The sequence below is a fragment of the Lacerta agilis genome, chromosome 1 (assembly GCF_009819535.1).
Source record: "Lacerta agilis isolate rLacAgi1 chromosome 1, rLacAgi1.pri, whole genome shotgun sequence".
Classification (NCBI taxonomy): Eukaryota; Metazoa; Chordata; class Lepidosauria; order Squamata; family Lacertidae; genus Lacerta; species Lacerta agilis.
In genome coordinates this window covers 28,288,127-28,359,704 of record NC_046312.1, presented here as the reverse complement: position 1 = coordinate 28,359,704, position 71,578 = coordinate 28,288,127, and the positions used below count along the sequence as shown (strand labels likewise).

The window sequence follows — 71,578 nt, the reverse complement described above, 5'->3', positions numbered from 1 at the left end:
AGAAACAAACTTGGATGCCTCGGCCACAGGAGGGCATCACTGCCTGGCAGCATCTCCTAGCACCAAAGGTGGCGACAGTTTTACTATTTCCTCCAGGAATTATATAGGACACGTGAGATACGGAATGTCACGTATATCACACCAGTTAAACAGAAGGCATTTGGTGCACACAGAACTGGCAAATCCTCAGCATAGGTACCAATTTGGGAGCAAACCCTGGCACAGCTTGAGACTAGAGATATCAGCAAAGCTCACCTGGTTCAGACCCAGAAACAGGATTTCGGGAGTGGGAAAATGTTCATCTCTTTATATATATATATATATATATATATATATATATATATATATATATATATATATAATTTTTATTATTTTTTACACTAAACTACTACAATACTACATTTAAACAAACATTTTCATACATTTTCCATTTGTCTTGCAAGCCATGACTTTCCTCAATCCCTTCATATGGCTTTCTGAGTTATACCTTAGCATTATATTTCTTTAATCAACCATTGCTTACATTATCAGAAAATTCCTTCTTACTTTTACTATCATACTTACAATAATAGTTCTACACATTAACTACAAAACTTCTAGAAGTCCTATTAGCGTATTCAATTGTAAATTGTCTTTTAGATAGTTCGTAAACTTTAACCAGTCTTTGATGAATTTCTGGTCCCGCTGCTCCCGGATTCTTCCCGTCAATTTGTCCATTTCTGCATATTCAGTCAATTTCACTGTCCATTCTTCTTTTGTCGGTAATTCATCTTGTTTCCATTTTTGTGCTAGAAGAATTCTAGCTGCAGCCACTGCGTACTGGAAAAGTCTGATAGGGAAAATGTTCATCTCAAAGAAGAGGCGAGCATTAACAGCAGCTGAATTATTCTCTAGCTCAAATTAAAATTGAAGCTGGGGAAGATTTCTTGCCTTACCCTTCCTTTGAAGAGTTAATCCTAGGAAAACTGGAACAGGGGTGCAAAAGCTCACCCCCTGCATTAGACCTAATGCCAAGGGTCAATCCTCCCCCCCCCCAGCCTGCGTCCAGCTGGGAGCGAAGCCCTACCTGAAACCCTGGTTGGGGCTGTTTTGCTTTTGACACTGGATGGCTCAGTTGGTTACAGCGTAGTGCTGATAATGCCAAGGTTGCAGGTTTTATCCCAATATGGGACAGCTGCATGTTCCTGCATTGCAGGGGGTTGGACTAGCCAGTCCTCGGGATCCCTTTCAACTCTACAATTCTATGACATATATTACCTAATTTCCTACTGCGCTATGTCAATGGTGGTGGTGGTATCAGTCTTTTCCATGAGGCAATGGAGGAGTGCGCCTTTGGGGGCGAAGTCAAACCGTTGGAGAGTTACATCGGTTGATATGGAGACCAGTATGGAAGAGACATGTTTTGTTGCAGCTGGGGCAAATGAAGGCATCCAGTTGTGCTGATGCAGGTGTACCATGATGTTTCTTCTTTCTACATTCCTCCCAGCAGTCATTTCTCTTCTAGTCACTCCTGTACATAGCTTTATTATTTTTCTTGCTTTGTTTTAACTCGACTGTAGGCCATGTTTGGGTCTCTCCTGACCAATTGACGGGACAGTAAATTTATCATTTCATTTACAACTTGTATACTATGAAGCATATTATGAAGATGGGCGGGGTATAAATATATTATTATTATTATTATTATTATTATTATTATTATTATTATGCAATAAAAACATTAGGCTATTAATAATGATGATAGATATGACCCCTGTTATGCTCTTCAAGCAATGTCTTCCTCAACAACTTTGCAGCTTTAGATGTTGGCATCCATGGTCTGAGCAGACAAATTTAGGGCCAATTCTCATAAAGCAGCAATTTGTGTGTGTATGCCTAAGCTGTTTTAAGAATACCCTTTAAAGTGCAATGCGTGAGCATGACGAACATTCATTTGCAAACACAAATGTATCATGCAGTTCCTGTGCACTCATCAGGAAGTCAGCGTTCTTTCCATTGCTTGCAGAGAGATAGCCACATTAGTCTGTGGCAGCAAGAACAACTAAGAGTCTTGTGGCACCTTAAATGTATTATGGCATAAGCTTTTGTAGACTAGAGATCACTCTTTCAGATGCATCATGACTGTAATTCCCTATGCTGGATGCACTATTCTTTGGCAAACCTGGATTTGGTGCTGTTATGTTATGCATGAATTAAACGTTTCTAGACAGTCTTTGTCAGGGGAGAGTTTTCCAACCAAGAGCCCTTTCACACAACAGCCTATTGCCACCCATTTAAACTCCCTGTGCTCAAACCAAAGCCTTTCAGCTTTTGGCACTTGGAACAATTGAGGTTTGGCTTCAAGCACAAGTCTAAAATAGCAGGGACAAACCACACGATCTGAAGTTAGCGAACATAAAGTTATGGAGGAGCTAAAGAAACAACTTCTCCTGCCCTTGACCTCTCTTGCTTCTGGGGCCTCTCATCCGCAGACCGCAGGCAATTTAGCATTCCACACTGGGGAGAGAAATTCACACGACTCAAACAACAGCAGCAAAAGAATCAGAAGCTTCAAAGCCAACAGCCTCATTGTGCATCTCAGAGGTCATGATCTTAACAGAGCGCTTGGAGGAAATAACCTCAGAGCCCAACCAGAGACAAATCTCAGCTTGGAACATTTAACATCCTGTTCTGCAACCTTGCGGAGGCTTCGAATTGTGCACTTCCTGCGTCCAGGCCTGTGTTTTACAAGGGCGCTTGTGTCTGCTTGAGCTGTAAGCTGCCTCTCAGGGCTGTTTTAACCCTTCGCCATCCTAATCCCTTCCTGCCCTCGTCCCGCCTGGTCCCTTAAGGATGCAGGCAGGGCTGGGAGCAAAGCCATGTAGCTGTGGCTGCCTGTCTTGGGATTGCAAATGTAAATTCCCAGCCTTTGCAAATGAAGCACCAGCAGCCACTGCTTCTTTTTTCTCTCCCCTCCGTTCTCCCCTCCTGGCGAAGGGAGCAGGCGCAGAAGCAAACATACACACAGAGCTTTGTCAACGTTAATTACCAGAAGCCGGGAGCCCAGCAGTCATCCTGTTGACTAATTTGTCAGACGCTGCTGACTCAGCATCAGGGAGGCCAGCTTGCAGGGAGGAGTGCAATCCAGGACCGGATGCCTTTATTCTTCCGGCCTTCCCTTCATCCCAGAGCCTTGTGTTGTGGCTGTGGGTGACCACATCCATTCAGAAGATCTGTGTCTAGGACAGCTTTTGGTCCAAAGGCTCGCCAGCCAGGGACAGTTGAGGAAGGGAGCGGATTGGTTAGGCTGAGCTTATGCTGGCTGTTGTTGTTTTCCTTCTTCAACTAGGCTTCCTCCGCTGTCATTTGATGAGTAGGACGAGAGACAGCTGGGAAACAAACTCTGCTCCTGATCTGAAGGACCTCTGAGCAAAGTGCCTTCAGGTTGGCCCCTCACCTAACAGTACTTTGTGCCCCAACACTAGCAGCACTGTGTAGCTGCCGTTTAAAAATTCTTGCAGTGCCCTGAAGCAATGCCACATCAGGAGCACTGTGGGAAATTAAAATGGCAGCAAGACTTTAAAAGGGGGCTAGGGCAGGGGTCAGTAGTTGAACCCTGTTAGCAGTTTGGGTGCTGATGCCAGCCCTGCTGAGGACAAAGGCTGTGTAAACACTACTGATTTAAACCACACAGGTATTGTCAGGAGTTGTTTCATCTCAAAGTGCAGTTGTTCACTCACCTGTAGGCCATGTTTGGGTCTCCCTTGACCAAACGACAGGATAGCAAATTTATTCATTATTTCACTCACAAATTGATTACTATGAAGCATCCCAAAGCGATTTCATGATGCAATAGAAACATAACACTAAAACATTAGGCTACTAATAAGGATCATAGGTATCAAGCAATGTCTTCCTCAACAACTTTGCAGCTTTAGATGTTGGCATCCATGGTCTGAGCAGACAAATTTAGGGCCAATTCTCATAAAGCAGCAATTTGTGTGTGTACACTGAGGCTGTTTTAAGAGTACGCTTTAAAATGCAATGTGTGAACATGACAAGCGTTCATTTGACATGTCTTAGGGTAACATGCATGACTGCAAGCTGTAAACCAGTTTACTTAACAAAACAAAAATGTGTATTAAAACCAAAGTGTAAAACTTCGAGTGTGAAGTTACTGGGCAGTTTGGCATAGGGTGAGGGAGGTAATTGTTTTTTAAGAAGTAGTGAATATTTAAAATTGGAGACATGACCCAGATTGTCCCCGCCTGTGGAGAAAAGAGCCCATATCTTTGTGTTTCTGCAAACAAAAGAAAGGAAACAACCTGAGAGTGGAAAGCAAATTTCCAGCACAGGTCACGGCAGGAGTGTTATTGTGCTAAGGTCCTGCTTGGCACAGAACAGGATGCTGGATGGGTCTGATCCACCAGGACTCGTCTAATGTTCCCACCTTCCTTCTAATGTTCATTACGTCCCAAAACTTCTCAGAAGACATTTTCCTGACAAAAGTTCTGACAAACGTTTGCCGCCCCTAAAAAAAAAAAAAATGGCCACCTTGCAGAATAGTCTCCAAATGTATTCTCCACCCTATTTTTCTGACAGCTGCAATTTCCACCCCCACCCCAAAGGCCCTGGAATGATGTGAGGTCTGGAGCATTATAAAAGAGACGAAGATGGCAGCCAGGCAGCCAACACTGCTTCTCTTGCTATTTGCAAGAGCAGCAAAGAACAAAAACCAAACAATCCTTTGGAGAAGATAAAGCTGCTGAACTGCTGCCACTGTTGAATTGCAGGCCTCACCCCAAGAAATGGACACCTTCTGTCCTCCTGTGGGAAGGCAGGAGAGAGCAAAAAGAGGCAGGCAAGCAGGCGAAGGCAACATCAGCCTGCCCCCCCCCCCCACCAGCAGGGACAACTTTACATTTTATATAATGTATTTTTAAAAAAATATTTTAAATTGATAGACTGCCTCGGGTGCCCTTGCCAGAAAGGAAGTATAGAAATGTAATAAATAAATAAGGAACTGTTGGGAGAATTTTTTTTATCAATGCAAGAGAAATCATCCTCCCAGTTTCCCTCTCCACAAATAGGGAGAATTTCAAGAGGCTCCTGTTTGCAATATCGCAGTGATCGTGCTAACACAAGCTCCCTCTGGGTTTGTGTGGCCAGGGAGAGGGATCCAGACATACGTAGAGCCAAAGGTGACAAATTAATTTGCTGGAAAAATCCCAATCTCAGGCTTGCCCTTGGTTTCAGCCATGAGTCAGCCGCTCTGCTTGTCAAGGCTGGTGGGTTCCTCATTAAATCCTAATGGAATCTGAGCAAGCATCAAAGCAAGCGAAAGAGTCATGAATGTGTGACCAGGACTTGGGAAACAGCTCACTTGCATACAAGGCTAGCGGCAGCAACCACAGCTGCGGAACTCGTGCCAAGCCTGAATTCCATGTGCAGGGGGAAATTGAGAGACATCACCAACAACTGGGCTCTGTCTGGAGAAAGCAAAGCCCAACACTTTCTTGAAACGTTCCGACCTTTTCCTCATTTAGGGTTGCCAAAGCTTCGCTACTACTTCAAACAAAAGTTTTGGGTCTCTTCTCTGGCCAGACAGTAGTCCAGCCAAGAAAAGCAACTTCAGAGATTGTGGAAAATATGCCTCCATCCAGATGAATATTCTCCATGCAGCCTAAATATGTGAAACAGAGATGGTATGTGGTGCAGTGAACACCCATCTGGGAGACCTGGGTTTCAGTCCCTCAAGCAGGCAATCACTTTTTGGAGGGTTTCCAGCAAGTTGTAGCCTCTCTCGCTTTCTATGCTTCAGTATATAGCCTGTAAAAATGTGTATGGTAACCACCTAGGGAATCACACAGAACCTAAACCTATCCTTAAAATCAGTTCATAAAGGGTTTTGTATTTCAGTGAACCAGGACTGAGCTGAAACCTGAAACCTCTTGACTGCCTTACCCCTGAACTGGAATTGGAACCAAGCTGGTGAGGGCTCCTCTCTGCTTCTTCAAGGCTTCTTCCAGCTCTGTGGGTCTGTCTTGAGTCTATTAAAAAGATACAATAGAATCATAGAATTGTAGAGTTGGAAAGGAACCCCCGAGTGTCATCTACTCCAACCCCCTGTACTGCAGGTATCTCAACCAGATCATACATGACAGGTGGCCATCCAACCTTTGCTTCCAAGGAAGGAGAGTCCGCCACTTTCTCAGTGGAGTCTGTTCCACCAGCTCTTAATGTCAGAAAGTTATTCCTGTTTAGTCGTAATATCCTTTTGTGTAACTTGAATCTGTTGGTTCAGATCCTAGCCTCCAGAGCAGAAGTTTGCTCAAAAGTCTCTTTAAAATTAAAATTAAAATCGGGGGGTGGTACAAGCCTCTCTATTTGCCACAGAAGACCTTCACATGAGGCTAAATAAAAAGGAGCTCACTTCCTTGTCATTTTGCTGACTTCCAGCACTTTGTAAAGGAAGCTCTGACTACTATTTTGCCTCAGCGGAGGGCTTCCTCACCACCATTCGACTGGTCAAGAGAACTATCCTGATTCTGCTTTGCAGCTGTGGTTGGACGACTGCCTATGTGTATGCAATAACTTGCTTGCAGAATTGCTGTTGCAGAGATGCTATTCAAGCCGGCTGAATAATTCATGTGTGAATAAATATTCTTTGTTGAGTTGTGTGGTTCTGCAGATTCAGTGTAAGTCAGCATTGCCAGAGCCTCAACCAATTTGCTCGTTTAAAGAAACGTCCAGGCCTCCTCCTTCCTGTTTTCAGTTGGGACAGCTGATCCAGGGATTATCGGCATCCTCTGCCCTTGCTCAAACAGTGGGGCCATGACGTATTGGCTGTGCTTACATGTACAGTTTACCAATGAATCTAGCACATAGTAACTCGCTCATCTGAATAAAAATAAAAGCTGTTCTTGACAGAAGAGGCTTTGAATGGATTGTGGCTACTGTAAGAAATCAAGAACTAGCAACTCAGTCTGAAAATAGGCCCTGAATTCTCCTTATTATTTTCTTCCTTCCTCTGTTTTCTGGTTTCGATCCAGAAGTCACGCTTTGGTTATGCTGGCCTTAAAATACGGCTTTTCACACTTCGTTCAACACTTTGCTGCACAATCGCTTAAGGGAAGCTGTCAGTAGCCATGTGAATGCAGCTCTTGGAAGGAATGTCATCTTTTCCCAAGCACAACACCTGAGAAAAGCAAAACCCAGTGAGTTTGCCAAGTATTACTGATGTGTGCCATCTTCTGTTGACTGAAAATGAAAAGTTTGGAATAATATATTTCAGCTGTAAGATCCTCGGGGGGAGGACCTTGTCTATTTTTGATGCTGCTCTGTAAAGCAAAAATACTGCATTGTTCTTATTCTTATTGTAATAACAACAACTTACCATATATTTATCATTCTACACGTGTGGATCCTTAGCCAAAATGGTAGTATCCACAGCGACAAGAAAGGTATTTGTAGGCTTGGAGGAATCCAAGGGGATTTGTGGGGTAGGGCGTGTTAAGGTCTGAATCCCTGAAGAGAGCCCAGCAAAGACTGAGCAGGTTGAGCAGCCACAATATGCTGGATGAACGTTGGAACAGGGAGGAGGGGGAATAAAAAACCAGAGGGAATAGGGTACATAGTAGAATATCCTAGGAAAGAGCATGGGCAGTGGCTGGAACCTGAGCAGGGCTTTACTCTGCAAATTTTTGTTGCGGACCCTACCTGCTACCTCTAATGTTAGGAGCATAAAAGGGGCACTTCCCTTTGCTTGCTTTTCTCCACTCAAGGGTCCATACTTTATAAACCTTTTAAAAATAGATATAAATGAATTATAATAAATTTCCACTGTCACCAGCCCTGGATTGATTGATTGATTGATTGATTCATTGATTTTTGGTAGCCTTAACATAGCTGCTCCATACCTCACTAGAGAATAAGGCTGATCTAACGGTCAGGGGTGCCTTTAACTTTACCTTAGCAACCAGGGAGGGTGCCTCACCCCAGACCAGTGCCGGATTTATGTATAAGCCAAACAAGCTATAGCTGCTATAGGGCCCCAATCTCTTGGGGGCCCCAAAAAATTTAAAGGAAAAATCTGGATGTACATTTCCAAAATATAAGATAAAAAAACAAAACAAAACCTACATACAGCAACAGTTCTAGATTCAGGTAGGTAGCCATGTTGGTCTGATGCAGTTGAAATATAAAAAAATAAATAAAAAAAAATTGTCCAGTAGCACCTTAGAGACCAACTAAGTTTGTTCTTGGTATAAGCTTTCATGTGTGTGTATCTGAAGAAGTGTGCATGCACACGAAAGCTTATACCAAGAACAAACTTAGTTGGTCTCTAAGGTGCTACTGGACAATCTAAAAAAAAATAAAATACAGCAACAGTGTTATGTGTTGTGTAGGTTCCCAAGATGTAAGTATGGGCCCTGCCTGCTAACCTGCTCCCTAAAATATCACATATTCATATCACACACTGTATATTCAACACAAAAAACAGCGACAATTTGTTGTTGACAAAGGACAGCTGGACATATTACAGGAGGGGATTCAAGCAGAATTTTAGGTTTGCGAGGTTAAAGCGGATTAAAGGACTCTGTCGCCCTAGCGCAATATATCCCTTTTTTTAACATCACTGGGACAGCTGCATATTCCTGCATTTCAGGGTGTAGGACTAGGTGGTCCTCGGGGTGCCTTCCAACTCTACAATTCTGTGATTCTATGATAAGCACTTTTTCATTTTTTGCAAAGCGAGGGGGAAATGCATTACGAACTGGCAGGAAGATTGATAAACACCCCACTCCACCTCCAAGCAAAGGGCGGCGAATGCAGCAAGCAGGCTCTTATGTTGCAAAACCGCCCTGCAAAAAGAGACAAGAAATCTCAAGGAATGCTCAGCGAAGGCCGCCTATAATCTCCACGTAAGGTTTGGGCGAGCAGATCACGATGGCTGCTCCATCAAAGAGAGACTGGGCGACGCTTAATGCATGTGTGCAGGAGGGACCTGAGGCAACCCGATATGCGGACTCTTTCTTTCTCACTGCTTGGCGGGCATCTGGGCTTACCTCTGACTTGGAGAGTTTTGTGCCGGGGACGAATCTACATGTTTCCCATTTACTGCATTCCCCCCACCCCCCGTCGGCACAGGATTCCCAATTGGGCAGGAGGGGAGATTGCTGCATGGCATCTCTCTTGCTCATCTGCCGCACTCGGCTCCCTGTTTCATCCGGCGGGGAAAAGGCGCGATGGCTCCTCCTCCACATCGCGCCCAGCTTTTCCTCGACGTGCGCTCTCGCAGCTACTCAAAAGCCAGAATGGCGGCGGCTGCTTCTTTGGTTTGCTCAGCTGTTGTCGTCCCATAATTCATTTCCCCCAAACACAATACGCCGCCACACACACACACACACACACACACCCTTTAGGGTGACTCGAGCCCCTGGAATTTGCCAAGTGGTTTCAGGCACCTCTAAATATTGTTTTCTCGCCATCCGCCGAAACAATCCATCTCCTCAGCAGCCGCGGCCTCTGCCTGGCACGGGAGCGTAGAGTGCCCGCCCCACCGCAGTTGCTCTTCTTTGGCCCGACACCTTGGTTTATTAGGAAGGAAACGCGGCCCTTGCCCAATTAATGCATCCTGGAGTCGCCCACAATATGCCAGCCTCCACTGGATAACCGAGAGGGGATGTTCGCATTTAAGAAGATGGCAACGAGAAAACTGAGGCTCGGTTTCCTACACTTTCGATTCCAAATCAATTCTCAACCAATCCTGGAGAATTAACATTCTGTTAATGTTGCAATGTCCCAAACAGCAGAGAAAACTAACAATCAAATGCCCTGGGGTGGGGAGGGAGGCTTTGCCTGTCACTGTTATTGTAGATATCAGGTGACTGTTTTGGGAGAGGGACTGCCATCGAAAAGGCTGTCTCTTAGCGCCTTCAGCAGGATCTTCCTAAATGCCTGATAATGGTCCCCTGTGTTGAAGTGTGGGATTTGCTGTACTTGGGGAAACTTACAGGAGTAATGTGGGTGAGACATGGGGAGCAAAGTGTCCATTGTTTTTGTTTTTTTTAAGAGACTGGAAATCCATCAGACATGCCGGAAGAACCAACAGTGATCATCAATCCTTTTATTGCAATAATATGTATAGATGCTGTGTGACATATAGAGTGTGTATGTATGCATTTGGAGTGTTTGCTTTACATATTCTTTTAAACCCTATTTAAAACAATAGAAAATAGCAACAGAAAGCTCCTAGGAAGCCATGTCAATTAATTAAAAGCACGGAGGTTGGATTTGTACATTGATTGGTTATTACTGTTAACTGCATTCTTCTCCTGCCCTTTTCTCCAAGCTTTTCAGGACCATTTACAAGCATCTCCGGGCCTTTTACCTCCCAAACATCCTTGTGCCACAGGAGGAGCTTCCTGACTTGTGGGAGATTTGAACCTGGCTCTTTCCAATCCTGCTCTTCACATTTTTAACCACTGCACCACTCTGGGTCTTCATTAATGATTCATGCAACAGATGGGATCTCAGGGCCCTCAAATTCTATTTTTATTCTTCCCTATTATCAGAAACCAAGCACAGAATTAGAGGCTGCTCTGCTGGCTCCCCAGACACAAAAATAGGGCTGTTGTTGACAGCAGTCTGTGTGGTGTTTAAATAGCCATTGAAGTGGTCCTGGATCACTTGCGTTGCTTTGGCTTGATCCCTGAAGCACCCAGGATTTTCTGCACTAAGGAGGAGACAAAGGGCATCCCCTTGGCAAGCAAGTGCCAGCTAGATGGCACCGGATGGTACTTCCACTGCTGTGCTATGCCAGCTCAGGCCTTTCCTTGAGTGGCAGCAGCTGAAAAGCAGCACAGGATATACTGTAGTGCAGTCGTAAATCTGATTTAACACAGAATTACCTGCGACCAAGTGCCCACATTAAATCCACCGTAAAGAAAGCATGCATGCTCGGATCATTCTAGAGCCACACCAGTGCTCCAGTTACACTTACATTAATGGAGTAGCGGGGAAAACGAGTGCTCAACCCTTAACAGGCTGAGAAATCAATATAGAAGATTGACTCTACATTGGTAAGTTGTAGTAATGGTGCTAGGGAAGCTTAGAAGGGCTGGGGGGGGGAGAGAGAGAGAGAATTCTGTTTCTAATACAAGCTCATCCTTCCTTAGTGCTATCTCTGCAGAGTCGAGGCAAGGTTAAAGCCTAACACTAAGAGATTTAAGGGGTTTGCATTTTTATCCTACATTAAACTTTTGGCCTCACTGCTCCTAGCACCCGATTAGAGTTTTACCTTCTAAACTTGTCCACATGGCCCCCTTGTGTGTGCCTTGGGGTGGGCAGGAGGGAGACACAGCTGTTTTTACAGGAAGGTTATTTTTGTTCTGCCTGGCCTTCCCCCTCTCTGTTGCTTTCCAAGCTTTGAGATCTTTTGGTCAGGGGCCATATGAAGGGTAGACTGCTCAAACCAGAGCTGCCCACAGGAATTCAGGAGATCAAAGACTTCAACAACCGAAGCTGAAAAGAGAAGGGGAGAATGAGAAAGAAGAATGTATGAAGAGCACATTGTGGGGGAAAGCCCAACTGTATGGCCAAATTTTGTTGTCATTTTTTAAAGCATCTCCTATGGTAGCAGTAGTTTTCAAAATTCCTACCTCCAAGGAAGCTTCAATCTGTTGACTTCCTGGCAATACCTTCCTTCAGGTCAACTGTTAAAGGATTCTGGGATGTCATTCTAGGGCACAGAGAAACTGGCCAGACCTATTGGTCCTCACTATTGGACAGTGAGCAGAAGGTAGTTCAGTATCAGTCAATAGATTAAAAAAATATAGATAAAACAAAATAAAAAATGAAAGAAGTGTGCATGCACACAAAAGCTCATACCAAGAACAAATTTAGTTGGTCTCTAAGGTGCTAATGGAAGGGGAAAATTTTGTTGTTGTTGTTGTTTTGACTATGGCAGACCAACACGGCTACCTACCTGTAACTGTCAATAGATAGTTGGATGATTTGAAATAGATTAGCAAGGGTCTGTGGCTCCTCATTGTCTAATATGAGCAACAACCAATAAGCTTTTCCCTCCTAAATTAGGTTGCTGAAAAAGGAATGCTTGGGGAGAAATCAGGACAGGACTTTTGTGTTTAGCATAAGTCAGTCTTGCTGAGCCACTGTTTTGCACCTGGCCCTGGTTGGTAGACCTCATGGTTCTTAGTGGGGGGAAACCCAAGTAGACCCCAAAAGTCTGAAGCCTATCCAGTCTGTTCTAGGGTCCAGAGGATGCTGTTCTTGCCTATTGGTCCTCACCTTTATGCCCCTGAGTGAGATGAAAGGACCACAACAAAAAAATTCCCTTCTGATACCTTCTCCCTGAGGAAACTCAACATCAACATTTCAGTCTACAGCTTGAAGAGGCAATGTGCAGAGATAGCCTATTTATAACATGTGCCATATCTTCGATTCGACAGCCCCAAACAATGTGTGACCTCAGTTTGCCCCCAGAATTATAAAGCCCGGGCTTTTGAAACAAATAAATGCTATCTAGGGCGCACTGATGGGTTCTGTCTGCTTCCTTCTCTTAATCTGAGAGTATAAGTACAGTGCTGCGTGATCAGACAGAGGTGCATATAGTAAAGCAAAAGTCTTTCAGCAACAGTCCGTCAGAGCCTTATAAGCAGGGCATGGTGGAGAGAGAGCTCTTCTCTGTTGTTTGCCCCGGAGAAGTGAATGTCAAAGGTTTACTGCCTGTGAATGTAGTTATTCTAATTTTAGCCATCATGGCTTATAGTAGCTGATAGACCTATCCTCCTCGACTGTGTCTAATCCTGGCTAAGAGATAGAGATGGCAGTCATAAGAAAAAAATTACCTGGGGGTAAACCCCAGAGATTTTTGTTTACTTTATTTTTATTAGTTTTCAAATTATTATAGAACCACAAAGACAGGTGAACAGAAGAAAAATCATAATACATACAAGCTAAAGGCAGGGCATACTAAACTTGAACATATTAAATAATAATATAAATACCCGAGTTTAAATCCTGCGCTGCAATGAACTTTCTTGGAAGATTTAAGCAAGTTGTTGTTGTTGCTTTGCACATTTCAGTCCACCCAATCTCAGTCTTTAATATGGGCGTAATAACATTCATCAACTTTGCAGCCATGGATTGAACTGCAAAGGAAGACTCTCCCTTTGGGACCATGGTTTGAATTATCCGAGACTGTATACCCCTCATACCTTTGAAGGCATATTCAGAGCCTTCAATTTTCTCCCTCCAAAGAATTCTGGCCGCTGTAGTTTGTGAAGGGTTGCTGGAAACTGTAACTCTGTGAGGGGTAAACGACAGAGTCCAGAACGCTCTGAAGGAAAGAATGTGCTTCAGATGTGCTTTGTGGTGTGTACACAGCCTATTAGAGAGGGCTTCCAGTTCTTCCTTGACATTTAAATCATCTGACATCATATGGCATTGATTGATAGGTGGGTGGACAAACGGTTGGCCACCTCTGGATCCACTTTCCCACTCCTGTTTTGGTGAGGAAGTGAGCCAAATTTATAAGAGCAGCATTTACATAGATATGTTATTAGTAATGTCTTTAAATGAAATGTTCTAAAAATATATATATAAGAAGAGCCTGTTGGATTGGGCCAATGGCCCATCTAGTCCAGGATCCTGTTCTCACACTGGCCAACCAAATACTTGCGGGAAACAGGCAAGCAGGATCTGAGCACAAGATGAGTCTTCCTTTCCTGAGGTTTCCATCAACTGGTACTCAGAAGCATTAACTACCTCTGGCCAGGGTGGCACAGCATAGCTATCATGGTTTGTAGCCATTGATCGCTTTCTGTATGAACTCGTATAATCCCCTTTGCAGCCATCACTGCTTCCTGTGTGAGTGAGTTCCATAGCTGAACTGAAAGGTCACCTCTTTGAACAGATAGATAACATGCAATATCTCTAATAGGGATGGTATTTACACCTCACGCTTCCTCTATTATCTCTCCATTCCCTTCGCTTTTCAGGCAGCTTTCAGGATCAGGAAAACGGTGCCATGCAATATGGCAGTTCTCCCACCGGCTGTGCATCCCGGGACTCCTGGGCTGCACATCCTGCGGCTGCCTCCTCTCTCCCCTCACCCCACATGCTTCCCTCTGCTGATGAGCTTGGCACAGATAATGAGTGTTATGCAGCAACAGCTGCAGACAGTTTCCCATCCGTCTATTTCTGGTGCAACGTATTATTTGCGTTTGTGGTGCCGAGCAGAGTGTGTGTGTGTGTGTGTATCCTCACATGCTTTAATCTAGAGGGGTCAGGAAATACGAGCAATGAAGGCTCTTATTGTGGAAGGCTGGAATGTGCTGGAATGTCGGCATTGTCAGGCAAGGGGCCCTAGGCAGTGGAAGGTAATGCTGACCTCACTCTCTCACACTTGGTTTTGCCTGCCTCCAGAGAATGCGGCAGAAAAGCCTGTAACCCTTTTGTGCCCAAGCCCAGGCTTCTCTTTCAGAATGTGTTCCCTCGCTCTTGCTCTCTCCCCATTTGTTCTAAGTGGGCAAAGAATTTTCAAACCACCCCTTCCAGTTTATGAGGAATGACACTTTTGCCCATCGTAGAACCAGATGGTGTTCCACATAGGAAAATTCCCTGGCACACTTAACTTGCTAACCTATAAGAAAGATTCCTCTCCTCTCCAATCCTCGCCACCTCCCAATAAATACCTGTCCGTTTCCACTAGAGAGGGTGAAAAACAAGGAAGAGAATTTGTCTTAATTTCACAGCAGTGTTAAGAATTGTATGGAGTGGGAGGCATTTATCATACACAACTGTGCCTGCCTGCAAACAGTGGATGTTTCACATGCACTAAATAAAACATATCCCTGAGATTCTCCATGCAGGTTAACCTAAAGGAAAATTCGTTTTGAAAGGTCTTGTTTAATCAATAGTCTATGTTCTGCTGGTAGCAGAGAACGAGATGTAAAATAGGTTAAGATAAATCCTTCTGTTGCACCAATCTGTGGTTGCAGTAGAAATATACAAGCTTACACTGAACTCTTAATCAGCTTGATGAAGAGTTATGCAGAGCTTCAACTACTGCATGCCCCACTGTTGATAGAAGTTAGTTCAATAAATGAGATTACTTTGCCTATTTAAATGAGGGACACTGTTCCATCTGATGAAAGAATTAAGAACAGGCCCATCCTGTTCCTACATTTTCTGGCATCCTGTTATCCAAACAGTACCAGCCCTACCATTAGGCAAAGTAAATCAGCCACATCAGGCGGTAGATGCTAGGGGCAGTAGTGAAAGCCTCCAGCCTGTTCCTCCTAAGGCCCAGGGCATCCCTTTCCCTTGAGAACAGAACTGACCTGGACTCACGAAACTAGCCTACTGCCTTCAGGGGTAGTGGAAGATGATGTTGTTAAGATTATTTGTAACCCGCCATTATTTATTTTTATTTTATATCCTGCCTTTCCTCCAAGGAGCTCAATGTGGAATTCCCGGCTCTGTTCCTCACAACAATCCTGTGAGGGAGGTTAGGCTGAGAAATTGTGACTGGCCCAAGGACACAACAATTTATTTATTTCTGAAGAGTTAACATCAATTTAAAACAAATACAACCAAGAGACTTTCTATCCCATCAACAGTGTTGAAGACAGATTCGACTGGCAGCCCAGTTGGCTTCTGTACTGTATGTGGATTATGGATGGGGTGCCATCTTGTCTGTTGTCACAGGGAGCAAAATATATTGGACTGGCCCTCCCTCTAAGGTCAGAGACAGCATGCCAGTTCCTGAGGAAGGGCAGAAGAAGAGGGCTACTGCCTTTGTGTGGGCTTCTCATAGGCATCTGGTTAGCCACTGTGGAAAACAAGGTGCTGGACTAGTTAGGCCTTGGGTTTGATCCAGCAGGATCTTCACACACAAACAACTCCTACTGAGGGCTGAAATATTTCAGGTGTGTTTCCTAGGTAGGCATTGCATCCTTAAAAAGGTAAAGGTAAAGGACCCCTGACAGTTAAGTCCCGTAGCGAACGACTCTGGGGTTGCAGCGCTCATCTCGCTTTACTGGCCAAGGGAGCCGACGTTTGTCCGCAGACAGTTTTTCCAGGTCATGTGGCCAAGCCGGTTCTGGCAAAAGCAGAGCAGCGCATGGAAACGTCATTTACCTTCCCGCCGGAGCGGTACCTATTTATCTACTTGCACTTTGACGTGCTTTTGAACTGCTAGGTTGGCAGGAGCTGGGACTGAGCAACGGGAGTTTACCCTGTTGCAGGGATTCAAACCACCAACCTTCTGATCAGCAAGCTCAAGGCTCAGTGGTTTAGGTCACAGTGCCACCCACGCATCCTTAGAGGATATCAATTAAAGGGGCAGTTGCCTACTCTTGGGGTAAGCACCCTAGTGAAGCTTAGGCATCTCCTGTTGTCTCTGGGGTTGGATATAGTACTGAGGTCAGCTTCTCAGTTTCAGTTACTCATTTTTCTAATCCGTAGTTCACATTTCCACATCATTCTGATTTATTTATTTTAAGTCTCATCAAAATCCATCAACATTTCAATTCAAGTTTCTTCCAATCTACACATGCTTATGTGCAAGTCTTCCCAAAATGCACATTTTTTGCAAAGCAATTGTGCATGGTGCAAGCTATTTTCAGTAATATGTGCCTCTTGATGGACACTGCAACCCAGCATATGCATTTTTGTACATGTTGCTTGACTGGAGAAATGCATCACAACATTTGGCTACGTGTGAACTTCAGAGAATGGCTGTGTTGCGGTTCTCGTGTTGATTTGGAAGGTGAAAATTAGGTAGGTTTGCCTTTAAATATGAACTGAATCCCCTTTCTCCCCCATGCCTACCCTTTACCTCTTTAGCAGCATGGCAGGACAGCACAAAGGGAAGGAGAACAGATCACAATCTTTCAGTTCAAGGAATTACATTCATGCTTGGTGCTTAATTCCATGGCTGCCTTTTGGGTTCATTTCCTGGTCATCCAGAGCCTCGCAGCACAATCCTGGCTTCCAGTCAGACTGGATTCCCCCCCAACTGGTTTCTGGCTGGCCTGGCTGGATTTTGAATGCCCAGAACCTATTTATTATTAAATTCTGCACCTTGGGGCCTTAAAAAAAAAAAAACCTCCAAGGTGATAACCCTAGAAATCTTGCACAATTGAATGAATGAAGTAAACAATTTGGTTGGTTGGAAATCATTATCTTTTCCTGTATTTCTGATATGTGTGTTATCTATATGTATCCTCTAACATTGGATGGAGGAAAATTGGTATACTTGTTATGTGCTGGTTGTGAAAGAAGTCAGTAAGCTCTCCAAAGAATATTAAAAATTAGAATGCTGCAGCATGATTGCTGACAGGAATGAGACCTTGTCATGACACCTGTGCTCAGAGATCTGGAATCTAGTTGCGCATCTGCTCCTGGGCCAGGTTCAAGATGTTGCTATTAGTATACAAAGCCCTTAATAACTTGGGATCAGTCTACCTACGAGATCACCATACCTCATATGTGCCCATTCGACCACTTTGATCAACGGAATTGGCACTACTACAAGCGCCACATAATACTCATTGTGCATTTGTAAGAACTCAGTCATTTAGTGTGGCAGCATCTATACTTTGGAACTCCCTGCCTATTGATATCGAGCAGATGCCTTCCCTGTATTATTTTCAATGCCTTCTAAAAACATTCTTGTTTAGACAAGCCCGCCATTATGCTTAGAAATGCTGTGAATTTTAATCTGTTTTAGTACAGGCTTCCCCCCACTTATGTGCAATTGACTGGTATAGACGAAGCATTGGGAAATAAATAAATAGATCCAAGCCAGCCTGGGTGAAACATGCACCTTTGCAGGGAGCATAACAGACCTACGAAAAATTCACATTCATAGGAAGACAAGAATCCTGGGTTGCAGGTGTGGTTGGTGGGTGGGGGGGGGTCAGAACGAAAGAAATGGGCCTCAGGCTAATGAATCACACCTGGCCAGGTGAGTCAGCAATAATTAAAGCTAAGCTCTTTGAAGGTTTCCAGCATCTGCGAGCAAAGTAAAGCAGCAAAAGACCCTGGGCTGGTAAACAGGACAAATATGCACCTCCTCGTGTGCAGATGTTGGCTTTGAAAAATGTTTCTGGAAAAGTCTTCCCCTTCCGGAGGAAGGTAGTCATGAAGATGCCAGCTTCCAAACTGCATGTCATTTTCTAGAAGTGTTGAAAATAAATTTGGTGCCAAAAGTTTGGAGCTGAAAGTGAGAAAAGCCTGTACACTTTTGCAGAGGGTTGGACTAGTACACCCTGCTTATATGAGCTTGTTAACACAGTCGCTAGTTAAAAATCACAACACTTCAAAAGATGTTTAGTTCAGTATTACTCAAGGTTTCTTTTTAATAATAATGATGATGGTGTATTACGTTTTCATTCTGCCCTTCCTTCAAGGAATCGGGGCAGCATGGATCGGCAAGTATAGGATTTCTTCCACTACCGCAATTTATCTTCACAACAAGCCTGTGTGGTAGGTCAGGTTGAGAGATAGCGGCTCTCCCAAGGTCACCCTGTGACCTTAATTATCGAGTGAAGAATATTATCATTTTTAAAATTTAGTCTCTGTGGTCCTAGCCTGGTATTCTGACACCACACGGGCTGTCCTCAGTTAGCTTAAACTGATGGGCTGAGGTTGGCTGGCCTGGCCCTATAATTAGGCAGGGTGGGACAGCTTCCTTCTGGCAGCAGTTTTTGAGATACTGATAAAGGGCAGCAAACTCCCAAAAGAATTGGTTGATCATAATGCTGTTTAAAATGTTTTTAGCATCATAGATGGTTCGATTTGGATTTTCAACCACTGGCATCTACATTTATTGGACCATCTCTGGAGTTTCCTGGTACTAGCACCTCTCTGTATCTGGCACTCCCAGTGCCCGTGCAAAAAACCCAAAACAACTCAGATCAATGTATTGGCCACGCAGCCAAAAGCAAAAAGAGAGGAAAGATAGCAAATTAGCAGGCATAGTGTGGCTATAGGTGGAGGATCAGGGCAGCAAGAGTCCATTTCCCCACCACAATCATTTTTATAACAGCATGTACAACAAGGTACAGTAGAGTTGCCACTGTTTGACTCTGCCCTTGTTGTTGTTGTTGTTCAGTCGTTCAGTCGTGTCCGACTCTTCGTGACCCCATGGACCAGAGCACACCAGGCACGCCTATCCTCCACTGCCTCCCGCAGTTTGGCCAAACTCATGCCAGTCGCTTCGAGAACACTGTCCAACCATCTCATCCTCTGTCGTCCCCTTCTCCTTGTGCCCTCCATCTTTCCCAACATCAGGGTCTTTTCCAGGGAGTCTTCTCTTCTCATGAGGTGGCCAAAGTACTGACTCTGCCCTTACAGCTAATTATTTAACAATAGATTGATCTGCAGCAATTAGTGATTGTATTTATCTCCATGCTGTGAGAGGGTCCACCTGCTCCTTTCTGCATAGCAAGGTAACATGGAAGAACTGGGCAGCTGGGCAGCTGTTTTGTGGTCAGTTGGTAACCCTACAGCAAAGATTTGTGGGAACATTCGGAGCAGTATGATGAAATGTACAGTAAGACTAGGATGGCCATCTTTTGGCGGACAAGGCTCTTGAGTCTGCACAGCATACCAGAATTCAACAAAATTCTCCCAGGAATTGAAAAAGGGGGCACCTGGTTAAGTCTCTGTCTGTCACATAAATGGTAAAGACACAGGAACTCCTGCCAGGCCAATAAAAGATGATGACTTTAAATGGTTTCTTTTGTTCTTGCTGAAACCACAGTGTGGTGTGTTTTCATTTTTTGCTAGGAAGGGGTTAACTGGAATGAATGTCCTTGTTGAGTTCCAAGTCTCCTTGCATTCCAGGGTAAATAGTGTTTTGCAGAGGCTGGTTACCTATGGCAACAGCTGAGGGGAATATTGCAGGCGAATTTTCTGAATGACAGGCTTTCACAGCCCATAAGTTTATTCCGCAGTGAAAACACTTCCAGCTCCCCACCTCTGATGTAAGAGGTATGGTTAAAAAAAAAAAAAAAAATACACACACAACCATTTACAGGTATGTTGCAAGCAAGAGTTTTTTTTTTAATGCGGGGGGGGGGGGGGAGGCTTAGGGAGAGAAACCCTTGCAGAATTGGATACCACAGCATTAGTTTATACAGCATCTTTGTTCTGACATGGCATTAACATGAGATGCATGAATCTGTAAAAGGGGAGGTGGGGAAATAAGAATAGTGAGTTGTTCCACAGATGAACGAATCAGAAGTACAACCATTAGCTAGAAGAAGAGGCTGTTGGATCAGGACTGTGTTTCACCGTTGAATCAGAGCAAACCAGCAATATGCAGGAAACCTGATTTCTGTTTGCTTCAATTCAGTGAAAAAATGTAGGATGGGGGGAAAAAACCCACTCAGGCACAGAGCTTTAAAGCATGGACTTGTGCCTAGAACCACAGCATAGAAGGAAGTCTGGATGAGCCTTAAGGAAACAAATTTGTTTTGGCTTGGTACCAAAAAGATTACAATGTCGGCATCTGTCATGTTTGCAGAATACCCTCCCCATGCAAATAAGGGCGGTTTACTGTCTGTGCTTGTTACTATGCTGTGTATTTTTGTGTTTTTATGTTGTAAACCATCCTCGGATGGGCGATATAGAAATTTAATTAACAATAATAAGGATGCCACCACAGAGTGGTCCTCTGCCTATACAGTTTATATAGCCAGTGTGGTGTAGTGGTTAGAGTGTCGGTCTAGGAACTGAGAGACCCGGGTTCAAATCCCCCCCACTCAGTCATGAAGCTCACTGGGTGGCCTTGGGCCAGTCACTCTATCTCAATCTAACCTACCTCACAGGGTTGTTGAGGGGTTTAAATGAGGTGCGGGAGAAACCATGTACCGGTACTTCACCTTGAACTCCTTGGAGGAAAGGCGAATTATAAATACAGTAAGCCTTGTAGGATTGTATAGTGCTCCTCCAATCCCCATATGGGAGAGCTGTCCATTCCTGCATTGCAGGGGGTTGCACTAGAATGATCCTCATGGTCCCTTTCCAGCTCTATACTGTAGTTCTATGATTCTTGGTCTCAGTCACATCCTCACATGCATTTAAAGCATTCTTACACCGCTTTAACCACCACGGAGAATCCTGAGAACTGTAGCTTATATGACTGCTGGGAACTATAGCTCTGTGAGGTCAGCACCTTTCACAAACTGGAGTTCCCAGGATTCTTTTGGGGAAACCATGGCCATTAAAGCACTAGACTAGAGCTGCAAATGTATGGTGTTGCTGCGACGTCTGCCAGCGAATCTCAAAAATCCACACCGCATGAAATGATGCCAAGGGCTGCAAGTGTGCGTGTCCCGTCCCCCCCAGCAAACTTAAAGGCTATTGCTACCACTGTGATGAGCTGGCTTAATGCATCTCTCTCTCTCTCTCTCTCTCTCTCTCTCTCTCTCTCTCTCTCTCAGAAAATAATACTATAGTGATCAAGATTATTTTGATACAGAATACATTGTAAGAAGGTCAGTTAATTCTCAACGTCAGCTCAAACTGCAGAAAGCGAAACATAATTTATGGCTATCTCTAACAAACAGTAGCTGACCTTGTATTCTACATCTCTTTACTGGGTGAGCTGCGCTCAGTGTTGTGCAATAACATGGCAAATTTCAAGGCTTTAGGGGAAAGTGTTTTCTGAACAGCAAGAGAAGCGGGATATTATTAGAGGAATTCGCTACATTTATCCACCCAGGTTCACAATCCAGCACATTAAAAAATTGTATTTGCTGTAACAGGAGGGATCTCACCCACTAGTAAATATTTAGCACTGGCTGTAAAGGACTGCTCCGAAAATGTCATTTTTGGAAGCTTTTTGAAAGATGCCATTGTTCATTGTTGCAGAAGGAACAATCTACACTTGCAGGGTGGGGAGGAGTAAAATGTAACACATTTGTTCTTATCCCGGAGACACATACACACACACACACAGAGAGAGAGAGAGAGAGAGAGCGCAAAGACCCTGTTAAACTTTTCTTTAGCGAACAATGGATGTTATCTAAAAATTATGCACTTAATCTTTCTTTTTCTTTATTAGCTTCTTCCATTTCTGTATGAGAAAGAGATTGAATGTATTGATCAGAGTGTGACACATTTGTGATTTCCGCCCCCCCTCTCCCCACCTCACCCTCTGGCAGCAAATGGAGGTTAATGGGTTAGAATATAGTTATACAAATTACCTAATGAAGCAGAGGGAAGCTGTGGAGGAAGAGCCTTGACATTAGATGAGAAGGGAACAGAAAAGAGAGACCCAAAGTTCAGAAGACAAAACTGGGGACATTCTCCAGCTTTCTTGGGGCTGTCATCAGATTGGAGAAGTCTTGACTGATTACCTAAATCAGATGAATTTTGGTCCATCGGTCCAATCTGCATAAATCCGCATTTCAGAAATAATAGCTTTATAAAGAAAGGGGGGGACACAGTACTTTTGAGTCTCAGCAGACGCCATTTTAGAGGTGTTTCTCTGTCACACAGGGGGGAACGCCTCTTTTAAGTGGCGGTGGTGCTGTCAGGGCAGGAATTTGGAGTAGATGCGTAGTACCCTACTCAGCAGAATGAGCAGGTGGGTTCACAATGCAGCAGGCATTGGGATGAGTAAGGCAATCACCTAGTGGATACCATCCAACATTTTGAGTCCAAAAAACCAGGATGCACATCTTCCTGCCCGTGTGAGTCATGGAGCCCAAAAGATGCACTTTTTCAGGGTCATGCAAGATTGTGGCACTGAAAAAACACCTTTTGGGGGGGGGCAAGATCAAAATTGTGCAAGATCACAGCACCCAAAATGGCTGCTGTGCTCTCACTTGTGGGATATGCTTGAGAGACAGACCCCTTCCCCCTCCTCTCATTTCTCCTGAGCCCTCCCAGCCATTCCTCTCTGTTGGAGATCAGAGCTATGTGTGCCACAGACCTCTCATATACACCCTAAGCTACCCTGCTACACCAGAGCACAGTGCCCCATTGAAGTCAGGTTCGACTGCCAGTTAGCTTCTGTAAATGGAACAGAAGGCGGCACCATCTTGTCCATTGCCTCAGGCAACAAAATGTGTGGCCATATTTTAAAGTAAGCAAAGTGATCGAAAGAGGAGACCCATTATATCTCGAGTCTGAAAATACTTCACTGCGCTACTGCTTTTAAGCCTGTGGCCACATTCAGGCCATACATTTAAGGCACTATGGTAACAGTCATGGCTTTCCCCCTCTCACCCAAGGAATTCTGGGAGCTGCAGTTTGTTAAGGGTGCTGACAGTTGTTAGGAGACCCCTATTCTCCTCCCAGAATTAGAATTCCCAGAGTTCCCTGGGATGATGGATTGATTGTTAAACAACTCTGGGCAGTCCCGGGGTGGTGCTGCAACAATTGAAACATCGGTGGAATTGACCCTACCACATAATATCCATTCTCCCCAACCACTGCCACAGTGTCCTTTCTCTTGGCAGATCAAGATGAGCAGGTTGCAAGGTTTTTAGCTAGGGCAATCAGAAAAAGATCCACTATTTGACCAGGGCCGTCTCATTCATAGGGGCTAGTGGCGCGGCGCGCCAGGGCGCCGGGCCCCCCAGGGGCGCCCCCGTGAGCCCGCCGGCATACCGAGCGCCCCCCTCCCCAACCCAGCCCCGCCCCCACGGGCGAGCTGTCGGCCGGGCGCTCGCGCGACAGCGGTGCAGCCGCTGCCGCCCATGCCGCTCCCGGGAGCACCGGAAGGGCGCGCAGAGCCCCGCGCCGCTCCAGCGCAACGCCCCTCATCCCCCGCTTGCCCACCCCTCTGAGAGGCGGCAAGCGCGGGAGGCGGCACCCCCGGAGGAGGACTCGCTCCAGAGATCCTGGTGGCAAACTCATCTGGGAACGGCGCCTCCCAACTCGGGGCCACTTTTCCGCGGGGAGTGAAAGGCGGCACAGTAAAAACAATGGCTCACGGGGAAGGCAGCCGCGCGCTGCTCGTCCCTTAGGGGAACCTAAGAGCTGGCCGCCCTCGCCTCCCATCCCGGGAGCACTGGAAGGGCGCTCGCCGCTCCAGCGCCACCCCCTCACCCCCCCGCTCGCCCAACCCCTCCCAAGGGCCTCCTTAAGACTGCTATGGGTGGTGGCGGTGGGGAGAGGCGAGATAAGAGAAGAGGCATGATGTTGTGCCGGGGTTATTTGTCTTCGCTGGAGAGGCTGGTGGTGGGAGTGAAATGGGAATCATGTGGGGGGGGGGAGGAGATCACGACTGTTTTCCAACAACCCAAGAAGAAAGTGTGTGTGTGATTTTTGGTTTCTCTCCCCTCCCCCACGGGTGATCTCTTCCTTTCGCCTGCGCGCTTCCTCCTCTCTGTCTTTTACCCTGATGGAGAGTGGGTCGCTGAGAAGGTCTCCCTGGTGGCCGTAGTTTCCCCTCCTCCCTTCCTGAAACCAAGACGATTTTGAGGGTGAGCGGGAAAGGTGGTTTGAGGCGGATCTGGCCGTTTTCTGCTTTCGCCCCGCTTTTGGGGTGTGTGCTAGATCTTGCCCACTGCACCTTACGAGAAGGCTGTTTACCAATGGGGGAAAGGGGGGGGAGCTGCACCTGGCGAGCTGCTGCCTGCTTTGCAGCAGATGAAGATGCAGGAGCTCAGTGAAGGGTCCGTGAGTGAAAATGGAAGTCCCAAGCTTGGGGGGGGGCGCCGGAGGGATCGTTGAACCACGGCGCGGGATAGGCTTAAGACGGCCCTGTATTTGACTATTGATTCAAAACCCTAAAATGTGAAGTGCTGTAGAAGGAAGTGAGGGGGCAAATAGGGCTCATCAACCTTGGAAGGTAGCCCATCTAGGAGAAGCAAAACTGATCCTAAATTTCTGGTTGCTTTGTGGGACATCTTCGGAAGAAGAAAATGCTAAGTAGTAAACCCTACACAAATCTGGAGTTCTAATACAGTTCTAATACAGTTGGATAGTGCCTTGCACACCTCCTTCCAGCAACTCCTGCAGCTAAGCTGGTGTGAAATGTATGGCTCTGCTTTCTTTTGGACCACACTGGCAAGCTGGGGGGGGGGGGTCTTGTCCCTTCGGCAGCCCTAGACCTATATACACACTCCCCAGGCTTGCACCTGGGGGAGATCACTTCAGTGCTACTAACACCCCCGGAGGCACACTCCATTGTCTCTCAAAACAGACTGGTGAAACAACAACCTGATTTTAATGGGTTATCAAGAGTTTTAGCGTTTTAGTTTCTAGTCAAGCAGTATATAAATCTTGTTAAAAACAAACAAACGTTGCCTTTTAAAAGTGAGTGCTTATCCAGTTATTTGAGTATTGTTGTCAGTACATGGGCATCAGAATTATGAAAATGATTTGAGGTGCACAAGATTGATCTGCCCTTTGGTAGAGAAACACTTTCCATTAGCAGCTGCTATGGTTGTCAAAAGAAATTTCTCTCGTTAGTTTAAACATAACATTTTTTATAAAAATTCTCATATGTATAGTTTGACACTTGCCCTCAGTGATAAATTCACAAATAAAGAAAAGGAAATGTATTTTATATAATTGACTATTTATTTCTATTATTTGTGTATCGTATTGTTGTTTTATTGCTATGGCCAATGGCTGACGCAAATAAAGATTCATTCATACCCATTCTGCATTTGCAAGAACTCGATCATTTAGGCAGCACCTGCACTTTGGAACTCCCTGCCAATTGAGATTAAGCAGATGCTTCCACTGTACTCTTTTCAGCAGAAACTTAGAAAGTTGAGGTATGTTTTAATAATTTAATTTTTGTATGTTTTAAAGAATGTGAACTTTTCTCGATTTTCTCGTTTTATCTTTTTGTAAAGTGCTTTGAGGGTGTTTTTTTTACAATCAAGCAGTGTATCAATTTTATGAAACAAACAAACTAACAAACATTAATATTAAAACACAACACATTTAGTGTCTATCCAGCCCATTTCTGTAGTATGCAAATGTCCCGTTGTAAACACATTTGAGTAGATTTGTCTATACATAGCAATGCCTCTCACGAGTCCTGATATCATGTCATCATGACATCACTGAGGAATTGCAGAAACAGTGGGCCGTGCGTTACAAAAAAACCATTCATTTTTAGCATGCGACACTCCTCTTCAGTTAGGCCGCTGCTTAGTTTGCCCCCGTCTTTCCTTAGGCAGGATTTTAAAAGCGCCAGAAGCAGAATGAGAAGATAAGACTCCATTACAGATTTCCTGGTTGGAGCCTTAGAAAAGAAGAGGGAAGGAGGAGGCATTTTTTGTTCTGCTGTGTGCATTAGGTTCTCATTTCCCACCAGTTCCTGAAAACAAGTCTTGCTTTGGGAGGGAGGGAGAGAGAAATCACACACAGACACATAACATTTTTCCATTAGCAGAGCAAGCAGGGAGAAGTAATGGGCTGGGGGAGGGGGGCAGTAATCAGAGAAAGGAAAACGCCTGGGCGCCTGCTCTGCCATAAATTGCATCTGGTGGTTGGGTTATTAAAGTGACTGCATTAAAGTCATAATTCAGCAGGTCAGCAGTGAGCAGACTCTGCAATCTCTCCTCCATCATCCCTCCCAAACGCATTTTCTGAGAGGACTAAACCCCAGTGGCCTGAATCAGCTTTTACTGTAGTGCTTAATGACTTTTCTCCCTCCCCCACCTTAAAGGAATTGGGAAAGGAGGGGAGACCGAAAGAGGAAGCCAGGCTACAGATGACATCATTGGCACTCACAAAAGGATGCTGCTGCCCAGCCCAGCTGAGCGGAGAAAAAAGGAATCCCCACTTTCCATTTTCCCTTGCAAGGCAAGAACAAGCTCCAATCCACTCAAAGCCTTCTGTTTCATAAGATGCTTAATTGACTTGGAAAAAGATGAAACGGAGGGGTGAGATATATTGTTGAGAGTCTGGTGCACATGTAAAGAAGACATCTTTTGTATTATTTTGATCCAGTTAAGCCAGGGATTTTCAACCCCTTTATGTTTCCCCTTCAGAAATTGCTGTGTTTTCCTGGTGTGTAATGTTTCCATGCCTGCACCATGCGGAAATCCACTGCAAAAGCTGCCAGTTGATCCAGACAGGATCTATTCAGTTTCAACCCCACTGCCTGCTTTTGCTCAACAGCACAGTCCCTGAAGTGTTTTACTTTGTGTTAAAATGAGGGGCAGAAATCTGGAGTCACTTCCAGAGCAGACTGGGAATTTTCCAGATGCAGATGTCAGATAAGGGGACCAACCACTACATATGAAGTTGCCTTTATCATGTTATTGGGTCCATCTAGCTCAGAATTGTTTACAGACTGGTAGTGGCTCTCCAGAGCTTCAGGCAGAACCCTTTCCGAGCCATACCTAGAGATACAGGACACTGAACCTGGGACCTTCTGCCTGCAATGCAAGAGCTCTATTCTCCCTCTTATATGTTATATGTTTATCTCACATTGCAGCCTTCCTATATTGCATATAGCATATATAGCATATACTGTACTGGAGGCTTGCTGCATTGTATATAGCAAGGGAAGCACAGGTGCCATAGCCCAAACAAATCGCTATCATGCATGCAAAACAGCCTGTGATGTTGCACCTCTTTTCCCCCAGGTACTGCTTTCTGCATTCCTAATTTGCTTCCCACATTCCTGGTTTGTTTCCAGTGGTGTCTCACCTAATTGCACAACCAGCATTGTGGGAACCTGCTGGCTGCAAGCAGCCTGAATTACAACATCATCAGAATGGATCCTGAAACCAATACCGAGAGCTAGAAGCAGTTTAAGTGTTAGTGACTTGAAATAGGAGTTTATTGTGGAAACGGAAGAACTCATGTATGCAAGTTTTGTTTGTTTATTTGTTTGTTTGTTTGTTTGTTTGCAGTATTGGCATTGCAGCATTGCCATCGAACAGCAGCCCATACCTTTTACATTTAATCCACATTTTCTCTTACTGCAGAAGAGCTGCTGAGTGAAATTAACTTGTTATATATGTGTAGTTGTTGCTAATATGGAAACTTGCTAATGCTGTTTTGCAGAGGACAGTTTATCAAGTCTGTGGTGGCATTCAGAATGTGGTTTCTAGTAGTGGTAGCAGTAGGAGTAATAATAGCAGTAGCACACCGACATTCCTACTTCCCTTTGCTCCTCAGCTGAGAACAACTTGTCCGTTTTGTTTCCATTGATCCCCAGTACCAAAGTGAGGGTCATCTATTTGTCAATTAATTGTGTTAGTTTTGATGTCTAAAGCCCTAAATGGAGCTTGTGTTCTTTGCAATCTGCTGTGGAGGCAACTCTGGTGATTCCATCAACACAGGAGGTCAGAGGATCTATAACTTGCCAGAGGGCCTTCCTAATAACATCACCCTGGTTGTGGAGCACCTACCCCACTGTTGTTTGTCTGGTGCTGCTGTTGTCCATCTTTCAGCACCAGCTAAAGGACTTTCTGTTCTGCCAGGCTTTCTGAACAGATATGAGTATGGCCTGAACCAGGAGACATTTATCAATGTTTTGCTCTGTGCTTCCATTGTATTGCAATTTATTGTTTTTACTCTTGTAACCATAGCTCCTATTTTATTGTACTGTAGTCTGTATTGTTAAGCCATCCTAACACCATAGGCGATGAAGGACGGGATATACATCTCAATCAATCAATATTTCCAGTATCTGCTGCATGCTAAAGGTATGACCAGATTGGAAGAGGTATTCTCTCAAGATCTCTGCACAGTAAATGTGAAGCATTACCTGGGAGACGGTAAATGCAGTACAGTATATACAGTGGCCTTAAAAAAATTAAAATGATGATGATGATAAAGGTCTTTAGCACCCTTGAGAGCCTTGCACAGAAGACTTCAGCATTAAAAAGCAAAAATGAAAATAAAGGAATATGAATATCCTCATCCAACCCCAAAAGCTTCCATTTTGCTCATTGTGAAACATGATACAGTCCCTGGCTGGAGAGAGCTGCTAATGTTTGCTCTTTCACACTGCCTGAGGATTTTTTTCCTAAAGATGTGCAAGCACAGGTACAGAAATACCTCCATGCATGTCCAGAACAGAAAAACAAATGGAGGCTGGGGGAGGCATGATTGAAAGGAGAAATGAAAAAGCAAAAAATAACCCTGATACATTTCATCTACTGTTGATGACAAGCAGGAGAATAGCAATGAAGATTACCACTGGGGGGAAATAGAAATGTATGAAATCTAACTTGCCCCAAAAACACATAGGAAAATAAACCTCTAGCTGCAGCAAACATAGATCATAAACGAATGTGGGGATTTAGGTATTTTTTTTGCATTTCATTTTATTTATAGAACCAAAAATGTTCCAGGTTTCTTTTTACCAAAAAGGAAAAAGAAACTGCTTCCTGCCTAGGCAATTTATAATCCAAACAGAAAAGAAAAACAGAGACGGGGGGGGGGGAAGAAAGGGGGAGGGAATAAGGATTCATATGCAACATTGTATGTTCACTTGCAATACTGTAGCTACCTGCACAATCCACTCAGAAGTTAGTTCTATGGAATGCAAAAGATGTGCAAAACTACTTTATCAAAATACAATCAAAGAACAAAATCTTTGGAGGGAGGAGATTTTTAAAGTAGATGCATATATAACATAAATGTTTTGTGTTTGGTGCCCAGTGCATTGTATCAATGACACTGACTAAATATGAGTAGGGGGAGCTGCAAATATGGGGGGGGATAATCAGGAGAGATTTTAATAAAATTTTACTGCAAAGTCTGTTTCTTCATTGTGCAAGCATAGTGCCTGTCCTCATGTAGCTTGCCATCCCTGCATTTTCTTTTGTTTTCTACTGACAGATGAGAGTGTGCTTTCTCTCAGAGATATGAAGATTCTGTTTACCGGGTCTTGCAAGATTCCTAAAGATTGCCACACATTTCCCTTGCTGTGTGACAACTACTTTCTCTCATGCACTTGGAAGGGAAGCAGAATGTCTCATTGCCTATTGCCTGCTGGGGTTTATTTCTCTCCTGAGAACTGAATGCAGCTTTGACGTCCCAGGAGAATGAAATCCACTGTGACTGAAATCTTCTGAAGAAATAATATCCGAGCAAATTTCCTATATCACTGCTTCCTGCCACTGTGACTCAGCCCTTGTTTGGATAGGCTAATCTAAGGGACAAGCAGGTGTGCAATAGACATGATCCATTCAGTAACTGTCCTTTCCACACACCAGGCGTAATCCGAACTCCAAACTGTTTTGGTTTTAGACAGAATGCAAATTGATTTTTTTTAAATAAAAAATAGGAGATATACTATACAGTACTTCTTTTCTGCAGTCATATGAATGTTTGTAAATTATACTTTTGACAGATAGCAAAAACAAAACAATACAAAACAAAAAACAAAAAAAACCCACAACACTTGATGGCTACATATCCAGTTTCAGAAATGTGCAGAAAATGTGAAACAAGTAGAGTCGGGCCTATAAGGAAGATATGTCCCATTCCATGTGATGCTCTTGTGGAAACAGGCAAATATTCATTGCTGGGTTAGGACTTGCACATGCTTGCATGTGGGCATCACAGTTCTCATGCAGACCCCATTGAAAGTGCTGGCTGAGACCATGGAGGTGGACAGGGGTGTGCCCCCCCCCCATTTGTAGACCCAAGTCATGTGCCACACTTGGTTGCATGCCATGAGACCTAAATCAAAGCCATCATCTTTTATTTTTTGATAACTCGTATTCTATGGGACCAGACAAGACAACAATAAATAATTTCATGTAAATAGTTTCGCTAAAACCACTAAAAACAACTTGAGAGAACAGACTGTCAGGCAGTCTCGTTCACTTAGCCCAGTACTGACACCTCGAGTGGGCAGTGACTTTCCAAGATCTCGAGCAGAGAGAGAGGCCTTTCCCATCACCTGCTACCAGGTAGCAGCTGCCTGGTCCATTAATTGGAGATGCTAGGAACGGAACCTGGGACCTTCTGTACGGAAAGTAGGTGCTCTACCACTGAGAGGTGATCCCTGATATTCCCCATGCAAGCACCTAACATGTGCACCTAAACATGCAAAGTGTTAGCCCATGTTTGCAAACACATTTTATACAGCCGGCTGCAACATGAAGTATTTTATAAATAAAATAGGGGATCGGAGCATAAGAGCACTCTCTCCTCCTGTAGTTTCCAGCAACTGGTATTCAGAAGTATTGCTGCCTCCAAAAGTATCCTTTACACCTGGGGTGCCTTGAATGGTGGTCAGGGGTGCCATGGGCATCACTGGTCTCCGTCCCTATTTCCTTCCTTCCCTTCTCTGATGCCCTCTTGTGTCTCTGCCTCCCAAACGCTTGCACAGCTGTTTGTTGCAGCAGCCCTGGTTACAAGCTCCCCAGACGAATGGTGCCTCTGGAGCTGGCCAGGAGGTGCTTCCCAGGCCCCTGTAGGGCAGTGTGAAGAGGCACCTCTCTTTGGGGCGGGGGGGGGGGGGCTGCTCAGAGACCAGAGGTGGCAGGTGTAGCTGCCCAGAGGACTCCCAAGGAGAGAAGAGAAAAAAGGAGGCTGAGGGAACACTCCACAAGGGAGGGTGTTTGAAAAGGGGCGAGGGGCTGCCAGTTCTGCAGGCAAAGGGTGACATAACTGGGTTCCTGAACCTCACAGGGGTGCAGCAGAAAGGATGTAGTTGGCCAAGGGACCCCTGGACCCCAAAAGGCTGAAAAGCTCTGCTTTGTGCATTTGTCTGGCCTGTTGATAGTGTCATCATGTAATTAAGTCATTAGGCGGCACTTAACTTGGTTGTATCTGGATGTTGTTGCTCTGTTCTTGTTTAAAGGAGAAAATAAAGTTCTTTTCTAGCTTCCTGATTTTTTCCTCTAAACCCTCCATGACACCTGGAAATAATCTCCACTGAATATGTGTTGGGGGGAGAATTCCCTCTGAGTAAATATGCTTAGCTGTGTAATAAATGCATGGAGTTAATTGTAAATTGTGAAGAAGCCCTTTAAGATAATAGCATCCTTTGTTCAGGGACCTTGCATTACTTCATTTTATTTTGCAGCATCAAATCATGTGCCACAAAAACGATTAGAAAATGTATTGATTGCATAATTTAAAAATCTCACTTCGTCTTCCTAGACAGACCAAGCACGGCCATCTTGAGATTAAGGTGTGGTTCAGAAGCACTGCTCCTACAGAACCATATTTCTCAGTGAGTCACAGCTTCTGCCACTCTGCCTCCCGCAGGAACTGCACAGGGAGGACTATTTCCCCCTCACCTTCCTCAATGGTGGATGTGGGCAATCAGTGCCACAAATGCTAAATCAAGCCCTGGTTCTGCTGCATAGGCTGTTTTTCAGGCAGCCTGATATTCTAGGCATATCCCCGTGGCAATAAAATGAGCATCACATCCCAGCCGTGACAGCAGAGGGAATCTAGAGCAGCTAAAAATACATCACTGGCTGCCTCTGAAGCTTCGCACGCAGAAGCCTTTTTCTTGTGACCTCTGCTCCCTCCCTCCCTCCCCCCCCCCCCCCCGCTCAGTTCAGGCACTGGAGGCGGATTGTGAACAGCTACATCTTGGAGACACAAGTATGTGAAGGCGCAGGACGAATTCCCATGACACAGAGCAAACCAGGCTAGCATGCAGTGTGTGTTTGTGTGTGTGTGTGTGTACATTAGCTGTGGAGTATGAACATGCTTGCTTCCAAAAATTCTCTTCAAAATTCTCCTGTACAAATGCTGATGTAGAATAATCTTCAGCTTGTCTGAGTGCTCACATACCCAACACTTACTGGATATTTGTATGGATGTCTGTGATACCCATGTTTGATACCTGATCATTGGTCCCCATCCCCTGCAAGTATTTGGAAGAGGACATGCAATGGCACACAGTAGCTGACATGCAAAGGTATGAATATCACAGCGATTCCCCACCACCATTCGACATGCACAGTTCAGTGGCAGACTATGGGTTCTCAAATTTCAGTGAGCCATATGTGATGCTAAATTTTGGTGCACCCCTGCCTCTCACACTGCATTCTACACAATTGTTGTGGTACTGGCACCCAGTGTGGCTGAACTGGTCATGCTACCCTAAAATCACCTCTGCATGCTTTTTACTTTCAATAGGGCCAGGGCCAGGGTTGAGGTGGTCATGGGCTACATAGAATCATACAACTATAGAGCCATCTAAGAGCCATCTAGTCCAACCCTCTGCAATGAAGGAATCTCAACCAAACCATCCATGGCATATGGCTATCCAACCTCTGCTTAAAAAACCTGCCAACGAAGGAGAGTCCACCAGCTCCCAAGAGAGTCCATTCCACAGTCAAACAGCTCTTATATGTCCTCTAGTGCAGGGGTAGGCAACCTCAGGCCCATGGGCCACAAGCGGCCCATGGGTGTCATTTAACCGGCCCATGAACTGCCCGCAAACTGAGCCGCCCACCTGACAAGTCCCCACACGCTGCACTAAACCGGCATGGGGAATCGCTTCCGCGGTGCCAGAAATCGTGTTTGCGCATGTGCAGATCCCAAAAACCGCATCTGCACATGTGCAGATCCCAAAAACCGCATCTGCACAGACGTAGACGCCAGAAATCGCAGGCACGTGCAATCTGGCCCACAGAGGGATCTCCACTGGAGTGAACCGGCCCAGGCAAGGTAAGCCTTGCTGACCCCTGCTCTAGTGGGTTCCCTCCTCTTTCAGTGGGCCCTGACTGCAATGGCATTGCTCCAAGCAGTGCTGGATTGGCACTTGCCGCCCTTTCTAATTGTCCTCAATGTCCCCTACAGATGCCAGCACACAGGGGCAATGTAAGGAATTAAAAGCATGACCTGAGAGCTGCTAGGAGTGTTAGGTCAGGGGTGGGGAGAACTAAGAAGGCACTGGCAGCTGCCCTAGGATGCCAATGCTGACGCCAGTGCTGACCTTCAGGGAAGACTCCCCACATTGCCAAGAAACTTCTGCATCCCACTCACATTGCAGAGGATTCCTGAGCATGTGCCCACTAAGTTCACATGGAGCAGTGTTGGGCATCGCCAGAGCCCGCTGTGAATTGAGAGTGTGCCTTAGAAACACCCAGCGTTCTCCCGCCACTGGCTCAGTGTGGAAGGAAATCAGTAACATAACCAGTGACCAGGCTGCCTCTTAGCTGGTCTTTTGGAGGATGCCTAAGGCGGATCAAATTGCACTTTTAACCATGTCTTCAAATTCCATGCTTGGGATTCCTTATATGCTACTTAAAAAGAGAGAGAGAGGCCTTTTCCGGCCACAGCAGGAGCGAGAGACAGGCGCCGCAGCCATGTCACTTGTCATCCCTGAGAAGTTCCAGCACATCCTGCGTGTCCTCAACACCAACATCGATGGGCGGCGGAAGATCGCCTTTGCCATCACCGCCATCAAGGGGGTGGGCAGGCGTTACGCCCACGTGGTGCTGAGGAAAGCAGACATCGACCTGACCAAGAGGGCTGGAGAGCTCACTGAAGATGAGGTGGAGCGTGTCATCACCATAATGCAGAACCCTCGTCAGTACAAGATCCCCGACTGGTTCCTGAACAGGCAGAAGGACGTCAAGGACGGGAAGTACAGCCAGGTCTTGGCCAACGGGCTGGACAACAAGCTCCGTGAGGACCTGGAGCGGCTGAAGAAGATCCGAGCGCATCGGGGCCTGCGCCACTTCTGGGGCCTGCGTGTCCGTGGCCAGCACACCAAGACCACCGGCCGTCGTGGCAGAACTGTGGGTGTCTCAAAGAAGAAGTAAATCTTTTCCCATGCAGATAATAATAATAAAGTGGTTTTCTCAATGAAAAAAAAAAAGAGAGAGAGAGAGAAAAGGCAGCCTGGGGCACACCAGGAACCACAATGGGGAGGTTTAACCCTTTATCCCTGCACTGAAAATCCCCCAGTCTAAAGCTATTGGGTGCTATATGCAGCTTCAGGGGAATTTTAGAAGGAAAAATGTTGCAAGGGGAAAGGATTACACCCACTTCCCACTCATGCACCCTGCAGTCCAGATATGGATGGGGGGGGGGTGCTGCAGCTACTTTTAATTAATAATAATATTGAAAGTAAAGTAATATTGGCATTCAGACAAATGTAAAGCAACACAACTGGAACCTGCAACAAAATGCTGCAGTGTCGAGTGCTTCTGTTCGCAGTTCCAAGTATTCTGCACTCGGTCATGTCCTTCTCCACCATACTTTCTGGTCCAGTGTTCTGGTTTATTTGCCCCCTCCCATCAGCAGTTGGGCATTCATGCCCACTGAATATGTTCAGCTATTATTACACTGTTTTTTCTGCCCTCCTCTTAGAGTTTTTTTTTTTCTAAAAGCCTTTCTCTCTCTTTTTGTACTGCAAAGCTTGGAGTTTCACCATGCCTGCTAATATATCCCTTGGCTGATATCTCCTATTATGGATACATAAGGATCCATACTTTCCTATTAGTATGTAGGACGGTGTAATCTGACCCTAAAGAAACCAGGATTCCCAGGAAAAGATTTTTCAAACCAGTGGTGTATCTAAATTTATTTTATTTTATACTTGCCATGCAATAGCATTTTTAATCATAGCATTTGCAAGTTATGAAGTGATCTTTACAGCATTTGATAAATAAAGAAGAAGAGTAATTTGTATTTGCTCTTCAGCATCTGATAGTTTATGAGATAGTTTATCTGAAGGCTACCAAAATTAAAACAATATAAAATCCTACAATCCTAAATAAATGATGCTAAATGGCTCTTAAAGGATAAGGACTTTTATTACAGCGTGTGTGTGTGTGTGTGTGTGTGTGATAAAGGTGCTACCACACTTCTTGTTTTTTATACCAAAGACTCCCTCTGGAAATTGCAACAAATTCATATTATTTGAATTTTGAATTTTCAGTTCAAACATTTCACGTTCAAAACAGCAAAATCCAATTTTTCCTTCAAAGCTTATCATTTTAAAAAAATTAGATGATGACATTGGAAAATGCAGCAGTTTATAGATTTCTGTTCCTGTTCTGTTCCTATTGCCCTCACACTCCAGCCTGGTAAATCAAGAAGGTCAGGTGGTCTCTGCCTCCTGGCTGCTGTTTGGTGGCCATCATTTCTCATTTGGTTTTACTGCACACAGTGAAACACCCCAAATATCTCTGGTATTAACATGCACTCTAGGATGCTGCAGCTGTGATTGGATCTATTTATAACTCGCCTCTTACATTACCATCTCGAAAACATCACATAAAAGAGGAAGGTAATGAAATCTCCCCTTCTCCAGCCATCTCTCTCTAATCTGAAATGGCATTTCCAGGAGCTATTTTCAGTGAACCAAGGAGTCTAGAAACAAAGGCATTTCTTTCTCTCCTACTCAGACAGCATTCAAGCTCGTACAGAGTCACAAAGAGATCCCCTCAGTACCACTCACATGCATATTTCTTCCACATGGTCCTATATTATTCATGTCATTTTATTCACACAAATTTATCCTTTCTTGCCATCACTTTATACACAAGTCCAAATCCTCTGACCTAAAATTTCCTTTCAGCTACACAAATATAAATCTTAAAATACTTCCATTTACAGTCCTTGATACAGTATAATCCTTCAGAGGCAAACATTAACTGTCTCATCCACATCCATGCCTCCACAGAGTTCTTTTGAGGCTGTTTCCTTTCTCTGTTCCTTTGTTAATCACTCAAGACTTAAATTATCCCTCCGCTTATGTCCCTCGATCTTTCTTTCTTTTTCTTCATCAATGAAAATTGTTCCACGTTAATGATCAAATTCATTTCCTACTGAGATTTTCTTGGCTTCTTTTAATCAGTGGGTGTGTTTATAGTCATCTTACCATGTCTTCAAAAATATCCTCCGCTGTCTAGATTACTGAACACATGTTATGTGCCTCTGAGTAAATAAAGAAAGACTTGATGAATGGGTGTGTATGAAATTGCAAATGTGAAACCTTGTGAATGCTATAGGAGATGAGATTGTCACTGTTCATATCTGGTGAGTCTATTAATATTTGTACACATGAAGCTCTGATGTCTGGAAAATATTCAATAATATTTATATTATAGTTTATCGTTTTTTTTAAATCCCGCTTTTTTTGAAGGAGCTCAGAGCGGTGTACATAGCTGAAACTCTCTCAATGTACACCATTTGAGCCTCACAACAACTTTGTGAGGTAGGTCAAGTTGAGAGATAGTACACACACAAACACCCCTCTATGCATACATATACCCATTCATCAAGTACCGGTACTTACGGCTGTGAGGCGTGAAGGCCGCTCCCTGCAAGCCTTTCCACCTGGACTAGGGCCCGGGGCCCACACTCACCAGCCCCACTGAAGTGGCTCCTCATGAGGCTATTGTTTTATTTATTTAATATGCTGTACACTGCTTTGAAGGGACGCGGGTGGCGCTGTGGTCTAAACCAAAGAGCCTAGGGCTTGCCGATCAGAAGGTTGGCGGTTCGAATCCCCATGACGGGGTGAGCTCCCATTGCTCGGTCCCAGCTCCTGCCAACTTAGCAATTCAAAAGCACGTCAAAGTGCAAATAGATAAATAGGTACCGCTCTGGCGGGAAGGTAAACGGCATTTCCGTGCGCTGCTCTGGTTCGCCAGAAGCAGCTTAGTCATGCTGGCCACATGACCCGGAAGCTATCTGCGGACAAATGTCGGCTCCCTCGGCCTATAGAGCGAGATGAGCGCCGCAACCCCAGCCTGGATAAGAGGAGATTGAGAGAAGATATGATAGCCATCTTCAAATATCTTAAGGCTGTCACATGGAGGAGGGAGCATGCTTGTTTTGAACCAATGGCTTCAAGTTGCAAGAAAGGAGATTCCAACTAAACGTTCGGAAAAACCTTCTGACAGTAAGAGCTATTCGGCAGTGGAACAGACTCCCACGAGAAGTGGTGGACTCTCCTTCCTTGGAGGTTTTTGAACAGAGGTTGGATGGTCATCTGTCATGGATCCTCTAGCTGAGATTCCTTGACTGCAGGGGGTTGGACTAGATGACCCTTAGGGTCCCTTCCAACTCTAAGATTCTATGATTCTATTGTACCCTGTCATACAGAACAGGTAGCATTGAAGTGTAGATGTGCATAAGCTTTCTTTCTTTCTTTCTTTCTTTCTTTCTTTCTTTCTTTCTTTCTCTCTCTCTCTCACACACACACACACACACATGGTGGGGGGAGGAGGTTTGGCGTGGAGGAGCATAAAACAAATAACTTTTCAAAAGACAGCAGAATAATATAGTATCACCAAAATGGCAGTACACTCCAACAGTTAGAGAGATAGTGTAGCACTTGCCCCCCATCCCTAAGTAAAAATGTGCAGAACCCAAGGGCAGTCAAGTTATTTTGGCATCAGAGGCAGAAAATTCTGAAAGCACCTCTTCCACTCCCTGGCGGAAAAAATATAATAATTAATTATAATTACAAGCAATTAAACATCTATCAATTTGCTGCCTGTTCATGACACCCAAAAATCTGCTGCCTGAGGCAGCTGCCTCCCTTTGCTTAATGGTAGGGTCAGCGCTGCCAACTGTGAATTCATCATGCCCCTCGTAGTAACCTGGCAGGCCTTTAAATATGTCCAGTCCAGTACACTTTTGCGTGATCTGCCACTGAAAATAGTTCAGTGAGTTAGACTTCAGACTTCGCCTCATTTCATGGCTTGTTACTGGTTAGGATTCCGCTTCCTGTTTCACACACTTTTGCAGCTCATGAAAGGGGTTTGGGTCTCATTAAATAGTTGCAAATCCTCCAATTATTAGTCTGGACAAATATTTTTCATCTTTCATTGTCTCAGAACTCCTTTTCATTACAAAGACCTTCTTTTAAAAAAATATAAATAAATAAAGTACATTTTGCAGAAAAACACCCACTGAATCAGTTCACTAGTCCTGTAACATATCCCTCTTTGATGTTTTCCAATATTTGTATACAATTCCACTGTAATAAGGGTCCAAATGTTACACATGAGAGATCATTGTGCCATCACAAATCTCAGTAACAATAAAAACACGAAGCAAATGGAGGCTGTAGTTTATAGTGGAAAACATACATCCACACATACACACACACACACACACACACACACACAAAATGACAGAAAATCAATGCCTGCGTATGGAAGAGGTAAACTCATTAACCAAATATCCATTATGTTCACTTTTGTACATACTGCTTCAACTGTAAACATTTTAGCCAATTATTTTGAAGCTGGAATAAAGCGTTCCACATTTTAAATTCTCGCCCCCCCCTCCTGTTCCTTCATTATGGCAGAGAAACTGCATTCTGTATTCAATTCAGTGGGAATGGAGGCAATCAAGAAATAATTATTTCCTTGACAACTGGCTCTGGCTCGGTTATCACTGGTACAGAAATAGTGTGGGCCTTGCAGTTGTCAATCATGGATGAGACAGGAGGCACTCTGGGGAAAGCCTTCAGGGGGGGTGCTGGGGGGAGGGAGGGATGCATTGCTAAATAACGTCCTATATCTGAGTCAGGGAACTGGAGTGAATGAAAACACTAAGTCAATAGTGAATTGGCACAAGGCTTGAAATGTTTCCCCTTCTGTTTGACATGTGTTCTCATTAGCATGTTTCCAGTATGGTATATGGACGGCTAGAAGGGCATCCCTCTGAACAAAGCCTCCTTTATCCTGAATAAACTTGCTTCAAAGGGAAGAGTGTTTCTCTCTCAGTACTATCCCGCCTGCATGGAACAAAATGTGTTATTATCAGATGACTTTTTCATCAGCAAATCCTCCTGCAGTGTCAGAGTGATGTTGAGCTTTGCGATGTCCCAATAGTTGCCACTTCCTCTTCGAAAAACACTTAACATGCATCCACTGTGAGTCATAGGACTGGGTAGTTAACATGCCTTTTATTTCTTAGAGAGCATCTTAGGCTACATTATGAATTCAGGCAGAAAACATCAGTGCGAAATGGGGTGTGGGGAGGTAAATTGACAGTTACCCTTTTAAAATAAACTAGGAAATGAATGAACTAATGTAGGGATTGAACACATGCACACACACGCACAAGCGCGTGCACACACACACCAGTTCAAAAAAAAAATATCATGTATTTTAAAAGGGAAAATAATTGTTGTAAGTATGTACATTGATATTTTGCATGTAGATTTCTGCATTCAGAGAGAAAATGTAACATGAGAGGCACTACAGTTTAGACACTTTTGCTGCAAATTTTCCCTCAGAAAGTGAGACAAACCCTTGATTTTTAAAAGCTGTATGTGATGGGTGTTCCGTTTCATAGAGAGTCTATTTAGTTATCAAAAAGCTATACAAGAGTGGCTTGACTGGCTTATAACTGAAATGGTGGTTTGTCTTTTTCTTCTTTTGAGTGTGGAAGCAGGCTATGAAAAAAAGACCAGCAGGCCTTAAAAAAACCCCAACACCTTTACCAATCTGTCAGCGAGTGAAAGCCAACTAAGTCATACTCAGAGTAGACTCATTGAAATGAATGGACATAAATACTTAAGATCTCATTGACTTAAGTATTACTTAGTGGGATATCTCTTATATGGAACATCAAATTGGAATGTAATAATATAAATAAAAGAAATTCTAGCATTTACCTAGAAACTGAAACTCGAGCAAGTTCCCACAGTTAATCACAATAATTCATTTTTGTTTCCTTCATACCACCAAAGAATATTTATCATGACTAGTTTGTAAATGTCCAAAATAGCAGCTTTGCAATAACAAACATTTCTGACATTTACCATAACATATAGGCTAAAAATGGGTTGTTGTCAATCTGTAATCTTCCTGTCTTCAGACCAAGGACACATGAACTCATAGGCCTCCCTGATACTGAGCAGACTGGTTCATCTAGCCCAGTCTACTCTCACTGGCATGGCCCTTCTAGGTCTAAGAGAAACCTTTCCCCAAAACTTTTACTTAAGTACATTTGAACAGGAGATACAAAGCATTGAGATGGTGGTGCAAATCAAACAGCAAACCAATGAGCTATGGCTCATCCCTAACTGCAACAGAAGGGGAAATGCTACACTGCTGAAAAATGGACAAGCAACAGAGTCTTTAGGAGGCTGGGGGTTGGGTGGGCTTTTAAAGCTTTGGAGAATGGACCACAGGTCTTTATGTACTCCAAATAATGACACATAGCTTTAGGACAGAAGTTCAACCCTCTACAACTATGACATGAACGAAACAGCTGGAAGGATCAATGTCATGAAGATCAATGTCATGAGCTAAGACCTAGGACCTACTTTATGAGCTAACACCTGATTTCACAAATAAAAATTGTGGGGAAGAAGGCTTAATCTGTTTCACAATCAGTTCAGCATCCCAGCTGAAATGACATATACATATACCAGCACTGCTGGTTGTTGTTGGGAGATTTCAATCAAGAAAGCACTATAGATCTGAAGCAAATCTCCCTCCACAGCATGACTGCTAATAATTAGTGGGCTGCTTTTTGTTTTTGCTTTGTTTAAAGCAGCATATCCTGTTCACAAACTTCCTGCATCATGTCTAGTTTGTCTTTCAGAGGAGAAGAAGGGGGTAGGGGGCAGTAGCCAGCAGTATGACAGAGTGGCTCTGTTCTCTGATTAATCAGCAGTTCTCAGGAAACTGCTGCGCTACTGTGTAGAATCATGGGAAATGAATGACTTCAGATTGTGGGTGGGATATCTGAGCACAAGCAACCGCCATGTTAAAACCTCACTGTATTTGTCAATTTGACGTCATACCCAAATGTGGATTGCCCTGCAAAAGCAAACAAGTGTGGAGCAGCTCTGAACAATTCTGGCTTGCCCTGTCTACACCATCCATTATTTAGTCACACTTCAGCCAGGTGCCATTTATATAACTGATTCATACATACCTCTAAACTTTCATTTAATAACAGGCTTAATACTGAGGACCATGGAGTCTTAAAGTCTGCATTGCTATGATCTCACCAAACAGGGCAGAAACTACCTAGTTCAGAATCTGGGGCATATACAGGATTGCCATCTGGCCAGAAAAAAAGGGAATGAAAACCCTGCCTGGTCTGCTCCTCTGCTTTTAACAGATTTGAGGTGCACAGCAACCCTTGGCTATCTCATACGTTTAAGGTAAGGGGCAGTCTCATCCTGCTTCACCCCACAGGTTGGGTGCTGTGTGGAACCCCAGACCAGCACCTATTCATCTGGCCCTAATGGTATCACTGCATCTACCAATAGCCAGCCGCTCTGAAAACTCTTCATTCTTTTTTGTGGATTTAAATTAGTGACAATAATTTGGAGCCACTGAAATTTTTGCCTCTTATTGAAATAAATTACTTCCCTCCTCACTCAGTCTCCACTCTCTGACACAGCCTAATGTCACTCTGAAATCTTTTCAAAAATAGGTCAGGTTTCTCCGACTGACAAGTACAGACAGGAACATTAACTACAGCAGCAGCAGTTTCGGGATGATTTACATTTTCAACATTAAACACCATGACCTTTCACAAAGGGAAGGAGGGCTTGCCTTTGCTGATATGAAGGCGCTAGGTTGACACTCTCAAACTGCAAAATCATTGGGAGTTAGACCCCTTCCCTTTTGTCACAGTACACTTAGGCATTGTTTTTAGAAGGCTGGAAGCAGGTGGTGATTCTGCTAAATTTGGAGTTGGGCCTGTTGGTTTCATTGAAGACCTCCCTAATTTTCTCCTAGAATTCAAGTATTGCTGACTATAACAGATAAAAAGTGTGCATTAACAATGTGAGCTTCTGCTATACTGCCTGGAAAAATGAGTGCTGATGCAGGGACTGGGCCCAGAGATATAGAGGGAGCAGGGATCAATTGAGCAAATCTGTCAATTTTGATTACTTTCAGTTTCTCATTTTTCCATTCTTCAGTTCTCCACATTTTCCACATCAGTTTGTAAATTTTATTTTTTAAAGTCCTCAAGCATTGTGCATGCATCAAATGTGCACAAATTGATAGTTGCCTGTGTTTATATGCAGACTTTTACCCAGTATATGCATTTTTGTACAGAATATTTGCCTAGACTCGAGAACTGGGATTTAAAATTCAGAGAAATGCTAATTTAGAAGGATGGCTGTGTTTCAGTTCACATATTGTTCTGGGAAGTGTGAATTCGGTTAACGGAAACAAATTTCTTCCCCATGCTTACTAAGGGCATCTTGCCTAAGACACACACACATATACACACACACACTGGAACTTTCCATCCAGGCTCGAGGTATTGCTCCTTATAAATGTGCTTTTAAAACGAATTTTAATGTATTTCTATTCATTTGCTATTCTTTGCCATAGGGCTTTATGCGCAGGCTTTGGGAACACAGTATCTAAAAAGATAACAAAAATAGTAAATAATAACCTTGCCAGAAATCAAAATAAATAACCCCTAGCTTCTCCTGAGGCACAGAACACCTACATCACCACTTGAAAATACTCAGTATTGCCCATATAATCCCACAGGAGAAGGGGGTCTGCAAAGGAGCAGCCAAGTTTGCATAAAAGCTAAAGCCCAGTCCAGAAAATGGAATGTAATAAAAGTTCAGCTTTGGCAATCCATGTCCCTGTAGAAAACTCAGAGCCAGCAAAAACAAAAACAAAACTACATTTTGCAGGACTATGAATGGCCCACACAAATAGAATCTCCGTGGATGATGAGTGGTACTTCTCTTTCAGCACCTTCTGGGAATGTTCACATCATTACCATGGCTAGACTTGAAAGTAGGGTCCATATTTGAAGCACTGTTAAAGAGTCACTGTTCTTTAGAGGGGCATGGAACTGCATGGAACAGGTGATTTGCTATTGTCAGAAATGACCATCCCAATATGATCAGTGGAAAGAACCTTTTCAGTAGTGGTTTCCTGGCTGCTGGAATGCCTTCCCTGGTGAGGTGCACCTGTCTTCATCATTATTAACTTTCTCAAAAAAAAAAAAATCAAAACATTCCTATTTATCCAGAAATTTGGTGGTTGAGGAATACTGTTCCTGGAAACCCCAAGATCACTGGATGGGTGGTGACTGTTATTGCTTTGCTTTTGTTTTAAATTGTGACTCTGTTTGTCACCCTGGGCTCCTTCAGGCCGAAGGGCTGGAATGAATGAAGTATATATTCAACTAAAGTCAGCACTGAGTGCTAATTTCAAGCTGTGTGTGTGAAAGAGAAAGTAGTGGTGTCAGAAAACCCCCACATTTGACATTTGTTTCTCAGATTTCTCTGAGACTACAGCTTCCATCCACATCCACATGGATTTTCAGGAAACTCTGTGCCCCCACATATGCTTACTAGAGACTAAAACTTTTTTTTTACAATCCTTAGCCAGAAATGAAAGAGGAGTTAATCAAGAGACTCTAGTTTTACTGAGGTTCCTTTCCCTCTCTTTCTATTCATTTCAGCCTCTAATCCACCCATTGAATATGTAAACAAATCAGAAATTACAAGGCCATTAACTCAGGTTAACTGATCGTGTTAATAAACCTTGGGAAGATTAACAGCTTTATAGTCATGCTCCTATCACATAAACCAGCAGGTGCCTCTCAGTACAAAAATGGAGGCTGCCAAGGCTTTCTTTAGGCTGTTCTCTCCTGTTCAAAGAGAGCTGCCAATTCTTTCAGCCTAGGCAGCTGCACACACCCTATGTTGTTGTTTAGTCATTTACTCATGTCCAACTCTTTGTGACCCCATGGACCAGAGCACGCCAGGCACTCCTGTCTTCCACTACCTCACGCGGTTTGGTCAAACTCATGTTGGTAGCTTCAAGAACACTGTCCAACCATCTTGTCCTCTGTCGCCCCCTTCTCCTTGTGCCCTCAGTCTTTCCCGACATCAGGGTGTTTTCCAGGGAGTCTTTTCTTCTCATGAGGTGGCCAAAGTATTGGAGCCTCAGCTTCCGGATCTGTCCTTACAGTGAGCACTCAGGCCTGATTTCCTTCAGAATGGATAGGTTTGATCTTCTTGCAGTCCATGGGACTCTCAAGAGTCTCCTCCAGCACCATAATTCAATAGCATCAATTCTTCGGCGATCAGTCTTCTTTATGGTCCAGCTCTCACTTTCAAACATCACTACTGGGAAAACCATAGCTTTGACTATACGGACCTTTGTCAGCAAGGTGATGTCTCTGCTTTTTAAGATGCTCTCTAGGTTTGTCATTGCTTTTCTCCCAAGAAGCAGGCGTCTTTTAATTTCATGACTGCTGTCACCATCTGCACTGATCATGGAACCCAAGAAAGTAAAATCTCTCGCTGCCTCCGTCCATTTCTTCCCCTTCTATTTGCCAGGAGGTGATGGGACCAGTAGCTATGATCTTAGTTTTTTTATGTTGAGCTTCAGACCATATTTTGCACTCTCCTCTTTCACCCTCATTAAAAGGTTCTTTAATTCCTCCTCACTTTCTGCCATCAAAGTTGTGTCACCAGCATATCTGAGACTGTTGATATTTCTTCCAGCAATTTTAATTCCGGCTTGGGATTCATCCAGTTCAGCCCTTCAAATGATGAATTCTGCATATAAGTTAAATAAACAGGGAGACAATATACAGCCTTGTCGTACTCCTTTCCCAATTTTGAACCAATCAGTTATTCCATATTCAGTTCTAACTGTAGCTTCTTGTCCCACATAGAGATTTCTCAGGAGACAGATGAGGTGATCAGGCACTCCCATTTCTTTAAGAACTTGCCATAGTTTGCTGTGGTCGACACAGTCAAACGCATTTGCATTTTTGCATAGTCACTGAAGCAGAAGTAGATGTTTTTTTCTGTAACTCTCTAGCTTTCTCCATAATCCAGCGCATGTTTGAAATTTGGTCTCTGGTTCCTCTGCCCCTTCGAAATCCAGCTTGCACTTCTGGGAGTTCTCAGTCCACATACTGCTTAAGACTGCCTTTTCACGCCCTATAAAGACACCCATTACTGTTTGGAAGGATTCACCCACCTAAGCTAAAGAAGTTAACCATAATTGGTGTGAGGTAAAAAATAAAAAAGGCTTTGCTCCATACCAAAAATATATTACTTTCAATTTTGGCAACAACATTAAGAATAGTCTTCAATGACTCAACACATTTCAGAGAGATATAATTAAGCCTTCCAATCCTGTGGCGAAATCAGAGATATCCACATTTCACAACTTAAGAAAATTGAAGGAGAAAGCTTTAGCAAGTTGGTCAAAGAGAAAGCCAGCATTAAAACAAACACTGAAAAGTAGGGATTTCATTTGCAGCAGGCACTGCCCTTGCCCTGGATTGTCTGAACATGACAAAAATCTGTGTCAGTCAAATATATTGTACTTCTGTAGAGTTCTGTTTGCTTAATGAATGGGGTGCAGAAGTAAATCCTCCGCTGCAAGGAGCACATGAAGCACATTGGTATGCAACACCACACTGCACTTCTACACTTCTTTAACTGGCCCCCTACACATGTCTAGACTTAACTGTGAATTGTGCATCATCACACAAAAGATGAAGGACACAGAAGATGGAGTCTTTCAAAATGATAGAGCCTTCTTCTATAAAGGGGTTTCAAGTACTAACCTGTAAAACATGTGCAATTTGCTTTTTTATGCAGCCATGAAAACTGGGAAAGATTTGAAAAACCTTGAGTATTGTTCTGTTAAGGTCTATGGATGAAAGAAGGAAAAGAAAATAAGGGCATGGGAAGTGACATCCAGTTCCAGCTCTTATCTGGTATCTTAGGAAAGGTTTCCTGATACCTCAGTGCAACAGAGGTGAAGTTCTGGGTGGTTTGTGTCAATGTATCAGCAGCAGCATTCTACTGATCTCACTAAATTGCCTGTCAGCTGGAACCCCATTATAAAATGTTCCTGCCAAATATTAGGAGTGTCAGGTTGTGCCAACATCGCTTGCTCCAGGGTAGCCAAAGTGAGTCATTGAACTCTTGAGATTCACACTGCAAGTTCTTCAAAGAAGCAGCTGTGGTTTTTGTATGCACAGCAGACAGCACCTTATCAGTACTGAATAAATCATGAAAATATTGAAAACAAATGTTTTGACTTATTCCTGGCTAGAAGGTGTTAAGGGATGTCTGTTTATTTTCATACATATTCAATACTTTGACCTCTTCCCTGTGTCTTTGTGACATATTTACCTAGGGGTCTAGGCATATTAAAAACGAATGGAAATGAAAAGGAAGAGCTGCCTGATCCTGCAGAGTTCTGGAGTGAACAGGAGAATGTTAAAGACCACCAACCAATGACTGAAAAGTATATTGAAACTAGCAGTTTATAATCAGTTTTTCTCCCCCCAAACAACAGCCCAACTCTGTATGTATGAAATTCTAAAGCTGTATGTTTCTGTTTTACAAACTCATAGAAAATGTACCCTTTTGTGTAGGAAATAACATGCAACATACACGTGTAATTGTGCATTTATGTAAACATTTTGTAACATATTACACATTACATGAACACTAAGCTCCATCTCTGCAGTGGGCTGCAATCCAAAGTGCACTTACTTAAAACTGGGTTTCGTTGAGTTCCTTGAGGCATATATCTTCAGACTTGCAGAACTTTATTCCAGGGTTCATCATTTGAAACATATCCCTTCTTCCCAATTCCTGGCGATCCTAACAAATGTGGCACAATACAGAATTGACAACTAGTTGTGGGAAGAATGTACTGCACAAGGAACAGCTCTGGTACTGCAAAGGATGCTCTCAGATGGTAGTTCTGTATTTGCACAAGTATTAAATTCAAGATAACTTATTCAACCCTGGAGCAGCTGAATAAAGCTCTGTGCCAAATGACATTGGGGGGGGGGTACACACTTTCATTTCATACATTATCATTATCATCATCATCACATGACCTGTTCTACCTTACCTTCCCCATCTTCCATACACACAGCTGCAGAGGCAGTCATTTCTCTGTTCTGTTAATTCAACAATGATGTACCAGTCCACACATGATCATTCTTCTTTTTGTGCTATGCAAATTACTACACTATTTTCAAGCTGCTCCCCTTTCACTTGATAAAAAACCCATCTGCTACAGTGGAGTTCAGAGAGCACAGGATCAATTCTCAGCCTTCACTCAGAACTGTTAGATCATTGTTACTACAGGCAGCAGAATTGGGATAGGATTCTTTTCTATATCATGCACAAAAATAGGATAAACTTCAACTACATTAGAGGATTAAATGCCTCAATGCTCACCTCCCACTAATGTGTTTAAGGCTTTTGATTGTGCATTGACAGCCATAGCCCTATTAGTTCCGCACCTGATGTCAGATGTGGGGCAGGAAGGCATGGTTTTGGGGAAACAGCCTCTGGGCCAAATTGTAACTTGTGCCAGGCTTACTTAGGACCACAGTTTCCCCTTCCCTGATCTAAGCATTGGAACTACGTATTTAATATTTCTGACAGTTAAGAACTAAAAATGTGCTTCTAAATGTTTTGAGCACAGGGGTAAATTACTGAGGCTGCAGTTCTAAGCACGTATTTCTGGGAGTAAACTCCATTGAATATAGTGGGATTTACTTTTGAGAAAACATGCACAGGACTGCACTTCTTATCAGAAAATTGTTCTCTGCATATTGGCAGTGACAGGGGCTTCGCCTACAACAATTTAGCAGGGAGATGACTTCACTGGTGCTTGTCCCTCAGGTATTATGAAGCCGTCTCATGAGGATGGTTTCACTAACCTTACTTGACAGCAAATAATGCACAGCCGGGACTTGTGGCAAATTCTAGCCCCTTCGTGCTTTGCACATCCAAATCACGCACAGCTTGAAAAACAAGGGCTTGTCTCCTGGAGGGTTTGTTTTGTTTTGTTTTTGTATGTAGCAGGGTAAACCCCACCACAGAGTATTCAGGCAACTGATTTGGGGTTATCATGAAATGACAGCAAATTGTTAGCTCTTGTTCCTTATTACAGTGGTACCTTGGGTTACAGATGCTTCAGGTTACAGACTCTGCTAACCCAGAAATAGTACCTCGGGTTAAGAACTTTACTTCAGGATGAGAACAGAAATCGCACGGCGGCGGCAGCGAGAGGCCCCATTAGCTAAAGTGGTACCTCAGGTTAAGAACAGTTTCAGGTTAAGAACAGACCTCCAGAACGAATTAAGTTCTTAACCCAAGGTACATAGTGGTACCTCTGGTTACGTACTTAATTCGTTTCAGAGGTCCGTTCTTAACCTGAAACTGTTCTTAACCTGAAGCACCACTTTAGCTAATGCGGCCTCCTGCTACTGCCGCTGCGCCGCCACAGCACAATTTCTGTTCTTATCCTGAAACAAAGTTCTTAACCTGAAGCGTTAGCAGAATTTGTAACCTGAAGCGTATGTAACCTGAAGCTTATGTAACCTGAGGTACCACTGTATTGTTGTTATTGAGGGAGAGCCGCTTAAGCATTTTCTACCTCAGGCGGCACAATAGTTTTAAGGCTTCCCGAATTTTGGGGTGTGGAATTGCTGTTCCTCCTCAGGCAGCAGAATGCCTTCGGACAACCGTGTGACTAGCCTTTTCTAAAGCCCTGCAGACTCTGCCTTCATTATGTATATTTTTAAATATTGTGCATTTAATTGTTTTTACTTTACATTTCTGCATTTTAAGGCACTGCTGTTTTAGACTGTTGTAAGCTACACAGAGAAGTGGCGGGGGAGGGGGGAGAGGACGGAAGAGATGACTCGTCGTGGAACAAAGCTAAGCTCTGGCAAAGCAGGCAACGTGGGTCCAGCCGCCCCACTCAGCCGAGAGGAAAGAAAACCCTCCCAGGGTGCACCGCGACGGCTCCTTCTCCCGCCCATTCCCGCTCTGCCTACCCTGAGTCATTCCATCGGAACTACCGTAGTTGTAGTAACGGGGCGGGGCGGAAGGGAGCGGAGCGCTGCGCGGGTGGGAGGTTACGAGTTGAAGCCGAGGTGAAGCGCTGACCCAGCCTATGAGCAGGCTGCACTACTGCCGCCGCCGCCGCCGCCTCCCTCTCCCTGGCAAGGGCACGCGGCTTCTTTTGGAGCTTTTCCTTCCCGCACTTTCCAAGGCGCGCTGGATAAACCAGGAGATCGCAGCCCCTTGTCTAGGGGATGGGAGCAGAGTCCAGGAGTCAGGGGGAGGCCCTCGGCCAGACCCTTCTTGAGGAGGACGCCCGTGGGGACCCCGAGAGCCTGCAATGCAAAGTTCAAGTCTCCTGTCCCCTCCTCTCCGACGACCTGTCAGCCCGCCAGTGACGAGGACGCCTTGCAGCGTGAGATCGAAGAGCTGAAACGCAAAGACCTCGCCCTGGATCAGGAAATAGCGCAGCTGACAGCTGAAGGATACAGCCTGGAAGAATTAGAAACCCACATTTCTCTGCTCCATGAATACAATGAGATAAAAGACGCCGGGCAGATGCTGTTGGGCAGGCTGGCGGTGATCCGAGGAGTGACCACCAAGGAGTTGTACCCTGAATTTGAACTGGGCGTTAATGACTAAGTGCGACACTTCAGACCCCTAGACTGTCAACGTTAAGGTCCCAAGTGGTGAAAACACAAGTTTTGCAAGTGCAGGTTTTCCTGGAAGCACTTGATGGAGCCAAAGCTGGACTACAATGATGCAGTTGCACCAAGGGCTGTGTCTGCAAGAAGCCCTCTTGCTGTCTGCCAGCTCACTGCTTTGCCTCTCCATCTACGTGTGCTGCGGTATACTCATACGTACAATAAATGAATAAACTTTAATTCGATATGAGTTTTCTGTTTCATGCATTTCGTTGGAGTTTGTGGGAAAGGGTAATCTTTTGGGGGGGGGGACAGCAAGGCCCACAACCATCTTTATCCAGCCTTGGATGAACCAACAGGGTTTAACACTTTTTCTAAGCAAAATATAAAATTCCTTCCAGTAGCACCAGAGTTTGTTATTGGTATGAGCTTTGCATGCACAGCTCATACCAATAACAAAGTTAGTCTGCTGGCAGGAATTTTATGTTTTGTTTTGACTATGGCAGACCAACACGGCTACCTACCTGTAACTTTTCTTTTCCTGGTACCTCTACCCTGGCTTTTGACATCTGAGACATAGGTTGTCAGGAGCCAGGCTAGTTGGGGGGGGGGGTTGTGATTCCATTGTAAATTTATAAAACTATTTGGAACCTTAGGGTGAAGAGGGCGAGTAATAATAATAATGGTTCACCAGGGACAGGCCCTTGCAGAGCCAGGCAGAGGCCAGGGCCAGGTAGATAATGTGGCCCTTTTAAAATTTTATTTCAAGGTTTGAACCATATCTGCATATAAAGACAAAATGGAAAATATAGATATACAATAGTGCTTTTTAAAAATACATAGGGAAAAGGATTATTTTAAGTATTTATATTTAAATAATGGTGAGTGATTGTGAATATGCTGACCGAGGCCCCCTTGGGAATCCAAGGCCAGGGCCAAGTGGCCCATATGACACCCCCCCCCCTCTGTTTGGGCCTGCGCAGCGATCGAGCTCCCCCTCCCCCCATGGATGAGCCTTTCAGACCCGAGATTAATAATCCTAATGTTCAGCCTCGGTTAACAAATCCTGTCACGACAACGCCACGCCCCCTCATATCACTGGAACAATGGCGGGACTGTATCATCGCTGCAGCCTGGCTGGCGGGCCGGAGTGTCAGCGGGGAATTCTGCCCAGGCTCCTCGAAGCCGCGCAGGCGCGTTGCGTGCCCCCATTCGGAGCCCTTCTCGATGTTGGGGGGGGGGGAGAGAGTGTGGAAAGAGAGAGACACGTGACTGTCTAGTCCGAGGCCCAGTCAAGTGGAGTTAATTCCCTTCTGTGTTCACAGGCCGCGGCATTCCAGGGCTGATTCTCCCAGGGTTTGGTTCTGCAGAGCAGCCAAAGGCGGAGCTCCCTGCGAAAGCTGCAACCCGAGCGGTGTTTCCAGCCGGAGCTCGCCCTCCCTTCCTCCCACGCCACAGTTAAAGCTGCTTTTCTTTTTTTAGCCTGAAAACAAACCAGCCTCAGCAGCTCTAGGCATGGGGCAGGCAGGCAGGCGGAGGAGGGGGAAATGTTGAACAGCTGGGCAGAGTCATCATCGCTCTGGGAAGGAAGGGCGGGAAGAGAGCGAAGGGAAAAGCTGCAGTTAGAGAAAAGCCATCCAGAGATCAACCAGGAATGTGTTTTGTGTTTTGTTTTGCAGCGGACTTTCTCTCCCAAAATGGAGGACAGCAGCTGGGGGTGATCAGCAGACGTCCGCGCCGGGGTGAGGGACAAAGGTTTTGCGCGGGGTTTCAGAGGCAAAGCTGACTGACGCGAAACTAGTTTCCTCCGAAAAGGGTCGCAGACCTCAGCAAGGATGCCGCCTTGCCCACTCGGCGCCACCTAAATCTGGGGACATGCGCGCTTTGCCTTGGCTTTTCAGACGACCACCAAAAGCTGGAAAGAGCCGACTTGTGCCAGTGTGTAACCACACAAACATACACAGAACGGGAAACAGGCCGTCCTGGCTGATAATATGGCCCCAGAGAGCCTAGTCAGTGGCTGTTTTTGACCCCCCCCCCCCATTCCGCATTTTTGTTTATACTCCTCCCCTTGGTTGAAGCGTCCGGCTAAAACACCGAGGGGCTTCTGAAAAAATCGTGGATGGCTCACCTAAAAGCGAACGAGCAGAGAAAAGGGCTTGGAGGACTAAGAAAGCGAGTTTAACAGGCATTCTAACACCCCCACCCCACCCCCACACACGAGTAGAGGCGAGGAGGGCAATCCATCCCATACTATTCGCTTCGAACCAAGCCAACTTGCTACAAACATGCACAATCTTTTTGCCTTTAAAAAAATGCACACCAGGGAAATGCTCTTGTCTGGAACTGTTTTCCTATTTGACTACAAACAGATGCGTTTCTCCCCACGTGCTCTTAAAGGACTTACAATCTAGCAGGAGAATTAATGTGTTTCACGGTAGGATGTCTCACCTCCCTCCAAAAAGAAAAATGCCACCATCACCATCCAACCTGGGCTGCAATCCTATTTCCACCCAACCGTTAATCCAGTAGTGGTTTTCTTTAAGAGACATGCAAAGAGTATTCACTGGCCTTCGGCTCTTGTAAATGATATTAGGAGATATGTGGCTTTGATAGAAGTTACACACTGTAAATGGAGAATAATGGCTCGAAGCCAAGGGGGAAGCTGCGCTGCTTTCAAGACTAACTTTGTAAGAGTCAGCATAACAGTGACACTACAGTCCTCTAATGCAAATCAACAGGATGTGTCACTTTGGCACGGACAGGCCTGCCGGTGCACAATACAAGCAACCCTGTTATGAATGGGTTTTTTGCGGGGGGGTGGGGGGGGTGGAGAAAGTGAAACACATTAGCAGGAAGAAAATGGCCAGAACCAGGAGAGGAGACTTGCTAACCCCCTATTAAAGCACACTGCTGCTCTCAGGAAACAACATGCCTCCCTTTAAAAACAAAGACCAGGCTAATTAGAGAAGAACGCTCAAGGAGACATGCAGCTCCTCTGACACGGTTGCAGATTGGTTCTCAGTGCAAAGAGCATGAAATCCAGAAACCTGAAGCACAACGACTGGGCTGTATAGGATCTGAGTGACACTTGAGCCACATTTCCATGCAGGGCACTGCTTTGCTGTTTCTGTTTGTTGTAGCCAGAATAACCAGGACCACACCTCCTGATTCAGCACCACCACCTCAAAATTAGCCCATCCCTCTTTACTGCAGATATCTGGTGTGTTTTCCATAGCTTCTCAGCTAAGGAATTTCTGAACATTTAAAAAAATGTCTCCCCTGATATGCATGTTCTGCCTTGTTCCCGAAAATCCCCCAGCTGCTTTAGGACATAGCAAGGAATAAATAAGCTACTCTTGGAAAGCTGTATTTTCAAAATGTTTAGTTACCACCCCCAAGCAATGAAACCCTTAGCATTGCAGGGGAAATGAAGGAATTCCAATAACTGACACACACAAACCCTTCTCCACCAAAAAGAAAAGATTATGGCTTGTCAGCTCTAGATGACTTTTTAAAAGCCTCTGCAGTGAGGATCAAAGAAAGCTGGCTCATATGCCCAGACTAGCTGCTTAATGGGTCAGAGTAAAATGAAAGGTCACATGGCTGCAGAAGACCTCCATACAACAAATGCCCTCTAGCTATGGTTAACTTTAATTAACTACAGTATTACAATTCACAGCAAGCTTGTTTTTCACACATGCCAACTGTCTCTTGACAGCCTCCTTGTCAACAGAAATAGGAGGGGGAAGGAAACAAGACTACCTTGAAAAAAACGAATAAAGGGGGGGAAACCCTGCAATTTAAAAGAAGTATCTGGGGAATATTTGGGTACAATAAATCCACCATGGGGAGGGGAGGAACTTGCTATATTTCTGATGACATATTGTTGACTGATCCTATTATTTCTATGATGACTTGTCCATTTTAAAATTCTAGGATTAGTATAAACGTACAGCACAATCCTATTCCTGTTTACTCAGAAACAAGAAGCATGTATTCAGTGAAGCTTACTTCCTAATAAATACCTGTATTTATGTTTGCAGCCTTACATATATATTGCTCATTGGTCACTTAAATAATTTCGATCCATACATATTCCCGTATGCTAATCACACATTTTTTAAAAAAAAACTTTTTATTTTTTAACAGAAAAGGATTCTTATTTTGTACATGTTTATTCCAATCTAAAAAAGACTTCAGTAGGTTATGAGATTCATAGCATCAATATAATCCTTTGCAGAAAAAGTAAAAAGAAAGTTAATCTTAAAAAAAAAACATAGTAGTATCCACAGGTGAATCCCAAACAGGCAAAGAAAAACACTACAAAGAGGCTCAGCTCTGGTAATCTAGGTACACAGTAAAGTCCTGAACCTTAGAGCTTCATTTATCACTACTGACAGGAACAGAAACCAAAACTGTAGTACTAGCAGTAACCAAATACAAACTCAAAGGCCAAGAGGGCTGTATTAAAATGTCTTTTCACATCTGTTTTTCAGTGCACCAAAAGTGCAAATGCTACTGGCTGCTGGCAACCTATGGCACAATGGACTGGGGCCCCCAAAACATTGTTGATATTTCGGATGAGGATTGTTATGTCCCTTTTCTCTAGTTTGCTTCACTGAAAAAAGGCAAAGTTCAGGCGAGGTTTGTTTGCATTTTCCAGCCAGTCAGAGGGGCCTGTGTATGTTTACTCTGCCTGTTGATCTGGTCACCCAATAGGCATTCTACCAATCCAGATCTCCTGAAAATGCAAATGTTACTTTCACAAACTTAGCAAGAATGAATGCATTTGTCCATTGCCAGGAGGAATGCAGTTTCATTTACTGAAGTCAATAAAAGCTCTCCAATGGGGTGGAGGGAGAGCAAGCAACTTACCGGTACATCCCCTATTGCTTACCAAACACAGATAAGGATTTATTTGATTAAGAACTATTTTCAAGCTGTCAAGTTACATACAACTAAAACACATGCTACATAAATCTGGCATATCACCAATCCTCCTTGTACTTAGGTTGGTGTGTATCATCAGTGCCAAAATTCAGTGGAGACCTTTCCTAACCCCTCCTCTGCACTACCTAATTAGCTAGTGCCTAAAGGCTTTGTGATTTTTATGAAGCATGATATATACATAAAAATAATAACATCCATGATCACCACTGCCATCACCCTATGTATGTTTACTCAGCAATAGTCGACTAAATTCACTGAGACTTATTCTTAGATACTGTGCATAGGACTACCATTTTAGTACTGTAATATTATTGGATACTGTTGTGTTATTCTTTTTAATGGAAAAGGCTTGAAACCAATTCATGCTATAATCCTACACACACTTATCAGGAAGTAAGCCGCACTGCACTCAGTGGGACTAACCTCTGAGTAAACATGCATGATAATGTAGTATTAGTATTTAATTCCATTGCATTCCTCACACAAAAGATGTCTCTTGTGGAACAGAAAATCCTTGCAGCTGGGAAGGGAAAATGAAAGGCAGGAATGGTGAATAGGAAATGCTTAGTCAGCAACTGTTCTGTCAATATTAAAAGGTGAAATGTAAGCAGGCACAGTGCCAATGGCTAGGTATGTTAGATAGCCTCATTAGGTAAATCTCTAGTTGTGTATGTACAAATGACACAGAATAAAACGCAGGTTTGAAGCAGAATAGTGAGGCAATCAAAAGGGGCAACATATTTCGGCCTCCCTATTGTCCAACTACTGGGAAAAGAAAAACTTACTCAGAAACTATTAATATCAATTGAATTTATTACAATTTACTAAGCTCCAAGGCACATTACAGTGTTCTGTTAACTACAGAAATGTATAAAGGACAAACAGAGCAAGTTTTCCATGTACAGCAATTTTGCTCTAGTGTTCAAAAGCTTTCGTGCATCAATAAAGCAAAAACAAAAACAACATGAAGATCGAAAATGTTCAGGTCAATAGAAACAAACTGAAACATTTTTTTTCTTTACAAAGTTGCAAAAAAAAAACCCACCCCTATACCACTCCCACCATTTTGCAAACAAACAAAAAGAAATTAAAAACAAACAAAACAAACAATAAAAGATGGAAAGTAAAAGTAAAGGACTAACACTCTGGGCTTTTAAAACGTAAGCTGTCACCATTTTTGTAGCATTTTTTTAGGCATCAACACTGGCCTTGGCAAAAAGAAAATGTTTTTTTTTTTTAAATTTTCTTATTTTAGAGAAGTGCATACATTTACAAAAATACACACCAGCAGCAGGTAATCGCTAAGGGCTATTTAACTGTGTACCTAGCCAACACACTGCCAAAGAAATGAGAAACAGGTATTATGTGGTAACCAAACAATATTATATTCTGTTTTAACAAAAACAAAACGAAAAAAGAACAGCTCTATCCTTCAAATGAAGAAGGGTACATACCTTTGTTTCAAAATATAGAAACATACGACGAAAATAAGGTCTATACATAAGACTAAACTTTTTGCAGTATTGTCCCGCGGGTTGTTTCTCAATATTCACAATTCTCCATCTTCAGGCGTCTGAAGGGAGTCGCCTTGGCTGTTCGGATTGTTTTGTTTTTTAAGGGTCTCTCTCCTTTTTCACTTTCACGTCCCCCGCTAAAATGGTCGCGATCTCGCCCTGCATAAATGCCCAAGGCACGTTGGAACCGACTAAGGGGCATTTCTCGCCGCTAGGGCAATAGACTTCGCCCGTGGCCCCCTGCGCCTTGATGCTCTCCCGGGAACATGGGAAGCAGAACTTGTGGCTGGGCACCGAGGGGCACTGCACGAAGTGCGTGTCCTCCAAGCGTTCGTGGCAGATGGTGCAGCACAGGGGTCCGCTGTTGGCCATGGGCGAGTCGGGAATGTTTTGCGGGTGCACTTGGTCCATGCCCGGGTGGGCGCTGGGCGGCGGGGGAGCCACCTGCAGGTTCATGTCCCCGTTGCGTGACGCCAGGCTGCGGCGCTGGCCGGGCACCGAGGCGGGCGACACGGGGCTGCTGCTGTTCCTCCGCGTCGACGTGGTCGAGTGCACCGAGCTGCCGTCTTTGGGCGAGTGCGCGTTGCCCAGCGTGTCGGCCACCGACATGAGCGCCGCCATGGGCGACTGGCCGTTCTGCGGGGCCGACTCGGGCGGGGTGGTCCGGTTGGAGTGAGGCCCCAGCGGCGGAGGGGGCGGCGGCGGAGCCACCCCGCCGAAGCCCCCCGCCGACATGGTGAGCTTGAGCGCCTCGCTCTGGCTGGCCATCCACTGCTGCCGCTGCTGCTCCTCGCTCAGCTTCAGGCCGCCTTCCGAAGCCGAGTCCGAAGGCTCCGGAGAGGCCTTCCTCTTGCGCAGGCCGCCTCCGCCTCCGCCTCCTGCTCCGGGCCCGCGGCTGGAGGCTGGCCCGCCCGCCCCGCCGCCGGAGGAAGAGGAGGAGGAGGTGGGGGTCCTGGGCAGGCTGACAAGGGCGGTGGGCAGGATCGGGCACGAGGCGTCGAGGTAAGGCTGTGGCAACATGTCAGCGCCCACCATCTCCTTGAAGAAGCGCACGGATTCAGGCAGCAGGTCTCCCAGCAGGCGCCAGTCTCCGGAGCCGTGTTTCTTCTCGTACTCGAGGTACTTAAAGCCCGACGACAGGCCGCGGCCGAAGTCCTTCATGCAGTCCTGGTACATCTGCTTGGCCACGCCCGAGGCGGAGGAGAAGACTGTGCCCGAGCCGCTGGGGTACTCGATAAAGAGCTTCAGCTCGTAGTCCAGGCCGGGCTTGGACACGGCGTCGAAGGCGAAGACGCGGCCCAGCAGCGCATGGTCCTTCTTGAAGCGCACCTCGTAGGGCGTGCAGCCGGCCAGCGTCAGCAGCGTGTCGCGCACCAGCTTGGGCTTGCTGGCCCACTCCTCTGAGCGGTTGCGGAGGCTCTCGCTCAGCTCGGCTAGCGCCTCGGCGTTGCGCTGCTTCTCCTTCAGCTCCCGCTCCTGGTCGCCACTGCTCGACACCGAACCGGGGCGCTTCCCGCACGGGTCGCCCGAGGAGGACGTCGAGGAAGACGATGAAGAAGACGACGACGACGACGAAGCCGGAGGGCCCCGCGGAGGAGGCAGCGCCACCCCGGACGAGGCCGGCCCGTTGAGCAGCGTCTGCGGCAGCAGGTTGGGTGGCACGTTGAGCTGGGCGCCGCCGCCGCCTCCTGGAGGGAGGCCGCTCACCAACCCGCCGTGCGCCGCTCGCCGAGACGACGACGACGATGAAGACGATGACGAGGAGTTGGGGCTCTGGCGGTTCAGCTCTGGCGGCCCGTCGTCTGGCGCTTTGGGGAAGCCGTTGGGGCCGCCCAGGCCGTTGGGCATGCGGCCTCCGTGGCTGCCCGGCGGCGGCGGCGGGTACTCGAAGCGGTTGCGCGGCTCGCTCAGTCCGTAGCGTTCCAGGCCCGACGGCGCTTTCGAGGAGGCAGCGTCCACATGGTTCAGCTGCTGCTGCTGCACGGCAGCCGCCGCTGCTGCTGCTGCCGCCGCCGCCGCTTCCTTAGCCGACAGCGCCACGGCTTTGACGCCCACGGGCGGCGGCGGCCCCGGCGATCGCCCGTCCTGGAAACAGCCGTGCGCCCGCTTGAGCTGCCGCGCGGTCTCGATGACGAACTCAATGCGGTCGGCGCCCTCGTAGTTGACGCAGCCCCGGCACACGGGCTCGCTGAAGTCCCAGATCATGGCCCACGGCATGCGCGGCAGGTCGCACAGGTAGCACGACTGCCGTCGGGAGGACGACACCTGCGCCGCCGACATGGCTGCTGGAGGACTAGGAGGGCGGCTTCGGACTCCGTCCGGTGCGCGGGCGCTGCCTCAACCGCAAACCTGCTCCGGCCACCCTGCGCTGGGGGTGGAACCGTCTCCCGCTTTCCCGCTCTTTGGAGGGGGCGGGGGGCAGCGCGCGAGCGAATAAGAGGTGGGGGGGACCTTCCCTGCTTGCTCCGTTCCTTCCTTCTCGCTTTCCTTTTACCTGGCCTGGCGGGAAGCGCTTCCGAGTCTCCTCGAGCGAGGGGCGTGAGGCGCGGGGAGGGGTTGGCTCCCCCTCCCTCCCTCCCGCCTTCCTTCCTCCCTCCAGCAGCTGCTTCTGCCGCTTCTTCGGCGTCTCTAAGCGGCTGCTGCTGCTCCTGCTCCTCCTCCTCCTCTTCTTCTTTCGCGCTGTTGGCGGCGTGGAGGAAAGGGGTGGGCGAGAAGAGACGTCGCCGAGGAGGGAAGCTGAGCGCGGGGCGGGGGCACAGGACAAGGGGAGCTCCGCTACCTGCTGCTGCTGACCCGAGCGCGGCCGCTTCCCTCACGGCAGCGCGGCACGGTGGGTGGAGGAGGTTTTTGGGGAAGGAAGTACGGGTGGGCAGAGCGGGGTAGGAACGAAGGGCGCCCCCAGAGTGAGCGCCTCGGCGATCTGGCGGTGGCGGGGTGCTGTTTTGGCAGGCGGGCGGGTGCGCGCGCCTCAGGTTGGCGGCGGCGGCGGCATCCTCGCGAGTAGCAGCAGCGGCGGCGCCGCCAGCTCCTCCACTCACATCCTCGAGCGCTGCTCGGAATTCGAATCGAGGGGGAAGCCGGAGTGTCACTCTGGGCTGCCGCGCGTTCCGAGTGCGGCTCTGCCCCTCCTCCTGGCGCGGCGCTCCATTGGCCTCTCGCTTGCTCCGCTCCCGCGCTCCCCCCCCCCAGCTCGGATACCACCTGGGTGGGGCGTTCACGTCACCGCCGCTCGCTCGCTCCCCCCCCCCCTTAGCCTTTGCAGTTCCCCCTTTCGTAGCACTCGCTGGCTAGCTGGCTGGGCAGCTCCCTCCCGCGTCTTCTTCTCTCCTTTCCCCTCCCGCCCCGCACTTCCTCTTTGTCGGAGCCCACTTGTTGCGTGGAAATTGCGCATGCTCGGCACCCTGCCCATTTCCTCCCTCCTCCCCTTGTGTATGTACAACCGCTGAAGCGAGGCGAGCTGCCCCTTGGAAACCAAGGAAACTCTCACACACACGCACACCGAAGGCTATGTTTGGAAAATTAAACACTGGCTCTTCCCCCTTCCTCTGCCCTCCTCTTCTTCCCGTCTCCTTCAAGGCTGTTTTCCCCCAAAGGAAAAACGCGGCCAGGAAAGCACATACGATTGCGCCTTCCTGGCTGAGTTTTCCTGCCTGCACGAACGTGTCGGCTTGTGGGTTGTTGTGGGTTTTTTTGGTGAGGTGCTTTTGCCCTGTTTTGTTTTCCTTCCAGCTCTGGGCGGCGCTAAGTACTCCCTAGGCTCTGGCAACGGCACAATTCGCTGCTGTCAAAATGGAAGGCGAATATGTAGGAGGATTTGGAGACATTTCCTTTGGTACCCTGAGGCTCGTCTGCCTTGTTTATAACTTACATGAGGAGTGAGCTTGCTTGCTCGCTTACTTACTAGGAATAGAGCAACATTTTCAAAAAGTATTGAGTCGAATGTTTCTCCCTCTTTGGATCTTCTTGTAATGACACACACATATTTTTGCCAATGCTGTAGCAACCTACTATTAAGGCTGGGGTCTCTAATGCAGCTCCGTTCCAAGGAGAGACTCTTTCTTGAGTGCAGAACATCCGTGAGATCTATCTGTAAAATCAGGGAGGCAGGGAGCATTGTGTGCCCATTTTCCTGCCTTTCACAGTCTGGGATTGCAAGGAACTGGAAGGCTGTCCACTGGGCCAAAGCAGGTGAGCGTCTCTCTGGTGCTACTTCTCCCTCGCCCGCCGCCCCTCCCCCCCCCACCGCAAAGACCTAAGATACTGGGCTGCCCTTTTGCTTTGAAGTTGCCGCCCTTGCTGACTCCGCATGCCCAAGCCCCTTTCCCTCAGCCAAGGCAAAGGGGTGGTGACTGTGACCCCGGCTTCCGCTCCCCGCAGCTCGCCGCTTTCCATGTCTGCTGCAGAGCCTGGAGCTGCTCTCCACACGCCCCAAAGAACAATCCTCGTAAACTTTCCCTGCCGGGACTCGGGTTGCGAAGAGGCTTGCCTCCCAGGCGTCGCTGGGCAGGCTGCGATCCGCGTTGCGTCACTCACTCGCACTCCTGCCCTTGCAGAGTAATGAGCTGCCCGGGGGTGAGTCAACATTCCTCGGGGAGAAGAAAGGGTGCTATCCGCGGAGAAACCTTAGGATATTATGAGCTGGGTTGGGATGGCTAACCCTTGCCTTGGAATAATATTTACTTAGCTCTTTGCTGAGGAGGGAAGAGAGGTGGGGAAAGAAACACTGAAAGAGCCCTTGTTTTTATTCAAAGTGCTTATGCATGCATAGGGCCACGCCCTTCTGCTTCATCTCAATCCAGAATCATTAGGGCCACCTGCTTCTGGGTTTACAAGTGTCACCAAGGAGGACCAGAACACACATTCATTCCCCAGTTTGCATAGAGCTTTCAGTCACCAACCCCTCTGTGTGTGTGTGTGTGTGTGTGTGTGTGTGTGTGTGTGTGTGAAGGATTCACCAATCCTTGTTTGGGATCTTGAGGAAATAGGCTTCTGCTAAAATGAGCACCGCTGTCTTTCAAGTATTACATGCTTGCAGTCAAGATTTAGGCTGCAGTCCTATATAAGTCCCTGGGAGAAAGTCCCATTGAACTTAATGGACATTGCTTCCAAGGTGATGTATAAAGTGGCTGCATTGTTATAGCACGATTCTTTTCACATTTACTCATGAATAAATCCCACTGTGTTTAAAGGGACTTACTCACTTACCAATATTAAGTCCTATGGGATTGCAGGGGACTTGCTTCTGAATAAGAGATGCATAGGATCGCATGATCATCTCGAGTTTCAAGTGTCCAGTGTTGGTCCTGCAACCTAAACTGCTAACTCAAAGGTAGCCCCATTTAACATGGGTGAGCACCCAGTGATGGAAGCTGTGGGAAAGACACTAGGCACCAGCACTTCTCCATCCAGTTGCCTTCCAAAGTAAAGGCTTTCTTTTGGGAACATCACCACTATAGCCTGTTTCATTCCCTTCTTGGTACCATCATCATCTCGATAAGTTGCATGGCCTTTAATACTGCAATATGGGAAAGGCAAAAAGTAGGCCCAGCCATGGAAAAGTCTGCTAGAGGGTGAAGTAGGCAACAGGAAGACAGGATGAAATTGGCTGGAATAGAGATTGGGTCATTGTAACATGTCACTGACATGGTCATGAAGGCAAAATTCTCGCAGAGGTCTCTCTCAAGTGCCTTTTCTAGCCTTTTACAAGGCTGGAATCTCCTTTGGGCTTTGTATTTCTAACACACATCTCAGAATTATGTCAAACGCAGTGGGAATCCCTTGACACAAGGCCAGAATCAGTGTGTTCTAAAGAAAGTGGATGAAAGCATTGCTTTGAACCACCGACAAAGTGTTTCCAAGGCTGCCTTTTCACCACCACTGCAGTGGAGTGGGATCTTCTAGACTGGAGGAATTCTGCCTGGATTCTCCGAGCGTGACCTTGGACAAGAGTCCAGGGAGCGTCTGGCTGCCTTTCACTGGATGCTCTCTGGATTGTCCAAGAAGAGCTTAACATCCCGGGTGCCAGCCAGCCAGCCTCTCAGCCCAGCTGGATGGAAGCAAAACTGGACCTGTGCCAGCTGAGTCCTGTTCAAGTCAGATGAAATTGGTTTCTGCCTGAAGGACTTCAGTGTGGTTGTAGGTTTCCTGCTGCACTTTCCCTTTCCTTTGACCTGTGGGCTCTCTGTCCATCGAGATTTCTGTGAAGAGGCTGAATGGGACCATGAGGGAAAGATGCCTAACTGTGGTTGTGGCCTGAGACATCCTCTTTCTGCTTGGCAGTTCTCGGAAGGGACCGCTCTTCTGCTGCAGCACTCTCTTGCTTGCCTTTCCGAGTTCCATTGCCAGACACCTTCATGGTGAGGCACCCTCCAGATTAAAAGCACCCCGACCCCTCACTTGCCAAATAGAACCCTTGGGGGAGGGGGTAACCCTCACCTCCCTGGTGGTATCAGCAGGTTCCTTGGCTCCCCAGTGCAGCATGAGCAAAGCCCAAGTCAAAATCCAGCATGCCTTTAACAGGCCAACCAAAAAGGCCACAAAACAGCAAGCAAGCTTTCCAGTTCTCCACAACTCTTCAACAAGCCAAGCAAAGTGTGAAGCAGGAGGGAGAAAAAGTTGGCTTGGTTTTGAAGCCATAAAGTCTGCATTCGTATCAGTTAAGATAGGAGTGGCGGAAGAATATCAGAATAGTTTCAGATAAGCACTTTCAACTGGGTGACTTAGAGAGTGGGGCCATATTTCAGTGTGACAGGGCAAAATTGCCTTCCCATGTACTTGAAGGTGCCTGTTTGTTAAAGACTCGTCAACCTTCATTTCCAACTTTGGGAGCATGCTTCCGGCACCTACACTGGAGACCCTCTATCTTCCTTGGCAATACCCCCCACCCCTATTTTTTTTTTGGGGGGGAGGGAGTGCTTTAGAAATAATGGTGATGATGGAATGAGAATGCCCTTGAACATGTACAAAGCGCCTGTTTACCCAAGCACTCAATAGTGCAGTGTCACATCCATCATTAATACATATTTGGGTTAAGGGGGGGATGCTTCCAGGTCAAAGGTAGTGCGTCTCGTTGGAGGGCTTAAGTCTCCTCACCTCGCTGCTTTAAATATCATGCCCCCACACCAGGCAGAGAAAACCTTCGAACCTTCTGAAGGGCGAGGAGGGCGCAAAGCAAGCACAGTTGGTGCAACAGGCAAAAAAGAAACCAACAAAAAAGCGAGGCCACACCTCTCCAAGCCACCTTGTGGGAGTGGGGAGGGGTTCTCGGTTTATCAGCAGCTACCGAAGATAAAAGAGGAGAAACGAAGGAGCTGGGGTCACGTCTGTTTCCGATTAGTCTTTCTGCGTCCTCTAGCCGCTGCTGGCTCTGTAGCTGTGTCTGGCCTCTGGGATGTGCACGTTTTAAAGGGGAAAAGGAAAGACCTCCGGTCCCGGGTCCTTATCATGGGCGAAGGCGAGGAGGGGGCAGCTTCCCCCCTCCCCACAAAAAAAAATCAAGTAAAAAAAAATTACTTAACAAATTGACGAATTGCATCGCAGATAACTCGGTTCTGCCCCCGCCCCCCAACGTAAAGCCTGTCCTGCTTATAACATAAATCATGGCTACGCTCGTGTTGCTTATTTAGCATTTGTGTAATCTGGGGATTTAAATAAATAAATGAAATTAATAGTTATTAACAATGGGGCCATGCATCTGCCTGAATGGGTTTATAACACACAAAGAAAATCGAGGGGTGGGGGTGGAATAAAAGGAGAATAGAGTGGGGCGGGTAGAGGATGAACAGGGGGAGACAGGAGCGAACGAACTAAGGCAGCAGGAGCAGCGGACACACATAGCGGTTCAGTCCTTTGAGCTTCGGGTTTAGGGCTCCAGCTCGCCCGCAGACCCCACGTCGCCTGGCCGGAGAAGATCCAGCTTTCATCGCTAGAAAGCAAACTGTCCCCGCCAGCTCTTTCCTCACGGTGGAGGAAGGAGGACTCCTTACGAGCCTCTCCAAAGCTCCCGTTCATTCCCGCGTTGGTTAGCGGCAACTAACGGGAATATGACGATCGTGGATGAAATATGGATCTGGGAGGGGATGGAAGAGTGCGCGGGCGGCGGGAGGTAGTGGTTGTTGTTGTTTTGGCGAGGTTGAGTTGTCTGCTTCAACCCAAACCAGGCCAGCTGCCACCTTTCCAAAGCAATTAGTGACTCGAGGAAGTAGAAAGCGCAATGCTCCATTAAGGAGTCATAAAACAAATGCACTACAGTATTAAATGCGTCTTAAGGAAAATATTTAATAAAAAAAGAGGAGGGGAAAACAGGACGACTGTCTTTCCTCGGTATATTGGCTCCAGATTCTCCGCATCGTCGTAAATTTCGGAGCGAAAAGATGCTCTCCAGCCTGTTCCTTATGAACACCCACCCACCCTTGTTTTACATCTTTGCCTGGGTGCAGATATCATTACGCCGTAGAGCAGAGGCTCTCTGTTGGCTGTCTCCAGAAAATGTGTCTTTCCATCTAATAGGGTCTTTTAAAACAAATCTCCCCCAGCCAACCCCACGCCGCTCTTGAAATCTATAGGCTACCCAAGCCAGGTGAGTGTAGGCATCTGACAACTGAGGTTAGAGAACTAAGGAAATCTAGTCCACAAAAGGCCGCGCCATCATCGGGGTGTTTTGATGCTACCATCCTGCCGTGTTTTGCTGCAACAGACGGACACCTCTCCCTCTCTGGAAACTAATGATAATAATAAACCCATACCAGTAAGGGGCGCCTGATCCTGTGGTCCTAGGAGAGGTGGGGGGGTGAGGGAGGGGGCGGACAGCCCTTTCGATGGAGACAAATAGGTAGAGGGCAATTTCCGTGCAAGCCTATGGCTGTAAACAGAGACCCTCTGCCAAAGCAGCTGGTTTTGTTTTTCAAGCTCGGCACGGGGAGGGTGGAGAGAAGAGAAGAGTATGTCGTGGAGGGCCAGGGAAATGTGTTCCTGAATTCCACAAATGCTTAGGAGTAGGAACCAGTTCCAGATTGGTGTCAGATGAAAAGTTCTCCCCTCCGCTGCCAAGAGGTGTCTGTCAAAACACCCCAGTTATCCGCATAACAATTATGACGCCATTCTGTGTTTTTTAAATTTTCGTTTCATCAGAGGTGTTCCCTGTAAACTGCACAGACGGTGTTTTGTATCGCTTTAAAAAAGGGGAAAAAAAGATAACCGCTCAAGTATTGGGCCCCTTTCAGATTTTAAACTTCTCTTTTAAAAAAGGTCTTCATGTTCTCTTTTCTGTTTAAGTGGCTCCGATGCTTTCCTCCCTTTGTTCCCTTCGCTCAGGTGACATTTTCTTTTCCTTCACAAGTTTTTTTCAATAAAAAAACAAGACTTATTTATTCCTTTCCCCGACACTCGCCTGTCCCCTTTAAACCTTATGCATTATTGCCGCAAAAAAAGACAAGAAAAGCCTCAGCAGTTGCTTTCGTTTTCGACACCGCGTACCAGCTGATGCCGGATACTGACACTGACACTCATTTAATAGCGCCAAAGAAATGAAACAAATGATGAACAGATTAGGATTTTCCCTGAACACACACATCCCCACATCCCTCATTGTGAGCTCTGTGCCGCAGGACCCCTTAGGGCAGCCTTCGCCAACCTGGTGCCCCCAGGGGGGTTATAGGAGATGTAGCCCAACAATCTGTGGAGGGCGCCAGGTTGGCGAGCGCTGCCTTAGAACATCATGAGCTTCTGCAACAGCTATCAGGGAGTTGAGGATCCTATTTTTTATTTTTTTTTTATTTTTTTAAAAAACACCATTTCCCATCACCACGGTTACTGCTACTCTCATTATTAGGATTTCAAACGCGACATTCAACTTCAAGACAACTCTGTGGGGCGGAGCCGGTCACTCAGTCACTGCCCAGTGTTACCGAGCGGGTTAAAAATACTAAAAGGCAGCGTGGATTTGTCTCAGATGTTAGATTTCGGAACGATCTTTTGGGCGTTCTACTCCTAACCATATTTCCTTTGAAGCCAGTCCTAGTGGGCTGCTTTGCTTTTTTTTTTTAAACATGCAATCACCTGTCAAGCAGCAAGCACGCTTAAGATGGCAGGCTCATTTTCGATTTCTGGCTTGCAATTCAGCTGTCTGTTTGCATGTGCAAAGGGCTCTTACTGCTGGCGCTGAGCTCTTGGCTCTGTCCATGCACCCCTCGCCCATAAAAGAGGGCTCGAGTGTGTGGCCCTTCTGCTTCGCGGCCTCCGCAGGTTGGACAGAGCCATTTTTCTGCAGAGTAGTCTCAGAGAGAGGGAGGGAGCGGGATCGCGGCCTGCTCTTCCCTTCCTTCCTTCCTTCCTTCCTTGGCCTCCCCTCCCCAGCTGCTGCTACTCCTCCTGCCCGCCCCGCTTTCACAGACTGCTTTCAACTCTCCTCCTGGGAGCATAAACAATCAACACGACTAAATCAACACAATCGGTAATTTTTCTTCCCCAAGGCTATTCCCGCCGAGGGACCCTCGCTCGCAACCTTCGTGATGGTGCAAAATTCGCCGCACGTTATTAGCTGGCGTTGCCGGGCGTGCAGCTCGCGGCCCTCCTTCCCTTGCGCGCAAGATGGGCGATCGGAACGAGTCGCTGAGCGAAATAGGGGCAACAGCTTAGCTTTGGCCTACACCCACGGCGAAGAAAAATCTGGAATGGAGAAAAAGCTATTTCCTCATCGGTTTTTGTTTTTTTAAGTGGGAAACAAACGGGTAATTTTGGGCAGAGGGGGATGATTTCCAAGAGAAAGCCAAGGTGCAAAAGGGAAAGGAGGATCGAATGTGTTCAGCGAACTTGACCCAAAATTTATACTCATTACCTCCAGCAGCCTAAAATAATAGATTCGCTGATACACACACCCCCATAGTATGATTAAATGGTATATTCCTCATTATGAATGTTTGCTTGCTTTAGGAGGAAGAGCTGGCGGAGGGTGGGTGGTGGGGACGTAAGGATGTTTGAAGAGGTGAATGTGGTTTAGAGAGGATGGTGTGGTTACCTAGAATGAGCGGGGCAAATTCGGAATCAAGAAATTTCTCTGTTTGCAAGATATTGCGGAAATTGATCAGGATAACCGAGGTGCACTCCTTTCTATCCTGGGGTCTTGCAACCAAACCGAACTGCTTGAGTTTAATTCAGTTGCATTAAGGCAGACTTAAGGTAAAGGTAAAGGGACCCCTGACCATTAGGTCCAGTCGTGTCCGACTCTGGGGTTGTGGTGCTCATCTTGCGTTACTGGCCGAGGGAGCTGGCGTACAGCTTCTGGGTCATGTGGCCAGCATGTCAAAGCCGCTTCTGGCGAACCACAGCAGCGCACGGAAGCGCCGTTTACCTTCCCGCCAGAGCGGTACCTATTTATCTACTTGCACTTTGATGTGCTTTTGAACTGCTAGGTGGGCAGGAGCTGGGACCTCACCCCGTCACGGGGATTCGAACCGCCGACCTTCTGATCAGCAAGCCCTAGGCTCTGTGGTTTAACCCACAGCACCACCCGCGTCCCTTAGTTGTCAGCAAATTTTGTCAGGTTTCTTTGAAATCTAACAATTGTGGCATGATCCCCTGCTGTGGACTATTAGGCCTTGTTCAGGAATGATTGCAGATGCGTTTGTGTTGCCCTTCATAGCACGTTTGGAAACTGCGTCCTAAGAAGCTTCCTCGTAATTCATACCGACGTACATCTTGCGGCTGACTCGGACTCTGCTTCTGTTGGCGTTACTGGGAGAGAGATAAGCCTTATCTCGCCTGTTCTTCCGGGCAGCTCACTGAGTGACCTCAGCCTGACCTTTCAAGGTTGTTGTGATAATAATATGGGATTGCTCCATAACTGCTCCCCTGGCCTGAACACGGAAGACGTAGATCTCCCAGGTGGGAGGATTTAAGAAAGGCTTGGGAAACCTGTGTTCCTCCAGACCTTGTCAGACTGCAGTCCCAATCTTCCCACTTACCATTGGTCATGACTCATGAGACTGATGAGCGTTGGGCTAGGAGTGTGGAGACACAGGTTCAAATCCTCACTCCACCGTGAAGCTCACTGGGTGATCTTGCACCAGCCAGCTCAGCCCAACCTAAACTCACAGGGTTGTTATGGGGCTAAAATAGCGGCAAAGAACACTAAGCTCCTTGGAGGAAGATGGGAAATTAATGTACTGAATGAATGAGCAATAGCTGGAGGGCCACAAGTTCCCCATCCTCAATCTAAGATGCCAATCCAGGAGTGCTGAGTGATTCTCACCTCCAGGAAAACAGGTAAATCTGCTTCTGATATAGTTTCCCAATGTTTCTTCATGGAGGACTCAAGCCATGGAAGCTTTGGCCATAATCTGTTTAGTCTTGAAGGTGCCACAACACTCTCTGTTGCTTGTGGGTCAAGTTTTGATCTAGTTTGATATAAAACACCTCCTTTTACCCAGTAGCAAAACACCCATGAAAGAGATGAAATGGGCTTTTGCATTGAGCCTGCCAATTAACAGAAATTTTAGGAAACTGTCTGGGTGGGTTAAAAAAAGAAAGAAAAATATTGGCCCTGTAAACAACAGCCTTGATGGTCCATCTGGTCTGACACTGTCTCCAGATATGGGCACCCGGTGCTAGTGCAAAAATCACAGTATCACATCTATGACAGTAGTGCTGAGGCTGGCTCATCCATTTTGCTTATCCACACTGTCTGATACTCCGAGGTATACTGCCTCTAAACTTGGAGGTTTTATTAAACCAACTTGACACCCTCCAGATGTTTTGATCTACAGCTTCCATACTGATGGGAGTTGTAGTCCAAAACTTCTGGAATACACTGGCCTGGGGCAGGCTGCATTTGTTAACCTATCCTGGCTAATGGCCAGCAGTGGGATATCTTCATCAATTTGGGTCATCTTTTTCTTTGTTTCTTTAAACCATATCAGTTTCTTCATCAATGGGCTGTTCCAATGCTATTATTTCATTTCCAACCCCCTTCTCTGTCTCTTGCTGTTTTGACTCCAAGCTTTCCAAAATATATGATTTATTCCTGGAGTTGTCTCTGTATTTGATTTCCGGATCAGTGTTGTTTTAAGAAAGGGAACTGAGGAATGTAAACGTAGGCTGACATCCTAAAAAGAGGATGTCCCCAAGAAACATCCATAGGATTGAGCTGCCAGGAAATGAAAAAAATAATCTTAAATATTAAATAATCTTAAAATATTAGCATTACAGCTACAAGTTTTTCTTCAACTAATTCCTCTGTGTGTTTGTACACTGTACATAGATAGATGATAGATTTAGAGCAAGAAGAATATTTGGACATGGATGTGTATGAATGATTTTATGCTTGGGAATACATTCTTTAGTAAAGAGTAGTGAAAACAGCTCTTGAACGGTGGGCTGAAGAGAAATGAAAACAGTCCGCTGACATTAATGGGGCTGGGACTGAACCAAACCTCCACTTTGGAATGAATGCCAGACGTCGCTTTCCTGAACTCCTTCCAAGCGCCTGAGCGTCGATTTTCATTCTGTTTGTGCTAAATGCTTATGACTAGTGCTGGAAAATGGAGTTCCTCCCTTGATCATAGAGATTTAAAAAAGAAAAAGAAAGAAAGAGGTGGGGAGGGAGCCGGAGAATTGTGCCAATTTGTTTCCATTGCCAGTAGAAGCCCTTGTGCTTTGAGTAATGCAAAACAATGTAAAGTTCCCATGAAAGCTGTTCATTGAGAACTTAAGAAACCCACTCAAGAGCCTCTCTTCCCCCCCCCCCCCCCCACTGCGGCATTCATCACCAGCATGTTCCAGAGATTCTCACAATGTCAGCAAAACGCAGAACGAGGTCAGGGGGAGAAAATCCAGTTATATCAGGCACACTGCCGTACCACGACCCTGTTAATCTGCTGGCGATTCCTGGGCGTTTGTTTGGAATAGGTGACCCGGTTTGCTTTTCTGATCTCCCTTGTCCTGCGTGACAAACTGATGTTCAGCAGTGTGTGTTGTCACAGGAAGGTCGTATTTTCCACAGGTGACTGCTACATTTCAGACTCGCAGGTAGCCGGAACATTTGATTTTGTGTTGTATTACCGGCTCCTCTTAACGCTGCCATCCAAACCCGGACATTCACACATATAGTCATACATGACTTTGCCTGATTAAAATCCAGGTTTCACTTTTAAAGGGAAAGTTTCTAGTTCTCATGGGTGGAGATTCATTAACCCTTTTGATGCAGCCTTCCACAACCTGGTGCCCTCCAGATGTTTTCAACTGAAACTCCCATTACCCCGACCATTAACTATGCTGGCTGGGGGCTGATGGGGGAATTGATGGTGGGGGGCACTGATTTAATGCATGTAATGGATTTCTATTTGCGAATATCTTTCATTGCCCAGTCTAATTGCTGTGCTTCCCTATCAACTACACTCTTCCCCAGTCACAGAACATATGCTTGCCTAGCATGCATTTTAAATATTTTTTTAGCATGCATTTAGAGACATGTTCCACCATGCAAGCGCAGTCGAGAGTTTTGGGCATGAATAATGCTAAGCATTTATTGAGCGTGTAAAGCGTGTTCAAAACTGTTGACATGCATTCTCTTGTAGGAATGTTCCCATTTTCTGGCAGTCACTGTTTGAGTCCCTGTTCTAGATGCCCCTGAGATCAGAAGTCAGATGAGCAGCTGCCGCAGGGCTTCTCCTATTGTGGCACCTCGGTGGTAGAATATGCTCGCCAGAGACATCCACACTCTTTACAGCCCAATCCTAGGCTTACTCAGAACATAGATGCACTCTGTTCAAAAGGAC

General features: G+C 45.8%; 3 protein-coding genes across 3 annotated transcripts; 2 read left to right on the top strand and 1 right to left on the bottom strand.

Annotated features, from left to right (window-relative positions):
- The first annotated feature begins 34,201 nt into the window (after positions 1-34,201).
- LOC117042686 (40S ribosomal protein S18) lies at positions 34,202-34,741 on the top strand. Its single transcript, XM_033142292.1, has one exon. The coding sequence runs from the start codon at positions 34,239-34,241 to the stop codon at positions 34,695-34,697; it is 459 nt and encodes a 152-aa protein (XP_032998183.1). The 5' UTR covers positions 34,202-34,238; the 3' UTR covers positions 34,698-34,741.
- Positions 34,742-49,549: 14,808 nt separating this feature from the next.
- Positions 49,550-50,590, top strand: SWI5 (SWI5 homologous recombination repair protein). The gene is made up of 2 exons (XM_033174281.1): positions 49,550-49,643; positions 49,806-50,590. The coding sequence occupies exons 1-2, from the start codon at positions 49,550-49,552 to the stop codon at positions 50,336-50,338; spliced, it is 627 nt and encodes a 208-aa protein (XP_033030172.1). The 3' UTR covers positions 50,339-50,590.
- A 5,496-nt stretch (positions 50,591-56,086) lies between these two features.
- IRF2BPL (interferon regulatory factor 2 binding protein like) lies at positions 56,087-59,630 on the bottom strand. The gene has a single exon (XM_033142279.1). It carries the CDS (start codon positions 59,085-59,087, stop codon positions 56,907-56,909), a length of 2,181 nt encoding a protein of 726 aa, XP_032998170.1. The 5' UTR covers positions 59,088-59,630; the 3' UTR covers positions 56,087-56,906.
- Positions 59,631-71,578: the final 11,948 nt, after the last annotated feature.

Bases quoted from the DNA above. Each gene is read 5' to 3' on its own strand.
- IRF2BPL (XM_033142279.1), bottom strand. From the start codon at position 59,087: ATGTCGGCGGCGCAGGTGTCGTCCTCCCGACGGCAGTCGTGCTACCTG.
- SWI5 (XM_033174281.1), top strand. From the start codon at position 49,550: ATGACTCGTCGTGGAACAAAGCTAAGCTCTGGCAAAGCAGGCAACGTG. The intron at 49,644-49,805 runs GTGCACCGCGAC...GCGCTGACCCAG, and splicing joins GGAAAGAAAACCCTCCCAGG to CCTATGAGCAGGCTGCACTA.
- LOC117042686 (XM_033142292.1), top strand. From the start codon at position 34,239: ATGTCACTTGTCATCCCTGAGAAGTTCCAGCACATCCTGCGTGTCCTC.